The following is a 72089-nucleotide window of genomic DNA, read 5'->3' on the forward strand; positions in this document are numbered from 1 at the left end:
ATTTTAAGATTGACTTGAGGGCCGGTTACCATCATATTAGAATGGCTCATGTAAATATACACAAAATCGCATTCAGAACTCATTCTGGACAGTATGAGTATTTATTGATGCCATTTGGACTAACGAATGCTCCTTCTAACTTCCAAGGGTTTATGAATTCCATTTTTCATGAGTACCTTAGAAAGTTCATTTTAGTCTTCATCGATGATATTTTGATTTATAGAAGAAGTATGGAAGAGCATGTGCAACACCTTAGGATCACATTTAAATTATTGATTCAACATCAGTTATATGCCAAGAAAAGCAAATGTGTTTCTGCTGCTGCTAAGGTGGAGAATCTTGGTCATTATGTATCAGTACAAGGAGTGGCAACTGATCCAAAGAAGGTATAAGCAGTGCAAGAGTGGCCTGTTCCTGTTACCTTAACGCAATTAAGAGGGTTCCTAGGTCTAGTAGGGTATTACAAAAGATTCATCAGGGTATATGGTGTTATTAGCAGACCATTAACTGACTTGTTGGAGAAGGATAGTTTTAAATGGTCAGAAGTAGCTTCCATAACTTTTTACAAATTGAAGACAAACCTTACTACTACCCCTGTGTTAGCACTCCCTGACTTTTTACTACCTTTTTGTGGTTGAAACAAATGCTTGTAATGTAGGCATAGGAGATGTCTTGATGCAACATGGACAACATATACCTGAATAAAGGGTTATCCCTTCAGAACCTAGCTCTTTCAGTATACGACAAAGAATTGTTGGCTTTGGTAGTTGTAATTACCAAGTGGCGGCAGTATCTGCTAGGAAGGCATTTTATAGTAAGGACATATCAAAGGGCTCTTAAATTCCTACTTGAGCAAAAGTTACATACTGGTTCGCAGCTGAAGTGGATAACTAGACTAATGCAATTTGATTTTGAAATCGAGTATAAAAAGGGAAAGGATAATAAGGTTGCAGATGCCTTATCAAGGGTTCCTGCAGCACAGTTGGCTGCCTTAACTCTGTCCATAGTTAAAACTGACTTGTTCCAAATTATTGTAAATAGCTGGGAAGAATGTCGAGAATTATAACAACTGATCCAACAATTACAAACACAGAAGGGAGATATTAAGGGGAATATCTATGTGAATCAGCATCTTAGGAAACATGGTAAATTAGTTATTGGGCCTAATATTAAACTTAGGAAGGAAATGTTGCAACTCTGGCACGAGTCCCTTACAGGTGGACATCCTGGCATTGACAACACCTATAGAAGAATGCCATCTCTATTCTATTATAAGGGACTCAAGGAAGATGTTACAACTCTTATTAAAAGTTGCAACATTTGTCAGAAGAAAAAGTATGATACTTCTGCTTATCCGGGATTGTTGCAGCCTCTAAATATACCTTCCACAGCTTGGAGTCATATTCGCATGTACTTCATTGAAGGCTTGCCTAAATCTTTGGGTAAAACTGTCATTTGGGTGGTAGTAGATAGGCTTAACAAGTATGCCCACTTCATAACATTGTCACATCCATACTCAGCTTTTGATATTGCCAAGTACTTTATGGAAAATATATTCAAACTACATGGGATGCTGGAGGACATAGTCAGTGATAGAGACCCAGTGTTTACTAGTAAGCTTTGGCAGGAGTTATTTTTTATGCATGGTGTGACCTTGAGTACCTCTACTGCTTACCACCCTCAACCGGATGGACAAACAGAGGTGCTTAATAGATGCTTGAAAACCAATTTGAGGTGCTTTTGTTCTGACTCACCAGCATATTGGGCCAACTATTTGGTGTTTGCGGAATGGTGGTATAGTACCACCTTCCATTCTTCTATTAACACTACTCCCTATGAAGCCCTCTATGGACAGCCCCTTCCGCTTCACTTGTGGTATATGGTTGGGGATTATGAGTTTCAAGAAGTGGAAAGAAGCCTAGTTGCTAGGGAGCTCCAATTACAACTCTTAAAGTACCACCTTGGAAGAGCACAACAGAGGATGATCTCGCAAACTAATAAGCATAGAACTGATAGGCAATAACAGGTGAGGGATTGGGTTTATCTTAAAATACAGCCTTACAGACAGCTCACCTTGTCCAATCATCACTTTTACAAGTTGTCCTCCAAATATTATGGCCCTTACGTGATCCTGGAGAGGGTGGGGTCAGTTGCATATAAGTTATCCCTTCCTCCTGAACTTTTATTGCATCCCAAGTTCCATGTCTCTTTGCTTATGCTATGCCACTCTATTCTAAAGAAGATAAGTCACACACATGTTTTGGACATTTCTAATCCTTATTGTCCTACGCCCTTGGAGATATTGCAACACAGAATAGTTCAGAAGGGGAACAGAGTCGTGGTGCAATGGTTAATCAAATGGGATCAGATACCTGTGGAGAATTCCACGTGGGAAGATGCAAATGTTTTGAAGACTCGATTTCCATATTTCAGTTCCTTTCCTTGAGGACAAGGAAAATTATGAGGTGGGAGTACTTTTACAATCAAGCTGAATGAGATAGAAGAATACCCTTATAGTCACCTATAATTCTCTTTTTGTTTTACAGTTTGGTCTATGTTTAGTAAATAAGTTGTATAGTTATAAGTAATCCCTTGAAGTCTAGAGTTTTACACTTGACTCGAGCTATACCTGTTAATCGGGCCGGACTGACCCGTTTACAGCCCGGTTCAGCCCGATTCAGCCTGGTACTGTAGCGTGGGGGGCGGACTGGGATGGGTTTGGCGGGGAACGGGTTTCAAACGAACAGTTTTTTGATACCGGTGCACCGGAACCCGCTAGACCCGTTAACCCGTTAACGGGTTATTAACGGGATACATCCCGGTTCAGCCCGTTAACCCGTTAACGGGTTATTAACGGGCTACAGCCCGGTTCAGCTCGTTTTTTAAATTTGTTTTTTTTTAATTTTTTTTAATGGACCAACTGAAACTCCTGATATTGACACTTGTATTTCTGATCTACACAAACATTTAGAAACATTATATAATTATTATGCTAATATTGTTGATGCTTCTTCTGCTGTAGATGCAAATATTCCTTCAAGTTTAATTTCAACATCTGGGACCAGTGCTTTGGATGATAATGATGGTGTTGAAGATTATTTGATTTGGTTTACACTAGGGGAGCATCAACAAACCAGTAGCAGAAATATTGATGAACTTCAATTCTACTTGCAAAAGTCAGCAGAGCCCCGCACAAAGAAATTTCTACCACTGGGTTGGTAGAGGAGCAACTCAAATAAATTTTCTGTTCTTTCGACCATGGCTTGAGACGTGTTAAATATGCCGATTTCAATAGTCGCATCAGAGAGCGCATTTAGCCAAGCAAGGCACCAACTAGGAGATACCCGTCATTCATTGGGTAGCAAGGCTTTGGAAATTCTAGTGTGCTTCAGAGATTGGATAAGATCATAACGTCGAAATCAAGGGCGTGACGAGGTAGATGAAGCGGAGGACCAAGAAATTCGAGATATAATAGTTTATGTTGCTGATTCAACCAATGCCGGAAACCAAGAATCTCATGTTGACATGAATGAACTTACAAAAATGATGCAAAGCATGTGATGTACTATTTCTTTTCTTTTTTTTGTAATTGTTGTAAACTTTTAATTTGCAAGTTCAAAAATAACAAAATCAAAAAAGAACTTGCAACTTAATTTGAAGTATTATATATTATTCAATAAAAATATCAAATGAAAGTCTTCGGAACTTGATCCTTACATATTGCCTATTGGCCTTATTAAATAATTTTTTGTAGCCACTTACTTTCAAATTTTAATTTTAAAATTATAAAATTCAAATTTCAAATTTAAAACTTTAAACTTCAAAGTTTAATTCTAAGCCTTAAAGCTTTCAAACACTTAAGTATCAATAACATTGAATAAGAAAAATAAAATTTACTTAAAAAAAAAAAAAATTTCCACGGCCCGCTAACAACCCGCTAAGCCCGAACCCGGACGGACAAAAAAAAACCCGAAAAAGTACAGCCCGCAACGTTAAACGGATGGGCTATTTTTTTTATGTCCAGCCCGTCCCAACCCGCCCATTAAACACCCATAACTCCAGCACCTATATAGCCTGTAGAGAGGAGTGAGAATGTTATCCAATACAACAATATCTTATTTTACTTTTTCAATTAGCTTGTTTCTTCTTCGTTTCCTTCTTAGCTAATTCAGTCAATTACAACTCGTATCAGACATTTACCTTTTGTAATTTACGATCACGAGAAGTAAATATTCGTTCAACTGATCGCCACATAAAGCTATTAGACATATTAAAGTTAGATCTTGCAAATTGATAATTTTAGTGTGGTTAATTCATGTGTGGTGATCTGAAGGGTATGTGTCGTATTGGAATGGTGATGTTGTCAATCACATCCGTCACCTCTTAACTAGGACCTGGGTAGTCTTTATCATGGGCGGATCTATGTAGAAGGTTTGGGGTGGTACGCCACCCGGACGCTCGGGTAAAATTTTGAGCGTGTATATATATATATATATTTTGGTATTTTACAAACAGGTCGTTATATATTATATGGATGGCACCCAGACTTGTATGTTGGCTCTAGGTGTTTTCTTTCTTTACTTTCTGCTCCTTTTCTTAGTTTCTTGTATTTTTTCATCTTTTGATTTCCTTTCTTAGTATTACCACTTTGTTATTTATTCAATAATATATTTGCTTCTTTTTCTTTGCATTGATCTTCAATATTTTATTTGAATGTGATTTTAATATTTTCTCTTTTTATTCATATAATTTTATTGTTTCCATGATTTCAAAAATCTTTTATAATGATGGCATCAATAGACATATAAGGAGTGCATTTGATAATTTAAAATTTTATTTGAATTTTGTGCATCTAATCACATCATTCCATAGAGCCAGAGAATTAGATCGAATTGGACAAAAATTATTCAGTTTGATGATCATACATTTATTTATGTACCAAAAATCTTGTAAATCGAACCGAATTAATTCAAAATAGATCGAACCAAACCGAAGTGAACCGAATTAGTTCAAAATGGATCAAACCAACAAAATGTACACCCTAATTCAATCTCTTTCCCTAATGGTAGGTTTGCATTAAAAAGTGACACCCGTAGACGTCAAATTCTGGATCCGCCTCTGATCTTTATTGTGCATATCTATAGAGAGGCTAGTTTCGGTAGCTGCTATTTTAACCAATTTGGCCTTTGGTCAAATTCTAGTATTGAACGGCGTGTGCTTGTGCCTTCTAGCATTTCTTTGTGTATTACGGGAGATGTTGATATTTGATTCCCTTACTTGATTTCTAGCTAGTTTTGTTGCTTTGTTTCTCATTCGAAAGGGGGAAAAAAAAAAAAAAGTTAGACCATAAATGAGCTAGTCAAAAGAGCTGGTATAAGAAATTACACTATTTTTTTCTTTTTTTCTATTTTTGTGATCAAGGATCAAATTTGCCTATGTATTATTCGAAATTGAGTGACTTTGTCAATCGTTAAATTTTTTTGTTAAATATTATCCTTCCGTTAAGAAAAGTGCCATTTTTTCCTTGATATCTTAGAGTGATTCTAAATCATAGTCAATAAAGCCAAAGGGTACATTTGAATATTTTTCCTCCAAGAATTTGAACATAGTTTGTTTTTTTATAGTTTTCTTAAAAAAATTAAAAATATTGTTTGTTAATGGAATTTGATCAGTTTATGAAAAAAAAATTAAGAAAATCTTCAAGTCCAAAAACAGGTTTGGGCTAGTTTTTGGGTGAAAATCTTTGTAGAAATAACACCAGGTACTAATCTTGAAATAGCATCCCTGAGAATAGTTATGTGTGCATTTGTCCCAAGAAAATTTTTTCTTCCACTTACAAAACTTTAACTTTAAAAAAAAATACATGTTCAAACACAACTTTAACTTTCAAATTTTATTTTTCAACACAACTTTTAATTTTTTTTTTAAGTTTCAACCAAATCTATGTCCAATAGCTAGCGAAATCCATCCATTTCATTTTGTAGCTGAATTAATGGCAAGAAAAAAATACAAAGGATTTGCTAAAAGAAAAAATATAAATGGGATGAAAAAGTGTAACAGAGGACAAAAGTGAGTAATTTCGAATAGTACTAGAATAATTTTGGTCCTTTTCTTTTCAATAAACTTCAAGCTTGAGAGGTTTCTTATCCAACAAAGAATAAAAGAGAAAGAGAGAAAAGAAGAAGCCAATCTGCTTTACCAAAATATAACCCTATAATTTGGTGTGTAATTAACTGATCTAATGCGTTAGCAAAGGAGAGAAAGGTGGTCGATAATGGATAACCAGAAAGGGAATATTAGGTGAATTTGATTGGTTGTCGTCTCCGACTCCCTTCAACCAAATGCAATATATTATGGTTATTTGGTTGACCAAATCAACTTAAATTCTCATGCTTTTTAAATATTTTAATTAAAAAAATTCCTAGGTATTATGATACAAAAGATCAAGAAAAAGAAAAAAAAAAAAAGATCAAGACAAGGCCTATTCATGCATATTATTATCTAATCGATCATTTAATCAAGAACTTTGCCATTTGTCTCCCATGAATCATTTGATTAAGAATTAAACCTCATTTCTTTTTATTCTTCTTTTCATATTTTCTGTCTAGAAGTGGACTTAGTAACATTGATCAACTCTCTATAGGCTAAAAAATTGCTAAGTTATCTCATACTAAGATAAGGAGTCATAATATATTAATCATTTGGGATGCATTAAAAAAAGAGTTTAATTATATGTGCTAAGTGTGTAAAAGAAATTTTACATTTCAGATCATCTAAACAATAACTACAAGTAACTCTCCATATTCAGCGTGGAACTAATTATCTAGAAAATAGTAGAGACAACTTGCAATAAGTTAAAATTTTATTAATAGTATAAAAATTAGTTTACGCTATCAGTGTAAATAAGTTATATCTTTTGAAAAATGAGTTAATATTTGACAACTTGCAATAATATAGATTAAATTAAAAATTGATTACGCTATCAGGGTACAAAAATTAAATCCTTTAAAAAATGAGTTAACGTTTGAGAATTAAATAGCTGAATAAAGACCGAATCAAACATCATTACTTGTAAAGCACAAGTTCTACTTCACTAGATCAAAAAAGGTAAAAATATTAATATTTATTATAATCCAAACTAAAAAGCTACCCACTCCATCTAGTTGCATTGAACACTATATATAAAAATGTACACCATCTCAAATATTTCATCAAAACAAAATCGATTCTTCTTACATATATTAAACTTTCTTCTATATAACAAGTCTTTAGAACTTGACTCACTTTACAGAATACTATAGCTAAAATTTTGGCAAGAAATGGCTAAAGCAGTGAGCTTTTTCATGGTCATATCTCTTATTGCTTTTGCACCAATATGTTTCTGTAGCAAGAGCAATTATTATGGTTACTTATATCCACAATTTTACGACTGGTCATGCCCACAAGCTAAAGAAATAGTCAAGTCTGTTGTTGCTAAAGCCGTAGCCAGAGAAGCCCGAATGGCTGCCTCTTTGCTCAGGCTCCATTTCCACGATTGTTTTGTTAAGGTACGTATATTCATATATTCCTGAGACTAAAGATTAATGACTTTTGGTGCTTATTGTAAGCATGTGAATCCATGAAGCTAACATTTGAACCGGATTTAAGCTATGTTGCGCGGACTTTCCAAAATATTGTTAGTATCCATGTCAATCCTCCAAAAATACACTACTTTTGAAGGATCTGACACGCGCCCGATGACATTTTCGGAGAGTCCGAGCAACATAGGATTTAAGTAGAATTGAGTTCATGTAGAATATTATTAAGTAGCAACCACGTAAGAGTTCTTTTTTTAATAACGGTGATATCCATGTCAACTTGCGCGCACCTCGTCTATTCAATTGGTAAACTTGATGAATTCAATATTTAAAGTTCTTAGTATTGAACTTGCTATAGTACTTTTGAAATAATTAGTTCTGAATTTAATATTTGTTGATATTTTAGTGATTGTACACATTTACATCTATGTTCCATGTCCAAAATATTGGACTCGATGGAAGCACATAGTCTTGGTAACTTTACTACTCACCAAGACTTAAACAGACAAAAAAATATCAATTAACTTTTTTAGTCTCTATTGGTTTTTGAATCCTGATTTATGATTGTTTAATTTTCACCTAACTCATTGACCACTAGGCTATAACCTTTGGGCGCGGGAATAGTTAAGACAATAATTTGTGCGTTGGCGCGGTGTATCTAAAATAAAGCTAATTTATTTTGCTATTTCATACTATGATCATGTAGGGGTGTGATGCATCACTATTACTGGACAGCAGTGGAACCCTAGTAAGTGAAAAAATATCAAACACCAACAGGAATTCAGCTCGTGGATTTGAAGTAATTGATGAGATTAAATCTGCACTTGAAAAAGAGTGCCCTCAAACCGTCTCTTGTGCTGATATCTTGGCACTTGCTGCAAGGGATTCTACAGTTTTAGTAAGTACAATACTCCACTATTGTCTAGGGTTTAATTAAATCATATACTAATATTGATATATTGCAAAAATACGTATACTGTCAGTGTAGTTAAACCTTATTTATAGGTCAGCTATCGTTTTTATAAGATTACCATTTAGCAATATTGTCATAGAGATTTATCGATAATTACCTTACAAATTACTTAATGCATAAATATTTTTTATATTATCAATGCATACAACTTAAATTTATTTATTTATTATTTATACAGGTTGGCGGACCAAATTGGGAGGTTCCATTGGGAAGAAGAGACTCAAGAGATGCTAGTTTAAGTGGCTCCAACAATAACATTCCTGCTCCAAACAACACATTTAATACCATTCTTACAAAATTCAAGCTAAAGGGACTTGATCTTGTTGACCTTGTTGCTTTATCCGGTAAAAAGACATTGCTTAACTTTTAACTAGATTATCTATTAACATAGAGGTAGCAAATGGGCAGGTTGGATCAAATTTGGACTAGTCAAAACGGTTCAAATTATTAAAGAGGTCATGACGGATTATAACACAACCTGCCCAACTTTATATTGCTTTTAGGAGGGAAAAAAGTAAAAATTAATGTATTTTTAAATAATTAGCTTAGTTTCTTCCAAATTTACATAATCCTCGATTTTCCAATTCTCATGTTGTATGTTTCATTTCAAATTGCATTTTGAAATGTTTGACCTAATAGTTTGATGAAACATTTAGAGTTCAACATGTCCGATCAACTCAACAAACGAGTCATAACCTAACCAATTTTTAAACTTAAAATCGATTGATTTTGCTACCTCTAAGTATCACATGAAGTTAATACTAGAAGAAATTTTTCTACAGGGAGCCACACAATTGGAAATGCAAGATGTACCAGCTTTAGGCAAAGGCTATACAATCAATCAGGCAACAATTTACCAGACTATACATTGGATCAATCATATGCTGCTCAATTGCGGACTAGGTGCCCAAAATCTGGTGGTGACCAAAACTTATTTGTAATGGACTTTGTCTCCCCTACAAAATTTGATAACAACTATTTCAAGAATTTGTTGGCTTCAAGAGGCTTGTTTAATTCAGATCAAGTTCTTGTGACAAAAAATCAGGCAACATTAGAATTGGTGAAATTATATGCAGAAAACAATGAGATTTTCTTTGAGCAGTTCGCGAAGTCTATAGTTAAGATGGGAAATATCTCACCTTTAACTGGATACAGGGGCGAGATTCGGAAGAATTGCAGGATGATGAACTATTAAATATCACAACATTCAACATCAGACTTGCTGTATTATTATGCTTTTCTTTTAACATTATTTCCAGACGTTCCTTTCTGTTTAACTTGGATTGTCCTTTTCATAGTGTGCTAAATGTTAATGAATGGTTTCATATTTGTTTGAAACACTTACTATCTTTGCAATTAGTGAATAACATCAATTTTATCATTTATCAGCCATCACACTTCATCTTAATTATTGGATAAAAGTGAATCAAGACATGGAAAAGAGACTGCTGAAGATCATATTTAATATAGTTAGATGGACATAATAACTAGATAAGGTCAATAACAAAAAATAAGAAGGGAATAAATGAGGCAAACTTATTCCTCAGTACGTAAGAAAAACAACCAGAAACAATACATTATTCTGAGTGCTAACTTATTGCTGTTACCAGAAGGATTCTTGGTGAGGTATAATTGAGACTGCAGTATATGCAGTATAAGTCAGTTAGGTTCACTTACAACTAATGGACAGGAAAGGCCAATTTTGCACACATGTACATGTGCTGGCATTGATCCTGGATATTCAGAAAATGTTCTTCTATAGCATTTGATATCAAGTATGTAATCGAGTTATAATGTTGCCGTAAGTGTCGAATTACACTTGTTACACCTTATCATCATGGAACCACCACCTGGTTTCCTTTGGTGATCTGCCATTTCTACAGTTCTTTACATACCGATCATTATCGTCAGGGAGTTGCTGCACGAGTAATTGGAATGTTAAACTAGCAAGAGAAGCTCAAAGAAAGAATTCTGCGGATTACACAGTGTTTAAGTCTTTCAGAGAACAAAATATAAACAGGATCTGAATACTTGGTAAGGATAAGAGACCATTAAAAGAAGCTCAATTTGATTTAACAGACGCAACAAAAGGTACCTTCGCAGTTGAACTTGACAGCATGGAGAGAAGGCTAATGCATATAGAACTAACAGTCATGGCAGGCGACCACGAGTCATACAAAATATCTGCAAGATAGAAAGTAGTTATCAACTGCTGCTTTTACAGACACAACTGTAACTTAGTCCCAAACAAGGTGCGGTAGAATCCTCACTTGACCATGATTCTCTATTTAAATTCATCTCAGCCTCTTAGGCCAACATTATGCAGAATAAAAAGTACTAGAAGTTCCTACTACTAGTATAAGAATCTCTGATACGGCTAAAAGACTCCTAGAAAACATAGGACATAAAGTAAACAAACTAACGTGACTAAAATATATTCCCAACTAATTGATATCGCCTATGTAGATCTTTTTCTTTCATTATCCCTATCTTTCTGTAGATGATGCTTTTTGCAAAGGAAACACCTAGTCAACTGACCACGGCCTTTCTACTTTTACTTCCACAAATTAAAGAAAACAAGACTGCTATATAAAGGCATGAAACAAGATAACTCGAAAGATGGCATTCCTCTTCTATGTCTTATGAATCCAGAGGTCATGTATTGATAAAGTAGTCTGCTGACAACACCTGTGATGAGCCCAGTGTATCTCTCGCATCATCCAAAAATGAGGAAGCAAGTAAGAACTGGATCAAACATGACCCAGAAGACAATTAAACGACTCGATAGTACATTTCATTGCACCCCAACACCAACCCTGACTCTATCCCGTCAATGCTCATAAAACCTTCCAGATCTCGAATTCAATTTCTTAAATAATAATTTCATCCGCAGAACACCAGTAATCTTGAACTAATTGATTCATTTCAGTAAGCTCTCATAATAAATTCTGAAACCTAATTTGGTGCCATGTGATAATAAAAAATGCTGGAATTGGCTCACAAACCACTTAAAACAAAGTCCATCTGTAAAAGAAATATTTGGGACTGCGCTGAACCTAAGTTGTAGGATCAATATTAACTCTAATTTGCTACTTAGCATTATTAGAAATGAAAATTAGTAGAATAAGGTCTTTAAGAGATATTGTAGGATCTTAGTTAATAAAATAATATGTTGTAGGGAAGTTATTTGGGAGGCTGCATAATGCTAACATAACGAAATTCAGATATGGGAAGAATGAGTGAAGTAAATTTAGTTGTTTTCATCGGGATTCTGTTCCAGCCAAATGAGAAGTTAAAAGAGGACCAACTTTTGCCAGTCCTAAATGGAATATGTTTGTGACAGTTGGATAGAAAAAATTATCCTGGTCTTTTCTAATTTACAGAAACCGTTTGTCACAAATGACATTAGTCAGCTCCCAAATAGATTAAGAAGGCTATCAGTACTTCGTATGACTCTTCCAAGATACAATGATACAAGAAAGTAAAAGTAGATACATACCCCTACACAGTATCCTTGTATTATAGTCCGAAGGAAACAGTGACAAAATTTAACAACTCATTTCTCTCCATCAATCTGTAAATCTTATGCCATGCTTGATGCCAACAGTTATCTCTAAGTTTCACACACTTATTCAATTAACTTTTAACAATTGAAAGATGTATCTTACGGAAACTTATCATGTTGCTATACAACAACAACAACAACAACAACAACAACATACCCAGTATTAGACCCTCGGCTCAGGAAAGCATAAGTACCACATTAATGAAAATATAGACAAGAAGCGACAGTACCAAAAAGCCATATAAAAGCAGAATAAAAACAACAAGATAGTAAGGTGATCAACAATGAAAGAAAACAACGGTTAGTCATAAAAAACTACTACCAACAGAAAGCGAGACTGCGTGCCAATACTACTGTTGCTATATCACTAAATATCTTATGCCTAACGTTAACTACAATAGCGCCTTCGAAATTTGCACAGGAATGAATAGACTTACAAACCACAGCAAAAATGTTCCTTTCACAGGCCAAACAATAAGCTGGTCACTCATCTTGGAATGCAATTTAACCCAAGAGAAAACAAGGAAGGTGGGGGACAAACTAGCAGTCACATGGTAAATAAGAATTAACTAAAGTATTCTTTTAAACATCATTCCCACCCATTATTTCTGGTCTAATTGGTAGGCGTTTGGTTTTAATCTTAAAGGGTATACATCACAGTGACAACAACTTGAATAGCTGTCTTAGTATGAATATTTTTGTCTTTTTTAAATATACAGTACTAAAACATTATACAAGGATACAGACCTAGCTTTAAATTAATACTTGAATAGCTATCTTAGTATGAATATTGTTGTCTTTTTTAAATATACAGTACTTAAACATCATACAAAGATACAGACCTAGCGTTAAGTTAATACAGACCGCCCCAAGTTTATTGATCAAAGAATAAATTATAGCTGTCTTTCTCTCAACATGGTTATAGGGAAAAAAAGGCTACATGAGATAAAGATCACAGCTAACTTTAGATGCTAATCAGAAGATAAAAAAGAAAGAAGAAAATCAAGCTTATTCATGAACTTATAAGTGAACTTTGTCCTGTTGGTGGAGGCATGACTATAACATTGTTCAAAGGATAAAGCTCCTGGAGAACAACTTCCATGAGACAGGGAGTGATTAAAGGCAAAATCAAAGATTTCAACTAAATTATGCCTCCTAAAAGATAAGCACCAAGTGTATGGTGTAGCAGTTAATGATACTAGGTGATTTCTTCTCATATGTTTAAACCTTGGTGGTAAAGTCACTTGGTACCTATGTTGGTGGAAGACAGCAGGTACCTGATGAAATATTCAAGGCGTACACAAGTTGGGTCCGACACCACCATTATCCCAAAAAAAGGTGGAAAGTGGTAAGGTACATTTATTAAATTAAAGAGAACCTTATTTTGGAATATGAGAGGGATAGCTGCTACTAAGAGTTGGTGTTTTGTATTCGCCTTCTTAAGACAGATAACTCTAGAAAGTTAAAGAGATTAATAAGGCAAAGACGTAGAGCAAAAACCAATATTATGCCTGAAAAGAAACTATAGACTTCTCTGCAATTCTTAGTTGCTTATTCTACTTGGGCTAAGAGTCCTCTCAAAAAGTAAATAGGTCCATGTTTTTATTATCCGTCAAACATCATTAACTATTACTCTATAGCTGGAAATGAATCAACAAATATTACTGGGACATAAATGGGGAAGCGAACTCAATAACAAAAGCACCCAACCTAAGTAAAAACGCTGATTGACATTGCGCAACAATCTACCATTCGTACCAATATCCGCCAAGTTATTTTAGAGCATTGAGAAACCTATAATTCTTGGTGTCTATTCTTTAAGTTTCAACAGTCATATCAAGAATCATTCACTATATGATTGCCAAGGATTTTCATTAGAAGCTTCATCTCATGCATTCCAAATTAAGCCCTTAGGCTCGACCAGTGACCAAATCAATAAATTTCTTGGTGATAAGAAATAGAGGAGACTTGAGCCGAGTGAATAAATACCTAAACAAATGTGCCCGTTGCTATAGATATGAGGGTGCATGGGAGCTGGAGGCACAAATATCACCTGCATCAATGTAGTCGGCCATAATTAGTAGGATAGGAGTTCCAATCAAGCACATTAACAAGAAACAACATCTTTCATCCAATATGAGAATATCACTGAAATGTGTCGACCATTAAATATGCACCTGGGGAGCTTCCATAGGATAATGTTCTGGGAAATCAACTTGAAGCTGATAAATTTCATTAGCATACAGCGTTCCAGGAGCACCATTCACATCGATCACCCACCTTCTCACAAAGAACCGACATCAATCAAAAGTTATTGCAACCAAACGCCCTCATCTTCTAATAATAAAATTAAGAGCGAAACTTGGTATCTTTGGTATGATATAAAATTTTGTCCTTGATGAAATTAATGTTCCATTATTTTGTTAACCTGAATTGCAGAAAATGTTACTGATGAAGGAACTCGTTTTTTTGGTGATTCTCCACCAAAAAGGGAAAATAAATTTCGTCCCTTGTGGGTGAAAGTCATCTACTTTTAACAAATATCTCAACTGTTAATTCGACCAGCACAAATTCTTTGTTATTAATCTTTCATACTCAAAAATATCACCAAAACACTATGGGGTCTTTTTGTCTAGAAACAAGTTATGCAGGAATTATAATACATGGACTAGTAATACAGGAATGGTAATGCAGTATTTATTTTTTATCAGGCATTTGGTTCTTTATACTTAAAAAGGGACATATAGGGTGTTGATAATGGGTTAAAGGAAACGAACTAGGGCAATTTTGTGTTTGAGTTTTTAATCCATGTATTTTTATCTCTTGCTATATTAGGCAGTGGTGGAGCCACCTTAGTCTAAGGGGTGTCAATCGACCCCACTTGCGAGAATTCACTGTGTTTGTTGTTGTTGTATATACTATCAGCGGCGGATGTAGCCTTATGCTACGGGTCCATCTGAACCATATACATACATATATATATATATATATATATATATATATATATATATATATATATATAACAAATTTAGATCTGAACCCATAATTTTAACAGTATAATAGCTTTAATGTTAGAATCTAAAATGTTGAACCCACTAAGTTTAAATTCGGGATCCGCCTTAATACTATATGTTGAATCCCCTTAGCTTCTTCTTTACTTGTTTATATTTTGATACCTATGACGACCTGGCCGGTCGTCTTGAGAGTTATAACCCCGATCCCATATTAACTGTTTTCCCCGTATCCTTTTCTGCTATTGTGACTTGTCGGGAGGTTTCGTTTTGATTTTTGGAGTGTTTTGGGACACTTAGTCCCTAAACGGAAGCTTAAGTCTTAGGATTTGAACCGCAGTCGGAACTGTGAGAAGACGACTCCGGAATGGAGTTTCGTCGGTTCCGTTAGCTCCGTTAGGTGATTTTGGACTTAGGGACGTGTCCGGATTGTGTTTTGGAGGTCTGTAGCTCATTTAGGCTTGAAATGGCAAAAGTCGAAGTTTTGGAGATTTTGACCGATAGTGAAATTTCTTATGTCGGGATCGGATCCCAATTTCGGAAGTTGGGGTATGTCGGTTGGGTTGAATATGACCTGTGTGCAAAATTTGGGGTCAATCGGACGTGGTTTGGTTGGTTTCGGCATCGGTTGTCGAATTTGGAAATTTCAAGCTCTTTAAGTTTGAATCGGAGGATTGATAAGTGATTTTAGCGTTGTTTGATGTGGTTTGAGGGCTCGACTAAGTCCGTATGGTGTTTTATGACTGGTTGGTATGTTTGGTTGAGGTCCCGGGGGCCTCGAGTGTGTTTCGAATGCTTAACGGATTGAGTTTGGGACTTATGCAATTGCTGAAGCTGCTGCACCTGGTGTAATCGCACCTGCGCACTATGGGCTGCAGGTGCGGCGCCGCAGAAGCGACCATGGAGCCGCAGAAGCGGTTTTGGCCCTGTCAAGCTGGGGCCGCAGGTGCGGCGATGGATCCGCAGAAGCGGACACGCAGAAGCGTAAGAGGAGCGCAGGTGCGGCCCTTGTTCGCAGATGCGGACCCAGTTCCCATTAAGTGATTTTCGCACCTGCGATGGTATTTTCGCAGATGCAGTTGAAGGCTCGCAGAAGCGAGATCTCTAGCAGAAAAAGGGCTAAGTGCGAGGGTTTGATTTCATTCTTCATTTTTGGACTTGAGAGCTCGAGATTTGGCGATTTTTCGAGGGATTTTCAGAGGAAGCTTTGGGGTAATGATTCCTAACTCGTTTTTGGTTGTATCCCGTTAATCTATAGTTGTCTTCTCCATTTAATTTTGGATTTGGGGTTGAAAATTTAGGGAGAAGTTGAGAAAAGTTCTTAGGCCGAATTTTGGGATTTTGATCGAGATTTTGGTATCGGATTTGAGTAATTTTGGTATGAGTGAACTCATGAGTGAATTGGTGTTCATATTTTTGTGACTTTTACCCGATTCCAAGACGTGGGCCCGGGGAAACATTTTAGGGCGATTTTCTAATTTCTTGCTTTAGCTTTGATTTCATTAATTAGATTGATTTCTTAAAGTTGTATTTATTGTATGTAATTGATTTTGGCTAGATTTGGGCCATTCGGAGCCGGATATTCGTGGAAAAGGCATTGTTACCTATTGATTGAGCTTGGTTCGAGGTAAGTGGTTTGCCTAACCTTGTGGGGGGGAAATCCCCTTAGGATTTGGTGTTGTTATGATATGTGAGTGTCGTGTACGCGAGGTGACGAGTGCGTACACGGGCTATTTTTGGAAAAAACTGATTTTTACCGAGTAATAGCATGTTTTCATCTTATCTTAGTATACTAGCATGTGTAGTTATCCTGTTTGCCTAGAATAGCATGTCTACGTGTCCTAATTGCCTATTCAAACTCTTTGCAGCATGTTTAGTAAATCCCGCTTCTTTCTTGACTTGTACTTAGTCTAAATTATAGGTTTCTTAGTGTAACTGTTATATTTATTTGTTTGAGCAGCGTATTTACTTTGGGACTACGGGACGGTATCCCGGGAGATCCCCTGCATATTTACTTTTGAGACTACAAGGCAATTCCTCGGGAGTTCTCCCTGCATATTTACTTTTGAGACTACGAGGCGGTACCTCGGGAGATCTCCTTGCACTTTTATTTTGGGACTACGAGACGGTATCTCGGGAGATCCCCTGCTGTTTATCCTTGTGTTCTGCGTTGCTACTTTGCTATGTTCTCCTTGTTTAAATTCCAGTCTTTTATTATATTGTTATACTCTCCTGCTTATTTATTATAATACCAGTAGAGCTTTGACCTGACCTCGTCACTACTCGGCCTAGGTTAGGCTTGGCACTTACTGGGTACCGCTGTGGTGTACATAACGCCCTTTCCTGCACATGTTTTTCGTGTGCAGATCTAGGTTCCTTTTACCAGCCTCGTCCTTAGTTGCAGTCGTTGCTGTTTTCGAAGAATTTTAAGGTACATCTGCCCGCGCCCGCAGATCCTCAGAGTCCCCCTCTATCCCCCCTTTGTTGATTCTTCTCTTATTTCTATAGACACTGATGTATAGAACAGTTAGAACTTCGTAGAAGCTTGTGACTTACGGTGTTCCGGGTCTTGGGAGTGTCATGTATATTTCGAGAGTTGATTATTGTATATGCCGAGCGGCATCTCAATTGCTTATTAAAATATCTATTACTGTTTGTTAATTTTCATGTTTTTCATTTCATTTCCGAAGTATTAGGCTTACCTAGTCGTAGAGACTAGGTACCGTCACGACGATTCATGGAGAATTTGGGTCGTGACAATACCCCTTAGTGAAATTACTCGCTCCGCCACTAATATTAGGTATAAACTAATACATGAAGTGTTGTATTAAATTATAACAGGATTTCAAAAAATACAAGCCAAACACTGGAAAAAGCAATCCCAAATTTTACACCCTATCCTCCACCTTTACAAAATACCATATGTCAGCTAGCTTTATACAGAACTAGACACTGACAAAATCTGTGAATTCCAAAGTAAACCATTTCTCAAAATACTTAAAAAACAATAATGAATTAATTTAATCTTAAGTTCATCCAGTTCCATGGAAAAAAGAAATTTCAGTGACAAAGATTAGAAAATAGTAATAATAAACAGGAAAAAGGAAAGACCTTTGAAGATTATCGGAGGGTTTAAGGTTGAAACCAGCAGGGGGATTAACTTGCCACTCCACTAACTCTTTTTGGAGTCGATTGCATGCTATCTTGCTTAATGGCTGATAATTGAATTAATTAGTATAAATATCAAAATTACATGAAATAGAGAGAAATTATGAAAGAGAAAGAGAAGGAGAAGGAGAAGAACCTTGGGAGAGGAGTGGGAGGCGCTGGTCATGGCTTGCCGCGTTATGTCCATGAAACGAAAGAGAGGAATATGAATAGCTTGATTTTCAAGGTTCAAGAGTTGCTTTTGTAGTGTATTGTGTCTTTCAATTTGAATGTATTTTAAATTTTAAATATATTATAATATTTATTTAGTTATAAAGCATTTGAATTTTATAACCTTTAATATATCATATGTTAACTTTTAGCCCAAACTGTCCCTTATGTTTGGGATTAAGTTTAACTTTATTCTTTATCTATTGCCCTGAGCACTTATTGTCCTTTAAGTTTGCTAAATTTGAGCAGGTTTAGTTCACTTAAGAGTTTTTAGCCAAAATTGTCCCTTATGTTTGGGGGCAAGTCTAACTTTGTCCTTTATCTATTGTCATGAGCACTTATTGTACTTTAAGTTTGCTAAACTTGAGGAGGTTTAATCCACTTAGCAAAAGACTCAAACTGGTGGGTAAAAAAACTTTCAGTACTTAAATTTTGCAGAACCGATGTAGTGAACCTAAATCTGTTTAACGGGTCGGGTTGACCCGGTTTCGGACCGGCCGGTGGAAGGGGGCTGATAATTGAACTTAATATTTTATTCTTTCTTTATACGAAAAAAAAAAAAGCATGTTAGATGGAGTAATTATTATAATTAAATGAATTTACTCCTTTTTATTACAAAATTGGAGGAAAAGAAATCTCTCGTTTGTCACATTTTATGTAAGAGTAAGTTTAAACATGTTTGATTGAGATTGAGTTTAAAGAAAAAACATGTCCCCTTTCTGGTTTTTTCTTTAAAAACAAATTGCTCGTATGTTGTAAAGTGCTTTTCTTTAATGTTTAATTAATTTTTAAATTCTTTAATGTTTAAAATATTCAAAAGCAGTTGTACTAAAGTAAGTTGTGCCGCCACCGCCAGCTCCTTTGACGCAGCAGCAAATGTTTTTTTAATCCAAATGAATACAAACTTAAATAATTCCAATTAGGGGTTTACATATTAAACCGACAAATCGCACAAATCCGATAATTCGAGTCAAACTGAGAAAAAAAACTGATTATGGTTTGATTTGATTTGGTTTGGTATTGGAAAAAAAAACCCGACCATATTTGGTTTGGTTTGGTTTTAACTAAAAAAAATAAACCGAAATCAAACCAACCCGACATGATATGTATAAAAGTTTTAAATATATTTAATACATAAAAATATTTATGGTAGTGTAGTTTATAAACATTTATTAAGTTTTTTCATAATTTTATCTTTTAACGTATTATTTCAAGCTTGGACTTATATTTTTTTGGATGTTCCAATAAGTTTTATAGTCCATAAATGTTAGTAACTCAAATAAATCCGAAACCAAAATCAAATCAATATTAATGCTAATAAAATATACTCAATTCAATTGTACTATGAATGAAAATAGTGTTGGATATCTATTTTTTAGTTTTTCATGATTTAGATAAAATGTATAACTTATTTTTCTTTTAGTGGTTAGTCATGTAAATAATAGTACTTATTAGTCATAATTTTAAATTATGTTTGTTTTCATTATGGCTTATTAATAATATTTATTTTATGCGATTTTATTATCTTTATTGTTGAATATTTTAGTACAATGCCATGACTCATCTCATATTTATGTTATTTTATTGAAAAAATACCTTATATAGTTCTGTCGTACTAGGATTAAAGAAATATTTGGAGAACAAATTTTATGTTTTGTGCTATGAAAATTTTATGGAAAAAAAAACCGAAAAAACTCGAAAATTCGAAAAACTCGAAAAAAAATCGAGATTAAAAAATCCGACTTTTATGTGGCCACACCAACCCTTTCGTTCTTATCGCTCCGGATTCCGATCTATATGACCTCCGGGCGGTACAAAGTAAACCTCTTCCGTAGAAGCGGGTTATTGGTTTGATTTAGTATTTAAATTTAATAACCCGATACAATTAATTTGATTTGGTAATTAAAAAATCCGAACCAATCCGACTCAAGCACACCCCTAATTCCAACTATAACATAGATGTCATAGACACCAAACCTAGCCAATAGGCAATGAATGAAGAAATCCCAACCAAATATTTTTCATTTACACACCCCTCTGCCCAACTTTGTTTTGCTAGTAAATTCGATCTTCTCTAGAAAGATCATCTTGTTGCAAATTCAAGATATTAGTAGTAATTTGTTCATTTACATGCAGTGGCGAATTCATAACATGGAGTCAATGGATTCTGCTCTTTATTTATTATGTCAATTAATTTCATAATCACATATGATATATGTAGTTTAAGACGGTATTTTAAAAGGTGTGGGCGTAAGTCGAAATGTTTTATATATGCCTCAAAGAGGCGTAAACCCCAAGGTACGGGGACAGATATTTAATTTTTAATATTTCATAAAAGAATATAATTACAGTAAATATTCTTAAATAGGTAAAATTGCATAAGAATTGCAGAAAATTATAAATAAGTAAAAATTATATATAGATGTGCTTCATCCCCAAAAAAAATAATAAAAACAATCCATTATACGCTTTTTACAAGTACAAGTAACTTGAGTTGAAAAAAATAAAATTTTCAACATGAAAAAACAAAAAGGATGACTAGCCTTCAATTTGAATTTTGAACTTGCTACTACGGAGGAGAATTGAGTTTTTTTGTATTTGCAAAAGAAAATTGACTTTTTAGGAGATAGTAGCAAACTAGCTGACAAGATAAAAATTTGGGAAAGAAATTTTGAGTAACTAGAAGCTGACTTTTGAGAGTTTGAGTATTATATTAAGGATTTACTCAGCAAATTTTATTTTAATTTGAAAAAGTCCCTTGGGCTTACGCCTCACTAGAAAAAACGTGCCTCAACGTCCGGACGTACGCACCGAATTGTTAGACGTACGCCTCTTGAGACTTTCGCCCCCACCATCGCCTCGGGCCATTTTCGGTACGCTTCGCCCCAGAGCTCGCCCCGAAAACATCTTTTAAAATACTGATTCAAGATAAAAATAGTAACTTTTTGTTGAACTAGCCCGTCTAGTCTAAAACCGTCACTCCTAGATATTCTTTTTATAAAGACCATTAATAGGAAAGGATGGTGTTGTTTGGCTGGGTACGTCATCAAGAGTGCTCAAAATTTAGGGCATCATCTTAATGTTCGGCTTTAGGCCATCAATTTCGTTGAGCCGTTCCTGTCTAGTATCAACTCAATTAAGGCACGAAAAGAACAGAAGTGAATGAAAGTAATGTACTGTTGGCTAGCTCAAATGGAAGGAAAGGAATCTGATTACCTGCAGATACTAAGATAAAAAAATTCAATTTTGAAATGATAGATTCTGCGAGTCTCTGTTCTTTTCTTTTCAGAACTGTGCCTCCCTTAGAAGAAAAAAAAAAGACATGTATCTTGAAACTAATCATTCCCACTGTTTCACTTTGTTTGATACTATTTACTTATTAGAATATTTTAAAAAGAACGACACACTTTCATATCTCCTTAATAAGAAGCTTGCCACACAAACACAATGATATGTTTATGATCACAAATTTCAAAAATTAATAGTCATACAAATGTTATAGCCATAAGTTTCAAAAGTCTTCTTTTATTTATTAAATTCCGTGTCAAATAAATAGAGTGAAAAAGAGAGTATGTAAACAATAAAAAATTGGATACATAATTATGAAGCTTAAAATTGGAAATGCAACAATAGAACACATGAGAAAGCATGAGAATTGCAAGGGACTGAAGGATTCTTCCACGGGAGTACTTATTGTTGCACCAATAAGTACTTTAGAAGATTGTAATAAAAGTATTTACAATATTGAAATTTGGTTGTACAATACAAATAATCAGACAGAAACTTTAGTTGTCTTACTTTCACCATTGATGAATTATGGCAAATGTTTTCCCCCTCGAGATCTTTGTTTGCACAACAATATGTACTCATAGGAATGAGATTTACCTTGCAAAATTAACTGGATAAAACTACAACCTTGACTTATTAAACAAAATCATTCCTTAGCAGCATAACCAATAATCCCTATGTCATTGGCTGATTTATTGGTTAGAAGGGCACAATGAACAGGATGCAAGAAATTGATTTTTGACAAAGAGAAACAAGCCAAATATCATACTTTATAACAAGAACTTGATAAATCCAAAGCCCATTACAACAACATAACCAATATAACCTGACATAGTAGGGTTTGGGGAGGATAGTATGTATGCAAATTTTACCAATTAGATCAGTTCTTGCTGATACACACAGATAAAACTGTCACAAGATATGTATATTAGGATGTACTATGCACGCGTACGTATACGTCTGTGTAGAAATAAAGCATATTAGACTGATGCACTACCAATGTGCTTGGCAATTGCCTGCTGCAGCTCCTCTTTTTTAGCTCCTACAACCTTATCGACGATATCACCCTCCTTGAGGAACATGAAAGTTGGCATTGCCTCCACAGCCCAATCAGTAGCAACCGACTGTAACAAGGAAATAAGACATAAACACAAGTTGTCACTCATCTCAATTGAATATCGTAATTCCTATAGGAATCATTAATAGGTTAAGCAACCCAAGCTTCTAACTATACTGTGACGTTAAATTTACCTTCAATTCATCCACATCCACCTTCAAGAAGGTAACATTGGGTAGTTTGTTGGCCAATTCTGACAAGAATGGGGCAATGAACCGACAGGGACCACACCAAGAAGCAGTGAAGTCCACGACTATCTGCGACAACAGTAATCTGAATAAATGAAGTGAAGAGACAGAAGGAAATAGCTAGAAAAGGACTATACATACTATCAGCTCTTAATTTGCATTCAAAATGGTAAATATCTTTATCACAATATACACGTCTATCTTCCTAATTTAGTAAAACTAATAGTGAAACAAACAAACAACAAACAACGATCTCAAGAATAATTGATGCTTTATGCTCATATCCATTAATTTGCTAGCGTCTATAACCAAGTGAGGGGTAGCCCTGCAGCCTCAAGGCAGCCTTTCCACTGATGTGGTATAGACGCTAGCAGCAATAAATCTGCAATTCATTCACTTGGTCCTCCATACTTTCAGAGTTTTTAAAATATATACATATAGAAACAGACAAATGAGATTCTCACGAACAACATAGTTTTTTTCCCTTTTTAATATCACCATGCCAAGAGGTTATGAGTGGTAAGCACCCTCCACTTCCAACCAAGAGGTTGTAAGTTCGAGTCACCCTAAGAGCAAGGTGGGGAGTTCTTGGAGGGAAAAAGCTGAGGGTCTATCGGAAACAGCCTCTCTACCCCAGGGTAGGGGTAAGATATGCGTACACTACCCTCCTCAAACCCCACTAGTGGGATTATACTGGGTTGTTGTTGTTGTTGTTGTTCTTAATATCACCATGCTTATCGCTTTTTCCTGCAATATCTCCAGGTTTTTGCGGGTAATAACAATCTAGAGGATTTTTAGTCTTAGTCTTACCAGTAGATCTACAACTTGAAGACATTGTTTGTACCCTTCCCCGCTTTTGTGATTTTAATGGAAGCGACAAATCATCGTCACCTTCTTCTATTTCATCATCGTCATCATGCGGCAGAACATTAGGAGCATTTGAGTCTTTAACCTTTTTTTTTTGCAAGTATGCTTTCATTTCTTCCTTCGCATGCGGCGGAACATTAGGATAAGATGCAACGTTTGAGTCACCACCGATGAGATGAAAGTTTTGACGATAAATTCCCCCATTAGAAATCTTGTTACAGAAAAGACATCTAATTGCATGTTTGTTGGTCTCGCTAGCTTTTTTAGAATAAGCCTAAGCAGGATCTTTCTTATCCTTCTTTTTTGGTGCCATTTAAAATCTATTAAGAGCAAATGAACATCCAAAATTAGCTAATTATGAATAAAAAATTTGGCAACATGCAGCATTTCGCTGCAATTTTAAGCACGGAAACGAAAAGAAGAAGGGGAAAGAAGAAATCATACCTGACCCTTTGAACTTGAAGAACCTTGAAGAGTGCTGAAAACCCTAGTCGTTATGTCGCAACTCTGCTGCTCTGCTGATTTTGTGATAAAAGAACAGTTTTTTTTTTCCCTCAAGTTGATTAAACACAAAAGTGAGCGCTTCTGTCGCTTCTCGCTTTTTTGGCAGAAGCGCTCACATCCAACTGCGTAATACGCTTCACATAATTGAAGCGCTACACTTGACGCCTCACTTCGTTTCGCGCTTAAAGCGCTGAAGCGAACGTTTTTCACAACATTGTTTCAAGGTAATTGAATTAAGTGTTTTTTCAAGGCAATTGAATTAATCAATGTCATAATGGTTTCACATCTCTAATACTATCCCATCGTGTCTTATTGTAGCATAAATTTCATTTCATCTCTTATTGTAAATTTATTTTTCGAGACTCTTCTCTCTTCTTTTTCCTAAGACTACACCACCCCCATCAAGAGCCAAGCTTCCCGCGTCCAAACCCCAGTGAAGTTCTCCGGCAACCGAGCCCTCACGCGCCCTCACGCGCGGCCATCTCGCATGCTTTCCGGTGAGATCTCAGCCACGCGCCGGCGCGTGTGGCTTTTTCCGGCGACTTTTCAAACTTTTTTCTTCAGACAACCTCTTCTCGAGGCTTTTTCGAGCCATCCCGTTTCAGTTTCACCAAAATCCGACAACTTTTTCTTTTTTTGGCCATTAAACACCAGATTCCGGCGACTGCTTCCTTTATTTCATCTAATGTGATCTTCTTTAACACATCCGTTATTATGGGGGTAGCGACAGGATTTATTATAATGCAGGTTTTAAATCCTTTGACATCACAAAAAATTGTTCTAGGTCTGAAGTATGGTTCGAACGGGTTGAGGAAACTGATGAGGACAGCAACTGTTAGTCTCAAAGTTATGAAATGGGTGACAGAAGTATTTAATGCGGTGTCAAAGGAACACAACAGGGCAATAAGGAGATGGAATATGAAAGACCACTATGCAGAATTTTATTGCAATCTTAAATACAATGAATATGGTAGGTACATCAGTTTCATTGCCGTACAAGGGGAGAACAAGACTGTCATTATTACACCGGAAATCTCACTAAATGCAGGGTGGGGAGACATAGCTCAAAAAATACAAAGGCTCATAAATGTCCCAGAAAAAGAAAGGAATATTCAGATTGTGAGAAACCCCCAGCTAGAGTCATCCTATACTGAAGCAGTCAGAACTAACAGATAGTCATCAAAAGGAACGAAATCATCCCCAATCAAATTCAACAGGTCCAAAGTTATAATCCCTGGAGGCTCTGAATTATCGGACAAAGATGTGTTGCATAGGTGCATAGTAGAAAAAGTTATGACTTCTATGAAGGAGACTCCAACTCTGAACTATATTATGACTTCTATGAAGGAGACGCCAACTCTGAACGATATCGGGAGATGGGCTTGCAACACATGGAAATCCACCATTAGTGTCAACGTGCATGAGATAAATGATTCTCAATTTTTGTTTGAACTTCCTTCAAGGAAGGATGCAGAACATGTTCTTATGGGAGAATGGCATTGGAAGAAGTCCAAAGTAATCCTTGATTGGTGGAAACCTACTACTAGGTGCTGGTCAGGTGAGATGGAGCGTGATTGGGTTTGGATTAGGCTTTAGGCTTTAGGGACTTCCTGTTAATCTATGGTCTGAGAAAGTGTTCAAAGCAATAGGTAACCAATGTGGGGGATGGATCGAAACGGAGGAGGAGACAACACTCAAAAATCATCTACGATGGGCAAGAATTAAAGTGAAGGGAGATGGAAGCAAGGTACCAAAAGATATACAGGTGGAAAGCGATGGGTTTTTGTACAAAATTCCCATCTAGTGCGAAGTTCCGGCGACGGTGATGGCGGTCTTGCGGGATGACGATGAAGGAAGGCAAGGTCAGATGGCTAATAGGGGAAATCTTCTGGGAGATGGGACTTATTCGGCACAACAGTCCTCTAGTCACGTGGGTACATCGAAGGAAGGGGAGAAGTTTAAAAAATTGGCACGTGTGCCAGAGTCACGTGAGGTCATCACTGTTTCTTTTAATGAAGTTTTGGGCCACAAACAATTAATTAGTTTCGGCCCAAAATTGCCAGATCCCTCAGTTGATATTTGTTGCAAAGGCCCAACTCAAATAGCCCAATCTGAGGACCCTCTTTTAAAAGATCATCTGCTAATTGAGATACAGGCTATTGTAACAGACTCTTCAATGGAAAATCACGTTAATAAACTAACGCTGGCAACAGAGGTCGACCGTCTTGAGGGAACTAACAAGGAGAACCATCTGATCCAAGCTGACAAAGAAAAGGCCATGGTGATAATCACAGAAAAGGAACACCTATCGACAGAGAACCAGGAAATTGACAACATGCAGATCGGGGAGGGGAGTACAATTGGGGATTGGGCCATGGAGAAGCTCTACCTCTAAATTCACTAGCCAATGAAGAATAGAAGGATCCAGATTTTGATACACCAATTTGGGTGCATCAAAATATCATCAGATTAAGCAAAGAGTTTGGGGTGAAATTTCAAGGGTGTGAGAAAGAAGCACTTCAGTTATTTATGAAGATTGATGGTAAGAGGCGAGCTTCAATGGAACCATCAATGACGACAATATAGGCAGTCACCCCAAAAAAAGAAAGAAAGCAAAGAAGTGAGAAACTTAGATATTGAGAGCAAGTTCAAAAGTAATGGTACTAGAAGCAGGGGGAATATCTTGCCATTGATAGTAAATGATGATCAAAATTATATCCTGGAATGTTAGGAGATTAAATAGATTTAGAAAGAGGGAGTTGATTAAAAATATGGTTCATAGTTGGAAGGCAGATGTTTATTGCTTCCATGAGACCAAGATAGAAGGGGAAATCAGGGAATTAGTTAGAGAACTATGGGCATACAGGTGGATGAAATTTGCTCAGTTAGAAGCAAGTGGAACTAGGGGGTATCCTTATCATGTGGGACGGTAGGGTATGGGAAGGGGAGATTAGTAGCTTGGGTATGTATTCCATCACATGTAAGTTCAGTGGCAAATCACAAGAGTTTGATTGGCACTTATCTAGTGTATATGCTTCTAATGACAGAGTTGAAAGAGAAGAAGTATGGTGGGAGTTAGGTGCTGCTAGGGGTTTATTAACTGGGCCTTGGGTAGTGTGTGGGGACTTCAACACTGTTAGGTTTCCATCAGAGAGGAAGAATTGTAATAATTTCACCAGATCAATGGCTGAATTTACAGAATTCATTGAGGATATGGGGTTAGTAGACTTGAAACTGCTAGGAGGGAAGTTTACTTGGAAGAAAAGGGGTAAATCACAATATTGCTGCTAGGTTGGATAGGTTCTTGGTTTCTGAAGAATGGGATGAAGGCTTTAGAAATATTAAGCAGTCAATCATGCACAGAGTCATTTCAGATCACTCACCTCTGATGCTACAATGTGGGAATTGGGAACCAGTGAAATCTTATTTCAAATTCGAGAATTGGTGGCTGCTGACTGAAGGCTTCAAGGACAGAATTAAAAAATGGTGGGATTCTTTCTCTTGTGTTGGTAGATCTGATTATGTTCTTGCTCTCAAACTGAAAGCTTTGAAGGAGAAACTCAAAGAGTGAAGCAAATCAATACAAGGTAACTTGGATATGCAGAAATTGAACATCCTTGGTCAACTTGCTGAACTTTAGGAGATTCAAGAGCTGAGGATCTTGAATGATGAAGAAATACATAAAAAAGCTACCCTACTGTTGGAGTTTGAGGAAACTGCTAGAAAAGAGGAGATAGCATAGAGGCAATGGTCCATAGATATTTGGTTGAAAGAAGGATATGGAAATACTAAGTTTTTCCATAGAACTGCTAATGCTCATAAAAGGTACAATAACATTGATAAGTTACTAGTTAATGGGAAAACTGTGGAGAATCCTGAAGACATCAAGAAGGAGATAGTCACTTTTTACCAAAACTTATACACAGAGGCTGAGGAGTGGAGACCACAATGTAATCTAAGGGAATGCCCAGCCATTAGTCTAGAGGATAACCAGATGTTACTAAGCAGCTCTGAACCATAGGAAATCTGGGAGAGTGTTAAAGCATGTGCAGAGGACAAGGCTCCTAGCCCCGATGGTTATACTATGGCTTTCTACATGCAATGCTGGGAAGTGATTAGTCCGTATGTGGTTGCTGCTGTCCAGAATTTTCAAGAAAATGGAGTTTTCGAAAAAAGTTTCAATGCCACCTTCGTGGCTTTGATTCCTAAGAAAGTGCGAGCTAAGGAATTGAAAGACTTTAGACCTATCGGTCTGATAGGTAGTATCTATAAAATAATTTCAAAGATTTTGACAAAGAGACTCAAAAAAGTGATGTGCAAACTGGCGGACACTCAGCAGATGGCTTTTATCAAAGCCAGGCAAATTATGAATGCTATTCTCATTGCTAATGAGTGTGTAGATGCTAGAATGAAAAGCAAAAATCGTGGCATTTTGTGTAAGTTGGACATAGAAAAGGCATATGATCATCAGAATTGGGAGTTCTTGTTGGGAATTTTATTGAAGATGGGTTTTGCTGAAAGGTGGATCAGGTGGATCAAATTCTACATTAGCACTGTAAAATTCTCCATTTTGATTAATGGTTCACCTGTTGGGTTCTTCTCATCTCAAAGAGGATTGAGACAAGGGGACCCTATTTCACCTTTCTTATTTATTCTTACAATGAAAGGCTTAAACAATTTGTTTAGAACTGCTAAGGCTAATAACAGGATCAGGGGTTTCATGGTGAATTTTAGGGAATCAGATCACCTGAAAATCACACATTTGCAATATGCAGATGATACATTGGTATTTTGTGATGCTGGTAGAGATCAACTACTATTATTGAGATTGGTCTTCATTCTTTTTTAAGCTATATCTGGATTACACATTAACTGGAATAAAAGTTTCATTTATCCAGTTAGTGAAGTAATGAAGATACATAGCTTGGTAAGAATCTTTGGAGGTAGAATATGAGTCTTGCCAATAGTTTATCTGGGAATGCCACTTGGGACAAAAAGTAAATCAAAGGGGATTTGGAATGGAGTAGTAGAGAAATGTGAAAAGAAGTTAGTTAGCTGGAAGAGTCAATATTTATCCTTGGGAGGAAGACTAATTCTTATTAACAGTGTTCTTGATGCCATGCCTACTTACATGATGTCCTTATTTCTAATACATGCAAGTGTAGTGAAAAGACTTGATGTTCTGAGAAAAAACTTTATGTGGCAAGGCAACAGTGAAAAGAACAAAATCCATCTGGTCAGGTGGGATATCCTTACAACCAGCAAAAAGGAAGGGGGAATGGGGATCAGGAATTTGAAAATTCAGAACCAAGGCTTGATGATGAAGTGGTTATGGAGGTTTGCTACAACAGAGCAATCTTTGTGGAAGAATGTAGTCAAGGCAAGGTATGGGATGGGAGGAAGTTGGACAACTAACTCTATAAATAGTCCTTATGGGGTAAGTTTGTGGAGGTCTATCAGAAAGCTATGGCCAAAGTTCAGTAACAAATCTAATCTCAAAGTTGGAAATTGAATGAAAACATCTTTTTGGGAAGATAAATGGCTTGGGCAAAGTACACTGAAGCAACTTTTTTCGGACATTTACAATCTGAACCAACAACAAGGATCATCTGTTGGAGAGGTGTGGATAGGCCTAGGGTGGAACCTCACTTATAGAAGACCACTAAACGATTGGGAAATTCAGAGGTTGACAGCTTTCTATAACACTCTTGAACAATTCACAGGGACATCAAAAACTGAGGATTGTGTGATCTGGCAAGGGGGTAGAGAAGGCAAGTTCTATGTTAGATCGGCTTACAAGGAGTACAATCACTCTAACAACTAGATTGGTTGTTGGCCTTGAAAGCTGATATGGAAAGTCAAAATCTCATACAAAGTTGCATGTTTTACTTGGCTTTTAGCAAGAGGCAATTTTGACACAAGATAATCTCATCAAGAGATGATATCAGTTGGGCTCCAGATGTTATCTATGTGAAGATCATGCGGAGACAGTCAACCATCATTTTTTGCACTGCAGAGTTACTGACCAATTATGGAAGATATTCATCAATCTGAGGGGGATTCGATGGGTCATGCATGGGAGAATTCGGGAAGTTCTAGCAAGCTGGAAAAGAGACGGTGAACAATCCAGTCAGAAAGAGAGATGGAAGACTATCCTTGCTTGTATATGGTGGACAATTTGGAAAGAAAGGAATCAAAGGTGTTTTGAAGACAACCATAGTCCTATACAAAAGTTGAAGATGAGATGTCTAGTGCTCTATTATTTTTGGTGTAAACATGAGTATTTAGAAGAATGTGAATGTATTTTTGATGTTTTAGATTATTTATGAGATTTTACAGAGAACTAGAATCTCTTCCGGTACTCCCTCTTGTAATTATGGATGGTTACACTGGTTTGGTGTAGTCCACCTTCTAATTAATTCAAATATATTACCTTTTCAAAAAAAAAAATTAAAATATGAGATGAAATAAAATTTATGCTATAATAGGAGATGTTGTGACATAATAGGAAGAGTATTAAAGATGTGAAAACACTAATATTGTCCCTTCAGGGACATCCGATAAAGAAAAACCATTAACATTGATAAATTCAATTGCCTTGAAAAAAGACCTCTTTGATCACTTAATTTAATTGTGTTGAAAAGACACTAAATTTCTTAGACATAGGTAATTTGGGAAAAAATAAATAATTTCTTGGCTTTTTTGTAAATCACTTATTTTGGACCAAATATAAAAAGCTAAAAAATCATTTTAAATGGACCAGAGGGAGTATATACATTGAAAAGTCTAATTCAATTTTTAATAGTTGAGTAATTGGAAAGATTAAAAAAATGAGAGAAAAGATAAATGTAAGAAGAAACAGGGAGGGCAATTAATAAAATTAATGAAGTAGCTTTTAAATTTTCTTAGTAGAGCACTAAATAGTAGGGAAGTTGATAAAAAGGTAAACAAAAACTAGCAAAAAGATAAATAGCAAACCTAGCGAATGAGATGTGCCACCTCATCTCCTCTTAGACCAACTTTTTATAATATATAGATAGATTCTTTCATGCAAACATGTAATAGCCAACAAATGCTAACAGTTAAACTCAAAGAGTTAAACTCAAAGAGGGTACACTCTGAAGCTTTCCTTGCGCAAAATCCACATTAGAATGGAAAAGAAAAATTAGGAACCTTATAAGGTTGAGTCCATGATTCAACTATCGATGTGCCTTTTGGATTAAAACCTAAGGGGACAAAACTGTGAGACTCCAAAAGTTGAGCCAGAGCGGACAATACCTAGGCAATTGAGCTTGGGTCGTTACAAATGATACCAAAGCTAGTACCTCTCCTACTACAGTGGTAGAGCAAATCTCAGGAGGACGCTAAGTCCCTAAAAAGGGGTTATTGTAAAAGCCCATGGACCACGATAAGTTAAACTCGAAAGGGAGTTCTCTATGAAGCTTGCACTTCGGCAAATCCAATATCAGAATGAGATGGGAAATCAGTTTAATTAGTGATTCAACTATCGAGGAACATTTTACGTTAAAGTCCAAGGGGACAAAATTATGAAGCTCCAAAGGTTGGGATAAAGCGTACAATACTTGCCAGTTGAAACCAGTTGTTACACCACCCAAACCTCCTTAGAGAAGGGCAGGAGTGGTCATTTTCACACTTTGCACCCCCGTGACTAAAACTACCAACCTCATTGTGGAAAGGCATATATATTTTGTATGGCTATAAATCATTGCATAAAGGTAAATTATTTCCAAATATGAAAAGTGATCATTCTTTTTGGCACGGATTAAAAAGAAAATAGATTCACATAAGGGATTAATAGTTAAATTAAAGTGCTTATGCATGCATCCCCAAAAAGTGTAGTTAAAAAAAATCCAACAGCGATACAATTTAGTAAAGTCTAATATCTTGAAGCACAGGGGTTGCTACGCCTTCACTTCCACTTCCAACAATTAACTGAGATAAACCCATGTCAGATCCAATCTGTAGCATATGAAATGCACGATAATAGAAAACTAAAGGAACCATTAATTAGCAAAAAGTAAAACAAAACAATAATAAAGAAAAAAGACTCCTAAACATCGGGATTGAATAAGCAAATTACAATTATAAAAGATATAAGGAAAACGGAAAAACATACCAATTTTTTGGTTTCAATTCCTTTCTGAAGCTGCTCGTTCCAAGCATCAACGGTGTGACAACCGATCACTTGTCCCTCTTCTGCCATTTTTTTTTCTCTCTTTTTCCCCCAATGTTTTTATGATTTTTATTTTCTCCTAAATTCGTTGAAAACTGAAAGCTTATGCTCCTACGCCTGTTCTTGTTTTGCGGAGCGATTCTGCCTTTTATATATATATATATATATATATATATATATATATATATATATATATATATATATACGGAAAAGGATCAAAACTGTCGTGAAGTATTGTAATTGGTACAAAATTATCTTCCGTCCACCTATTTGAATAAAAATGTCCTCCGTAACTTGCCCAGATATTGACCCGTCCCAATTTTAAAACATAACTGTCTCTCTTCGCTATTTCATATTAGTGAGCATTTACTTACGAGTGTATGTCTACTATTATTAATGAGGTATACTCAAAATTGAGTTCTCTATTAGAATTATTTTTATAAAAGATGGAAGAAATTGTCATATTCTTCTTAATGCAAAAAGTTTAGATTCTTTTTGTTTATGCAATGGGTATTCTTTTGTTATATAATTTTATTTATTTAAAATTTGTGCGAGGGTTTCTTCACTATTTTTTTGTCATTCCTCCGTGAAAATTTGAGAATTTGTTTATCAATTTTTTTTTATTATTTATGTGATGTGTATTTTTATTTTTTATTTATTTCACTATTTATTCAATTAATATGTAAGTTTTTCTACTCAATATAACGTGTATTGTGCAATTGTCACATTTCATACACATTGGGTTCATATGATGTACTAATAATAATTAATAATTTTTTTAGATAATTTCTTCAGTATTTATTTTCTTATTTTGATTGTTATCATGGATTCAATTTTCTCGATTAGATTATTGTGTTAAGTCTAGTAAAAAGGAATTTTGTACTCATAATTTGCAAATGAGATAGGCTACTGTGTACGTTGCTATTTCCGGCGGATCCGCCAGTGAATTCCGTCCAAGTAGTAACAAGGCGGAGAAAGAGAGAGAGAGAGAGAGAGAGAGAGAGAGAGAGAATTGGATTTTAAAATCGGAGCGGGTCAATATTTGAACGGGTTAAGGGTGGTTTAGTTATATTTTAGTTGAAGTTTAAGTTAGGCCAATGGAACGGTGACACGTGGATATTAATTAAATATTTTTTTCTTCCCATAATTTTCTGTTAGTAATAAGGGCAATGTTGAGCCAAAAAAATAACTGTATAGGCATTTTTATTCAAATAGATGGACAGATGGCATTTTTGTACCAATTTCGATATTTTATGTACAGTTTTGGCCCTTTTTCGTTTTTTATATAGGAGTAGATCGTGAAGTTTTTATTAAATTCAATTTCTATCATTTGACCATCATTTTGAAGGTTTCACGTGACCATTATTTGTTAAACTTTTACATTAACAATTATTTATTAATGCTTTAACATTTAGGAAAAGCTGTCTATCTATATCTATGTTTATCTATCAATCTAGACTATATTAAAAACACAACGATCATTAGTGAAATATTGTTTGCCTTTTTTGCTTTAGAATTATGGTTTCACACTAGACAATATAGTCATTTACTTATTTTTCCTAATTTTTAAGACTCGGCAATCAAATAAAATTTGTCTTATTAAATCATTCATGATTTGAGTTTGATTCATCCACTACTATTGCACATAGGATATTCAATTTATTATAGTAATTATTTTCCTTATCAAATTTTACTTCGCCAAGAACTTGGTCCTACTCATTATGAGGTAAACTAGGTTTATATTGGAACAATATTTGAAATTAGGGGCACATCTATATAGTAGATTTGGGGTGTCACGCCACCCGGTCGCTCGGATCTATATGAAGATTGAAGGGGTGTACTTGCTAATTTAAAATTTTATTTTTATTTTATGTTTTTAATCTTATTTTTAATGAAATTTGAATAGAGAGAATTAGATCGAATTAGACTAAACTTATTTAATTTGGTGATCATATATATTTTTTATGCACCAAAAATCTTGCCCTAATCCAATCTCCTTCACTAATGATCGAAACAACCGAACCAAACCGAATCAATTCAAAACGGATCAAACCTACTAAATGCTTACCCTAATCCAATCTCCTTTACTAATGATAGACAATGGCACTCGTAGTCATCAAATCCTACATTCGCCTCTGTTGAAAACAAATTCTTAAAACTTCTTTGCATATCTAAAAAACCATATAATAATTTTGCAACATAAAAATGTTAGTCTTAAGATACAAAGGCTAAATTGTAACGACCCGATCGGTCGTTTTGAGCTCTAACGCATCGTTTGTGGTTTGAGGCATTGGGTAGCTTCACTTTAAGTATTATGACTTATACATGTGGTCGGAATTGAATTTCGGAAAGTTCGGAGTTGATTCGGATGAAAAATTTAAATTTCGGAAGCTTTAAGTTGGAAGAGTTGACTATGGTTTGACTTTTGAGTAAACGACCTCGGAATTGGGATTTGAAGGTTCCAATAGGTTTGTATGATAATTTCGGACTTCGGCGTATATTTGGGTTGAGTATTGGGTCGCCCGGGAGTATTTCGACGCTTATTATGGAAAGTTGGCATTTTGAAAGTTTTAGAATTTCCTAAATTTGGTTTGAGATAGACTTTGGTGTTATCGATGCATGTTTGGGGTTCCGAGTCTTGGAATAGGTTCGTATCGTGATTTATGACTTGTGCGTAAAGTTTGGCATTATTCCGGAATGTTTAAGTATGAATCAGACGTGTTCATTGAAGTTTGAAAGTTTGAAAGTTTAAAGAAAGATTTTGATCGTCGATTCGTAGTTTTGATGATGTTTAGTGTGATTTGAGGCCTCGATCACATTTGTGTCATGTATTGGAACTTGTTGGTGTGATTGGACGGGGTCCCGGGGGCCTCAGGTGTGTTTCGGAGGGTCTACGTGTCACTTTGCCATGTTGAGATGCTGTTTTCTGAGGTCTGGTGCGCCCTTCTTCGCGTTCGCCAGGAAAGGGTCACGTTCACAGAGGAAAATGGGAGAATGGAGTCTGTGAATCACGTTCGCGGAGGCAGATTCGCGTTTGCGTACATAAGGCTGACTTTGGAACCTTATATCTTGCCATCTATAGGGAATTTGGAGATGATCCAAAAATAAAAGTTATAGCCTTTAGTGTCTAGTTTTCAGAGAGTTAAACCATTTGTCATTTGGAGTTTTGTACAAAAAGTTATGACTATTATACTATAGGTTATCTGGAGGAGTTGGGCAGCTTGCTCTTAACGATCACGATTGGTTTTCCGTGATCACGAAAGGGAATTTTAAGCTGAGAAAAGTTGTGTTTCGCGATCACAAAGTATTTTCTGCAATTGCGAAGGGTTAATACCTGGGCAGAAGCTATATTTCGGGACTTTGGCTCATTTTCACCTCATTCCTTCCATGGGAGCCGACTTTAGGGCGATTTTGGAGTGCCATTTTCATCATCAAACTTTAGGTAAGTGATTTTTACACCATGTGAGTTACATACATGGTTTATATGTGGATTAAAACATGAATAATTTATGGGAATTGTGGGATTTTAAGAGAAAAACCTATAATTTGATATTTTGAATTTTTACCACGAAATTGGACATGGAATTGGGAATAAATCATATATTTGAGTTCGTAGTGTTATGGGTAAAGTTTATCTTCGAAAATTTTCGGAATCCGGGCACATGGTTCAGAGGGTTGACTTTATTGACTTTTCGAGCAAAGTTGAGAATTGTTATGAATTGATTTATTATGAGTATTAGAGTATATTTGTATTGGTTTGCATATTGTTTGACTAGTTTTGGAGCAACATGCATTAGTTTGAGGTGTTAGAGTGGGGTTAGAGTCGGTTATTGAACTTTGGAGTGAGGTAAGTCTTTTTTCTAACTCTGTGAGGGGAAACTACCCCTAGGTGATGTATTTGATGTGCTACTTGTTGCGAGGGTTACGTATGCACGAGGTGACGAGAGTCCGTCTGTATCTAGATTTAGTTATATCCGGGTAGACTTAGGTTCCCCCATGTTATAACTGTACTATTTGAGCTGTCATTTGCCTATTAAATTCCTTTAGTTTACGTTACAACTTGAGACTAGACTTGCGTAGAGTGATAGACTTGCTATTGTAGAGATTTAACGGGCCTCATGATTAGCCGCAGAATAATTACACTCCTCTTACGAATTTCTCATGTGTTATGCGTTTTCCTCGAAATGTTTTCCTTAAAATCTATAACTCACGCGTTTATTCGTGAGTGGGTTAAGGACCCATTAAATCTTCTTATTCTAATGGGATCAGGTCATTCGCCTCGGCAACATAATAGATACATCTATGATTTGTATCGTTCGACCCTCGGCAGTGCGCACATTATGATGGGATTGGGTCATTCGCCTCGACATGATTATGTATCACACTCTCATGGGAGCGGTTCATTCGCCTCGGCAATATAATAGATGTATTTATGATTCGTGTCATTCGACCCTCAGCAGTGCACATGTTATGATGGGATCGGGACGTACGCATCGGCATTTCTTTAAAATACTCTTATGGAATCGTGCGTAATATTTGACAAAAAGCCATTGTATCTTTGAGTTTTTCCTTATTTGAACTGTGACGACATATCTGGTGAGGCCCATTATATATATATATATATATATATATATATATATATATATATATATATATATACTCTAGTTGTTGAGATAAATTCTAATTGAGAGCTCGAGTTTATTGTTGAGAGGAGGATTGTACCACGTATTATACTTGTTATTCAATGTATTTAATCTGCCTCATATCTATTTACTTCTACTATATCTGTCTTATTGGGCTACTAGTAAGTGTCGATGTCGACCCCTCGTCACCACTTCTGTGAGGTTAGGCTAGATACTTACTGGGGTACTCGTTGATTTACGTACTCATGCTACACTTGTTGCACTTATTGTGCAGGTATATATATGTTTTTGATGGTCCTCTGGGCGCATAGGCGCGACATTTGCGAGGACTTTACGGTGAGCCGTATTCCATGTTACGATCCGCAACATACAGAGTTTCCATCAGAGTTATTTATATTCTCTTGTCTAACTTGTATTCCAGACAGATGTTGTATTTTATTATATTTCCTAGTTAATGCTCATGCACTTGTGACATCGGGTTTTGGGGGTTCCTACGGGTTGTTCATTATTGTAGTTCATATAAATATTATCATTTACCCTGTAAATTATATTTTATATTATTTAATAAATGGAAATTATGATTTCAAAGTAATAAAATAAGTAAACAAGTCGAGCAATCACTATTGGTTAGCCTGACGACGGTGTTAGGCGCTATCACGACCTATAATGGATTTTGGATCGTGACAACTTGGTATCAAAGCGTTAGGTTCACTTGGGTCTCACGAGTCATGGACAAGTCTAGCAGAGTCTTGCGGATCGGTACGAAGACGTCTGTACTTATCTTCGAGAGGCTACGAGGTTGTTAGGAGCATTTCCCTTCTTGATTCATCAACGTGCGATTTGATTCCTTTGAGGCTTATGCTTTTATTTCCCTCATACTCAATCTCGTGCGACATGAAGCACTTGTTATCAATGGGTCATCGAAGAGTTTTAGTGGTACTACAAAAGTGGTGCATGGTGTTTTTTTACCTTTGTATTCGTGCATGCTATCATTGTCGCCTTGTGGAAGGATGTTTTGTCATTCGGCTCAGTATCTGTATTTTCTGTGGTTTTGAGGCTATGCACAGATTGCTATGATGTTCATGTGTTGTTATCGCATAGTGTTGGTGTTATGGTAGAGTGGTTGTTTATGTGTCGAGGCAGTGAATGACTTGAAATTAGGATTTCTCATTGCATGATTTAGAGGTTCGGCATTTAATTCCACCTCCGCAATTGGACTATAGATGTTCAAGCTTTGGTTGATGGAGTAACGGGACTTGATATTTTCGAGCGCGGTGGAATTCTCATTCATGATGTGGTGTCATTGTCCTTGTTGAACTCGCCGGTGTTATGATCTTCTTGATTTGCCTTGGGGGCAGGGTATTGTGAAATGGTGCCTGAGAAGCGGTTGTCAAATATGGCGGCGTGTAGCGGTTTCAGAATCGAATAAGTGTTTCTAATGATGATGGCTCGAGAAAGATGATCTGTGACGAGGCTTAGAGTTGGTAGCAATTTATTAGTCAAGGTACTACAAAGATGGATTTCGATTTGAGGCGGTATTGGGGTAGTGAAGGATAAGGAAGGACATGGTGGGAGGTGTCTCGCGGTGATTGAATTGCTAGCAGGTCAAGTACGCACATCAGAGGTCGAGAATTTGCTTAAGGAGATGGGTTAATGAAGTGGGAGTGGCAGAGTAGCGTATGGATTATGTGGTAGGATAGCCACGTGCCTTGAGAAAGTTTAGGGCGATTTGGGAAATCGTGATAGGAGGTGATTTGATCTACGTATTTTATTTAGGATGGTGGCTACTGTACCGAGGGAGATGGAATATGTCGAAGAGGAGTTTGCTTGAAATGAAGAGGGGTGTGAAGACTTGATTATCGTTTTTGGATGAAACGTGACTCCGGGTTTGGAATGTATTGTCAAATTTTTAGTTGATGTCGATGGGGAGTGAACAGACTTCTACAGCTGGTGGATGAGCATAGGCTCGGTAGGGTTTATTGAATTCGTGGTAGTTGTACCCAATGCAACGCCGTTAGAAGTTGTCGGTATGGAATTTCCACATATGGGTTTTCTCCTGTGAACAGGTTGGCGGTTGCGTGATGTTGATGAACTTTCTACAAGATAATTGGGAATGTTCATGAAAAGTTTAATAAGAAACTGCAAGAAATTTGGCGGGTTGACGGTGCCAGATCGTGGTAATTGAGAAGGAGAAATCCTTGCGGGTTCTAGGTTTATATAATTATAGCTTAAAGCTAAGTGGGGGAGCCCCACCGTCTACGATTGGATTACGTGGTTGTCTGCTTGTGCTATTTTCTGGTTATCGGTGTATTGGTAGGTTATTATGACTAAGGAAAGAAAATATCAGGGGTAATTCGAGCAAAGAAATTGATAAATATGCACTATATTCCGCCTTATCGATTCATGTGCAAGTTTTGGAAAGATTCAGAGTTTATGCTTCTTGTAGATGTGATGTACAAGGGAAAGAGTTCAGCCGATTGCTTTTTTGAGAGGGTGTTCATGTTCTAGTAGAGCGTTGAAGTTTGGTTATACTGTCAAACCTCTCTATAACAACCTCGTTTGTTCTGGATATTTTTTGATGTTATAGCGAATTGTTGTTATAGAAAATATTTTATAATAGAACATGAAGTTTGGTTTCGGAATAGCTTAGCTTTTTATAGTAAAGTGTTGTTATGTAAGGATGTTGTTACAGAGAGGCCTGGCTATATTCGGGATCAGGTCAGAGTGGGTGACTCTCAACAACGGTCCTAGCGGGTCCGTTGTGTGGTTAAGGATCGAGTTTTCACAGTGGATTACGAACAAGACTTGGAATTTTCTATGTTATCACTGGGTATGCAGTGCAGTATTTGAGGAAAGGAAGAAATAGCTTCGGATTCGTGGAAGGTCTTGCAGATTAGGTGTACTAGTTGAAGATGTTATTATGCGCATAAGGAGAGTATGAGATGGTTCATGGGTATTGAGACGATATGGTCTCGTGATGCGGGTCACTCGAGATGAGTGCATATTTGGTCATTACGTTTTTTAATGGAGCTATTATTATTTCTAAGGCAAGTTGAGAGTAAATTGGAAGAAGTTGGGTCGGTTAGTAATGGTTGAATCGGCATGATTGTGGTAAAGATCAATTCCTTCAGCGTGTGAAGTTATACATGTGGTTTATGGTTGTACGCATGGGCTTGACATCCACCACAACTTGATTGATTTAGGTGATATTTTATTCAAATGGCCTTGTGGTGTAAATGGATTCCAGAAGAGTCATGGCGGTTTAGATCACGACTTGAGATTTGTATTTTCTGTGGTTTGGGAATTCAGTTGCGTGTTGCATTGGCTCTTCTGAAATGATCCAAGTGAAAGTTTCTAGCCAATGAAGTGTTTATTGTACTGGTAGTTCATGGTTTATGATGAATTCGTGTATTCTCGCATAGCGACATGATGACTTTTATTCTCGCGTAACTCAGAATCTTTGGTTCAAGGTTCAGAATTCGAGCTTAGATGACTTTTATACTTGGTTTTTGTTTATTATCTGATTTTTTTTTACGTGTTTGAGCCTAATGTGCTAATTGTTGCTCTTTACCGCTTTGATATTGCTGTGAATTGTATATAAAATGTTACGAAAACCCTTATTCTCTCCGAGTTTTCTAAATCTTCTTGGAAGCGTGCGCTTCGCGTGGCTTCTTTTCTGTTAGAGTCATACCTTAATTTTAAAACGAGGATCGGACAAGTTGCAAAGCCGGTGAAGCTTCTGTATTCCCGGTATGCTGCCCCACTTCGGCTCGAGTTGTCTGCTCGGGTAATCCAGGTCTAGAACAATACACCCAGGATTTAAACTTAGAATGACATAACCTCATGCCGGATCCCTAGTAGGTACGTTTGTTTGCATCACGTGCATTTGACTTTGGGGACTCAACACACGGGTTGTGTCCGTCTAGGATAGGTGTAACCAATATAAAAGACCATCCTGATGCATTTTTACGTGCTACTTGTGCATATGTTTGTTTCGGCTTGCATGTTGACCGGTTTCTAGAATAGGAAAAGAAAATTAAAAAAAAAACAAAAAATCAAAAAAAAAAAAAACAAGAGTGAAAGGTAGGTATTTGAAAAATTCCGAAACTCTAACGATTTTTTTTTTTCAAAAAAAGAAAGAAAATAAGCCAATGTTTGCAAAAGTCATATTTTCTTGTTGTGTCAAAATTGACCGAACTACGCAGGTCTGATTCTCAGCGGACGTGAAATACGTAGGCAAACCTCATCGGTTCCGGCCCCAATTTTCAAAAGTTCAAAAATATTTTCCTTTGATTCCTTCTTTATAAGTTTTTCTTTGACACATAAAATCCAAAACTTTTCCTTCTTTTGTAGAAGTTTTTCTTTTGGAAATTTTAAGAAAAGAGTCAAAATCCAAAAATATTTTTCTTTAATTCATTCTTTAGAAGTTTTTCCTTAGAAAATCCCAAATAAAAAAAATTTAAAACCAAAAAAATATATATATTTCTTTATAGAAGTCTTTCATTTGAAAAAAAAAAAATCAATTCAAAATCCAAAAATATTTTCTACCTTTTCTTTTTAGAAGTCTTTCTCCCAAAATATTAAAAACAAAATCCAAAATAATATTTTCTTTCTTTTCAAAAATTCTCAAAAAAAACAAACAAAGAAATCGAAATCAAAAAAAAAATCTTTCTTCTTTATAAGTCTTTCAAAAATTAAAAAAAAATCAAAATCGAGAAAAAAAAAGAGTTAGTTTATTTACTTTATTCCTAATCTTTCTGAACTACGCAAGATCTGATTCATGCGGCGTCATGTTACATAGGCAATCCCCATCGGATTCGATCATTGACATCAAATAAGCTGAGTGAAAAAGAAAAAAAGAAAAAGAAAGAAAAGAGTGACAAAAATAACCACAAAAAAAAAAGCGAAAAAAAGAACAAAAAAAAAAAAGAAAGAAAAAAAGCAAGAGTAAAAAATCCAAAAAGAGAACTTTGTGTCCAGATTGACAAAGAAAATCGCGAAATATTTTTATGAATATGCTGTCATATGGCGCGAGCAAGCCGCCAAGGGAAAGCCGCCAATGGACGAAACATAAATGGTTACGGTCTTCCTACAGGCCCCAGAGGCGAACTACTTCCAGAACATGATGTCTGCAATGGGTAATCCGTTCGTCGAGGCTATCAAAATTGGGGAGATGGTCGAAAATGGTTTAAAAACGGGCCAAATCTTGAGTCATGCTACCTTTAAGGCCACATCACATGCCGTTCAGAGTGGTTCGGAGGGTTTGATGAAGAGAAATTGGAGAGATGAGGAATTTGATACGGCACTGAAGGCCCTTACAGCCCTTGCCGAGACAGAGGAAAAGCCAAAAACGGTCGCCAAGCCTGAAAGTTCCCTATCAGACGGGAGTCTCAGTAGCCAGTCTTGCTTTCCTTTCTGCGTCCGGATTATCTCAGGGTGTGATCCGGATGTTTTACTTTATTGTCTTACTTTCCGGTGTAAACCCATCTATATTAAAATTCAAAAACAAAATCAATCGAAATCAAAAAAAAAAAATAGAATCAAATGAAATTAATATTTCATTGTCCAGGAATGTCACTTTTGTCACTTCTCTTATTCTTTTTTCAGTTCTGTTAAATGCAGATTTCAATAACCTGGCATGCTTGCGGACTTCATGCCCCGATCCTAAAATGCTGTCAGACTTCGAAATAATGAATCAAGAATCAGAATGCAATGAAGATAGGTTTAAGGAAATAAAATAAAGAATCGGAACAGCTAAAGAAAAATTGGCTTCAGGTTGGAAAGGTCCATACATTGCACAAGAGTATTGCCAAAAGAGAGCGGTGTACTTGGGACACATCGAAGAAAATATCCTTGAAATAACTGTCAATGCAGGTGCAGTCAAAAGGTACTATGTTGGGTCCTTTATATAGCATCAATGTTCTCCGATTGGGATGGAGAAGGCTTTCTTTCTCACTATCCAAACATTTAACCCTTTGCAAACCCTTTTGAACCGGCTCCCATTCTTTGATTACCCTCATTGGAAGCCGGAAGTCATTATTGAAAAATAAAATGAATGAAAAACAAAATGAAAAGAGAAGAAAAAGAAATATACAAAAAAAGGAAGAAAAGAAAAAGAAAAAGAAATGAAAAATGAAAAAGAAAAGAGAAAAAAGGAAAGGAAAAAGAAAGAGAAGAAACTAAAACAGAAAAGAAAACCAAAACAAAATAGAATCAAAAACAAAGTTCTCGTCCTTGAACTACGTTTGACTTGATTCCGAAAGGATACGTAGGCAGCCTCTCTCTGGGGTTCAGTCACACCAAAACAAAAACCTAAATTCCCTCAAAAGTGAAACTGGGGCAGATGTTATAATAGTTTGGCGATGGTTTTGTCTGAAAGGTTCCAAAGTTGTAATTCAATCCAAATCCTTTTTACCCAAATCCTTTTTAAGTCCTTCCGATCAATCGACAAAGAGATTCAAAATGGGAGGATACATTTACTCGGATTTGATACAACAAAATGAGAGAAATAAAACGAGAGAGTCTTATTGGTGAAAACCTCACGAGCACCATAAGGCGATGTAAGCAGAGAAATTCGAAAATAAGAGAGTCTTGTTAGTGAAAACTCACAAAGAGCACTATAAGGCGATGGTGAGAAGAGAAATGAGAGGGGCCAGCTGGTGAAAACCCGCAAAGGGCGCCACTGATCGAAAAGAGGATCCTCATAGTCAATGGCATCGATACAGTCCTGGGCAAAGTTTCTTAGTCTCAAAGCAAGAGTTGTGATGAATTTCTGAGAGTTGGACGGTTTACACAGATCAGGCATCTAGTCCAAGAGGCACGTCATGTTCATTGAAGTCTGTATACACTCTAGATAAGTCCTTCTTTATTTTCCCTGAAAAGGATACCTCTTGTCTAAATTCATTTGTCCATTTCATTGTTTGCTTTTCTTTGAATCCTTTTCGGTTTAACTCTGTTCTGAAACTAAGACAAAGAAGGGAAGGCAGGACTGATTTACAAGGTTCTCACTTGATACAAGCCAATATGCAAAAGAAAATGCACCCAATCTCGGCAAGGGCATTAAGTTAACTCCAACTGGCCATGTTAGCCAATGTTTCAAAATCAAAAACTGTTGAAAGAGGAAATTCAAAGTCAAATGCCCACAAAGGCAAAATAAAAGTTGAAAAGGTTAAGTCCCACGTGACTAACCATCATGGCAAAGTCCGAAAAATCCAGAGGTTCTCCGAGGTTAGAAATGCAATTGATATTCAGGATACAACCAGTTGCAACTGAAAGGACCGAGACCAAGTGACTGAAACAATCAAGGCCACAAAACCAACCACCGTTTCAAACTAACAAATTGTTCTTTGTTTGAAAAAAAAAAGGTAAACAAGTGCAATCCAAAAGCAACCTTGCAAGAATCAGGTGCAACCAAAACGAAATTACGCAAAGGCTAGAAACAGTTTTGCAGCAACTACTGCAAAAGGGAAGTCTTCTCCAAACTCTTTCCTGCATTTTATTCATTATCTTAAAATATATATGAAATTAAAAAGAAAGAAAAAAAATCATGGTAGTATAGGGCTTCCACTCCCTAGTCTGCTTTTGCAAAATAGGGTCTCCACTCCCTAGTTGATGATTATTTTAGACATAGGGTCTCCACTCCCTAGTCTCTTTTCCAACATAGGGTCTCCACTCCCTAGTTGATTTTATTTTTAGACATAGGGTCTCCACTCCCTAGTTGATTTTATTTTTAGACATAGGGTCTCCACTCCCTAGTCGCCTTTTCCAACATAGGGTCTCCACTCCCTAGTTGATTTTATTTTAGACATAGGGTCTCCACTCCCTAGTCGCTTTTCCAACATAGGGTATCCACTCCCTAGTTGATTGATATTTTAGACATAGGGTCTCCACTCCCTAGTCTCTTTTCCAACATAGGGTCTCCACTCCCTAGTCTGCTTTTCCAACATAGGGTCTCCACTCCCTAGTCTCTTTTCCAACATAGGGTCTCCACTCCCTAATTGATATTTTTAGACATAGGGTCTCTATTCCCTAGTATGCTTTTCCAACATAGGGTCTCCACTCCCTAGTTGATGTTTTTAGACATAGGGTATCCACTCCCTAGTCTACTTTTCCAACATAGGGTCTCCACTCCCTAGTTGATATTTTTAGACATAGAGTCTTCACTCCCTAGTCGCTTTTCCAACATAGGGTCTCCACTCCCTAGTTAAAGTTATTTTGGACATAGGGTCTCCACTCCCTAGTCGCTTTTCCAATATAGGGTCCCCACTCCCTAGTTGATTTTATTTTTAGATATAGGGTCTCCACTCCCTAGTCACCTTTTATAACATAGGGTCTCCACTCCCTAGTTGATTTTATTTTAGACATAGGGTCTCCACTCTCTAGTCGCTTTTCCAACATAGGGTATCCACTCCCTAGTTGATTGATATTTTAGACATAGGGTCTCCACTCCCTAGTCTCTTTTCCAACATAGAGTCTCCACTCCCTAGTTGATACTTTTCCAACATAGGGTCTCCACTCCCTAGTTGATGTTTTTCCAACATAGGGTCTCCACTCCCTAGTTGATGATTTTTAGACATAGGGTCTCCACTCCCTAGTTGATTTTATTTTTAGACATAGGGTCTCCACTCCCTAGTCGCCTTTTCCAACATAGGGTCTTCACTCCCTAGTTGATTTTATTTTAGACATAGGGTCTCCACTCCCTAGTCGCTTTTCCAACATAGAGTATCCATTCCCTAGTTGATTGATATTTTAGACATAGGGTCTCCACTCCCCAGTTGATGATTTTCCAACATAGGGTCCCCACTCCCTACTTGATATTTTTTAGACATAGGGTCTCCACTCCCTAGTTTCTTTTCCAACATAGGGTCTCCTCTCCCTAGTTGATATTTTTAGACATAGGATCTCCACTCCCTAGTCGCTTTTGAAACATAGGGTCTTCACTCCCTAGTTGATGTTATTGTAGACATAGGGTCTCCACTCCCTAGTCATCTTTTCCAACATAGGGTCTCCACTCCCTAGTTGATTTTATTTTCGACATAGGGTCTCCACTACCTAGTCGCTTTTTCCAACATAGGGTCTCCACTCTCTAGTTGATTTGATCTTAAATGGAGGGTACACCATTCCCCGGTATCTTTGCCAATATAGGGTATCCCATTCCCTGGCCACATTTTCCCAACATAAGGTACACTAATTCTTAGTTGAGACATCCTTTTGACAATAAAAAAACAAAATTCAAAAAAAAAAGACATTTTAAGGGTACACCACTCCCGACCTTTTATTGCTTTCAATAAAGAAGTAGTTTAGAATTTTGTTACAATAACTCATGAAAATTTTCTAGTATAAACTAGGGCAGAAAAATTTTGTTCGATTGTTTGTTTTGGTGTCTGAGTAGGTTTTACTTCGACGCACAGGGTTCGAGATGACGAAAAGTAGAAGTCTCAATTCAGAATTAAAAAAATAAAAATAAGTGAATCCAAAATACGAAGGCAGTTGAAAATATGTGGAATGCTAAGACATGATTGAAGCCACGAGCATTGGAGTCCCGTTTTGATTAGAAGAAGCTATAGAACAATGAACTAGAACCTACAGCTAGCGAGCATCAAGGTTTAGATCAGAGTCTGCATGAAGAACTAGTCAAGACTCAAGATCAAGTTTCTGAAGACTCATAGATAGGAATCTTGTAACTCATAATTGATAGGCTTGTTTAGTTTCTTTTTTATTTTGAAATAATAGCAGGACCGCGGACCAGAGCCTCGATGGAACCTCACTCGACTCCTCAACTCATTCTCCTTGAACTACACGCGACCTGATTCACCTATAACCTGGGATATGTAGGCTGTCCAAAATCAGGACTCGGTTGCACCCTATCTTTTATTTCTTTTCCTTTTGAATAATGGTTTGGTCAAATATTAGTCACGTGGCTTACCTAGTCTTTGCCTGAAAATTCTTCATGTTTCCAAGCAAAGACGGGCAGCTGTGAGCACCTAATTTTTGACTATATTTGAATTTTTATCACCTTCTACTATGTAAATATTTTCAGAATTTAATATATATTTTTTAGCTTTGTTACACTTATATATATATATATATATATATATATATATATTAATAATTTAAAAGGTCAATTATTACTATTAGTATTATTTTTATCTTTATTTTTAAATAAAATGAATTAAAAATAGAAAATAAATAAAAATTAATTATTTTTTTAAAAAAAAAAATTTCGGATGGGAATTAAAAAATAGGAAAAGTAGAAATATAAAATTAAAAAGTAAAAGTAAAAGTAGGTAGAAATTGTTTAATAAAAAAAAGTAAAAGAAAGTGGAAAATTAAAAAAATAAAAGTAAAAGAATGTGAAAATTTAAAAAAATAAAAAGTAAATAAAGTTGGAATTAAAAAATAAAAGTAAGGGTATCTGATTTTTTTTTTAAAAAAAGTAAAAGTAAGTGGGAAATAAAAAAAAAAGTAAAATAAGTGCGAAATAAAAAAAGAAAAGTAAGTAAGTAAGTGGGATTTTAAATATATTAAAAGTAAAAAAGGTGAGAAAATAAAAAATAAAAGTAAATGAAAGTGAGTAATTATTTTTTTAAAAAAATAAGAAAAATGGGAAGTGGAAATTCTTTTTAATTAAAAATAAAAAATAAAATAAAATAAAATTTTGAAAATTCCGAATTTTTTTTCTCTAAATAGAAGAGAAATATGATGAAAAAAAGGGGGAGAGGAGAAAAAAAAAAGGGAGGAGGGAATTGAAAGAAATTTATTTTCTTCTTCTAGGATAAGGGAATTTCTACTTGTGTCATTCTTTCTTCGTCTTTCTTTCGAAAATCCAGCCTAAAATTCCAGCAAAAAACCAACACCTAACACCTCATCTTCCTCCATGAACCACCAGCTGAAACTTACCCAAACACTAAAACAAAAGAGTTTCAGTCGAGGTTAGAAGCTCTGTCGAGGTTCTCAATACCGTTTTCGGTTGTGGTTAGTTCGTACAAAAGTCCATCAGAGCTTTGTTCATGTTATACCAAAGAATATTTAGCTATTGAAAGGTCCATTTCTTATTCTCCAGTTTTCGGATTCCAATTCATATTATGTTTGCTATAAGTTTGAATGTTTTTTTTCTTTCTGTTTTGCTTAAAGATTGATTCGCGATTGGTTTACTGTTTCACTTGTTATTTTTTAAGGATATTTTAGTCTAATTGCTTACTGTTTTTAGTTTTAGTTAATTAGCATACTTTGAAGTCCTTGGTAAATTCTTTTGGTGTTAAGACGTGATTTTTGCTTCACTGGTGTCGTTATTTTGGAATGATTGTTAATGCTAAGAATATGGGCTTAAAGCTTAATTGGTAAATGAATTATTTCCTAATTAGGCCATACACTAATATCTTGAAAGATGAGTTGGACATTCACATGAAATGATTGGGCTTTAGGAATTACTTTTTAATGATAAGAATGATTGGATTAATTAATATATTACTATTACTTGGGGCATATTCTATAGATTATAAGATGAATTGAAAGAGCCTTTTGATCATCAAGTACTAAATGATCCATTAGCAATTAAGATATGTCATCCACAAATAAATTTCATAATAGCCTTCACAATAATCTCAAATTAGTTTAGGAAGATAGACTCATAAACATTCGTAACTTGCTTTAGGCGCGATTAATAAATCATCGTGACTATGGGTACGGTTCCCGTGGCATAGTCACGATATGTAAACCCCAACTCAAGTGCGCGTTTCACGCGACTTGACTTCAACTTCGAATAATAATAAAAATAAGCGTGTTGTAAATCGCGAGTGCGTTTCACGTGACACAATATGTACAAAAACAAATAAGTGTGCGACATCGCGACTTGTTCAAATAAGTTCTATAAATAATTAAAAGCGGTTAAAAGTTAAAAATGCACAATAGGTTATAAGAATGTATTAAATCAGATAATTAGGCCAATCATTAATAGTTGAGCGACCGTGCTAAAACCACAGAACTCGGGAGTGCCTCACACCTTCTCCTGAGTTAACAGAATTCCTTACCCGGTCTTCTGTGTTCGCAGACCATAAAAATAGAGTCAAATTTCTTCGATTTGGGATTTAAAATAAACCGGTGACTTGGGACACCATAAATTATTCCAAGTGGCGACTCTGACTGAAACAAATAATCCCATTTTGAATAATGTCACTTTAATTGAAAAAACTCCCTATCCCTACCCCTCGAGAAAAAGGAGGTGTGACACACGGAAAACAAAAATAATCAATCAAATAAATGGATAGAATTTCTGTAGGCGATATAGAGAATATGAATTGAATTAAGTCGATCAAAGATTCCGAATTAAAATTAGTTCCAATATTCCAGATACACTACTATCTATATTTGCAGTGTAAATAAAAAAATCATAAATTATAAAATACCACAACAAATAAAGTTTTAACCTTGGACCTCAAACTGAAATTGGACCCTGAGTGGGTAGTGGGCTTCTTTCTCCGTTGGTATCAGCATATTGGGCTTGGGCTGCATTATCAACTCTAACACCGCCAGCCACAACCACAATAAAGGGTTGGCAATTAGGCGGGTGCGGGACGGGTTGAGCCTAAACCCGCAAAATTTTCAATTCGTGTCTCGCATAACTTTTTGGAATTTTTACCTCATATATCAAACCTTTACACCTTATTTATTATAAATAAATATCCTTTTAAAATATTATTTTCTATAACTACCTTTTAGATTTTATAGCAAAATATATATTTATGGTCACTTCTTACTGTTTAGCCATTAAATACGCTGGGTAATATTTTTCTGACTCTTACTTTCTGTATACAACTTAATCACGATCTCTCTCCACCCTCTCTTTCTCTCTTTACGCCAGTCTCTTCTCCATGAATACAACCACGATTCTCCACTGATTCATCTCCATTATCTCGCGAAATTTTCAATTTTTTGGCTCCAAAAAGCTGTGGTAAGTGTTAAAATTGATAGATTTTTGCTGGTATCGGAATTGAATGGAAAAGACAAGACAAAACGAAACAGCAAAAGATAAAGGAGAAACGAAGATCTGGAGAAATACAAGTGCATATCTCAAAATTTTTAAAGCAGTAATGAAATATTCACTACTTGGACGACCCGAAGGGCGCCGGTACCGGCGGCGACGCCTCACATGGCGGCGGCCTGGATATCGGTGGATTGTGGACGAAGTTTGGGGCTGAGAAACTTGAAGAGTCAGTTACCTTTATTTTCATTGTATTCAATGTCTCTCGCTGTATTTCATGTATTTCATTGTATTCACGAATTTAGTTTTTTCTACTTTTTAAATATATTCACTGTATTTAACTGTATTCAAGTTAATTATATAATTTCAAAGTTTCACTTTGTTTCACTGTTTTGTCTAGCAGTATATATTCAGCAATATGTATTCAATGTATTGTAGAATGTATTAATATATTTTTTAATTAATATATATGTATTCGGATATATATATATATATATATATATATATATATATATATATATATATATATATATATTCAAATATATCTGTAGTATGTATTCATATATTTTTGCACTATAGATGACCTGCTATACTTTATGTATTCAATCTATTGTATGTATTTAACTGTATTTAATATAGTTATATAATTTCAATATATAAATCTATTTGTAAAAGATACCACTAAAAAAAGAAAGGATGGATTGAATCTCTGAAAATTGCTATGTTTTTGGGGTGTTTTTCGGCTGAGAATCTTTTCTATAACTGAAAATATAAATTTTGCGTGTTATAATTGAGTTTGTTGAGTTATATTCGGAGTCTATCGCGTTAATTGATTCACTTACCATTTTTAAACAGCTGAAGACCTTTTTTTCCGCAGATTTTCATTACTGTATTCACGAATACAGTTCGCGAATACATATGAATATAGTCTATGTTTAGCTGGACTTCCTTGTTTTCCGCTGAATTTTACTAAATTCATGAATACAGTAACTTGAATACATCGAATATACTCTATAATAAGTGAAAACATAGCTATAAAAAATAATTAAGTAAATAGTAGCTTAGCAAATTAATAGCCATTCAATAATAGTCGTTTCTGAAAATTTCTCTAATATATTTATGTTTTTAACGTGCCTCGCAAATTATTTTTGTTTTTTTCCTCTGTAAGGCTGCCGCCGCACTTTATAGTTAAAGATTATGAAACTGTGACTATATCTTTTCAGTTAAAGATAAAAATGATAATAGTTTGAAAGGAAAAGAAAAATATCACTATTCTATGATTTTTCAATAGAACTTCGCCTTCCAATACTGTCGAGTTAAGACAATTTAATGACATTGTCTAGAAATGCTAGTACTATATATTTAATTAATAGAAATACTGTGCTTGAAATAAAAATCGTTAAAGGCATTCAAAATGCGTCCACCTATATATAGTAGATAGGATATTGTGGATAGAATTCAATTATCCATCTAGATGATCTGATATATTTTTAAATAATATAATTCTAAACTAGTGAATTGATTAATAAATTTGAAAACACCTTCAGGTGTAAATAAACGTATAATGTCATTTCTTTTCTGGGTTAAGAAACACATAATACTTAAAGTAGAAATGGAAGCACATAGTACATATAGAAGATACAGGCATTTGAAGGATATTGAGGGAAAGAGATTAAGATAAATGATACTACTACAACAACAATCCAGTATAATCTATTAGTGGGATCTGGAGAGGGTAGTGTGTATGCAGATCTTACCCCTACCATGAGGTAGAGAGACTGTTTCTAATAGACCATCGGCATCTTTCCCTCCAAGAACTCCTCACCTTGCTTTTGGGGTGACTCGAACTCACAACCTCTTAATTGAAAGTGCATGTTGTTTACGAGCAACCCCACTTGTCAAGATAAATGATAATTGATCGAAAAAAGAAAGCTGTCTGACCTCTATATATTATTTAACCTCTACATATTATTTGACCTCTTTATATAATATATAAGGTTAAATTTTGGGATAATATATAATTACCCATTAGAGTAGCAAATTGTGAGATGCACCTTTTAACTTTGCATGATCCTATGACCGCTTGTGTTTGTTAAAAGTGTAATAAATAACACATTTATGCACAATCTCAGCTAAAATAGTGTATGACACGCACTAACTATATTTTGACACGTGTTTTTTTAAAAAAACTAAATAATTTTCTTTCTATTGTTATTTATTTTATTTATCTTTTGTTTTTCTTTTTTCATTTTATTCTTTTCCCCATCTCTCCTTCTCTGGTTAATCCCTTTCCCGGTTTCCCCAGCTGATTCTTTCTGCATCTTCTTATTTTCACTTCCATTTCTTTCTTTCTTCTTCATTTCTTCTTTTTAATTTCCACTTTCAGTTTTCTCTCGTTTGTTTCTTCATCTTCTTTTTTGTTCTATTCCTCCATTACTTTTGAAGAATCGCCGACGGCGAAGAAAGAATGATGGACAAAAAGTTCTCTGTCATCAAAAAATTTATGGGATAAAAGCTATGGGAGAAAGATGTAGGAGAAAGAAAGAAAATTAAAGAATATGTGGAGGAGATGGTGAGAAGAGTCACCGGAGCAAGATTTTTCCATCCAAAGTTTTGGTAATTTCAATTGAAAGTGCAAAAAGAATATTGCATGGGTTATGATTTGAAATGAATTAAAAAGAAAGCTAAAAGTGGTAATCTTCAAATTCAAAGCTTGCGGCAATGGAGGATTTCGATCCAAGTTGCAAAGAGATATGAAGATGATGAAATGGGTACAGAGTTATAGAGAAAAAGAAATCAAGAAAGAGAAAAAAAAAAAAAAGGAAAAAAGCTATTTTGGAGCTCTTCATAATCTTAAAAGCTATTTTGGAGCTATTTTGCCACGTAAACTTAAAAGCTACGGCCTCTTTTCCAATTTATGTTAATCTATTTTTTTTGGATCAATTTAAAAAAGAATTATTTCTTTCTAAATTTGAAAATAATTTAGCATAAACTCCTCATTCTATCCTTGATGGAAAACTTTTATAACCACACAAATACTCTGGACCCATTTTTGACTTGTTCAAAATCACAAATTCAAAAAGTCTTTCATTTTTTCTTAAACTCCGTACCCAGTCAAACAAGCTCACATAAATTGAAACAGATGCAGTATTATTTATTATACTTTTAACAAATATAAGGACGTCATAGGAGGATCCCGCAAAATTAAAGGGTTCATCTGGCAATTTGCTACAACCCTAACGGGGTAATTATGTACTATCTCTTCAATTTTTGTTAAACCCTTTTATTCCCTTTTCCTCTTCTTGGATCATGGCCCTTACGTAAATTTAAAAAGGACGGGTAAGAATGAACAATTAACTTACGAACTCTTTTTGGCCAAACTTCTAAAATTAACTTATTTTTATTTTTCTCAAAAATACTTTAAAAAGGTATTTTAATTGTATTTTTCTCAAAAATATTTATTAAAAAAGTATTTTTGGAGAGAAATAATATTTTTTATTTTTTCTATTTCTACTCAAAAGCACTTTTTTCTTCTAAAAGTTTGACCAAACACCCTAATTTTTAAAAAAAAGCCATTTTGGCAAAAAATAAAACATTTTTAACCCAAATATGAGTTTGGCCTAACAGGCTAAAATTATTTACTCGCTCAGTGATATTTATACCAAATATGATTATTCACGCCAGGCCGAAACCATGGGCGGAGTACAACATGCCCCAAAAGTAAGGCATCTCTCTTTCATATGTCTACTTAAAACACCCCCACACTCGGCCACCAAAAGTAAATGAAAGCAAATTAAAACCAAAAGAAGTACAATTATGTGCAATAATTGTCAATTAAAGATGCACTAAAGTCAGTGATAATGTAAATACGTTTAGGTATGTAGCATGTGAATGAAGAAACCCTACAATTAAAGTTAGGTGCTAATACATAGGGTCATGTGCTGAACTGTAGACTACAGGATTAAATTGCTCTTTTATCACCTTATAATCCAGTTTACAGAAATAGACTACTCCCTTGGTATAATTTTATGTTATCCAGTTTAATTGGACACGAAATTTAATAAATAATTTTAAAGATTTTATGTTCAAATGCATAGTAAAAATTTAAAAGTTTATTATATTTTTTTTTTTTGGATAGACTAAAAAGAAATTTATAATACTAAATTGGGATAGAAGGGGTAATAATTTTCATGTATTTTGTAGCCATTAGTCCAGAATGGTCTTTCTGACACCGTCGTTTGGAACTTTCTTTATTTTTAGGCATCAACCTTTACTTCCTAGAATCACCACCTACAGAATTAAACTCCATGATAGAATGCAGCCTAAGAAAAATAATAACTCCCAAAATAACTGTAGAATTTTTGTGTTATATATGAATCTTCTTTTTTCATTGTTGAAGATAGGTAAGTGGTATACACTTTTATGCATAGACACTCTTTAGTAAAAGGTGTTATTCAATGTAGCTTCTAAAATACTTTTCATGTATATGAGTTAGAACTTAGAAATAATGTTTTTTCAAAAAAAAAAAAAAAAGGTACTCCAGATTAAACCGACATGCTTAATAATAGTAATATTAAATAAATATCAATTTGATGCAAGAACTAAATTTTAAACTCACAATAAAGTCTTAGGCCCAAATTTGCTTATCAATTGAGACTACAGAACGACACCACTTAGAGCAAAATTCTGCCTATATATGCTACTGGAGTACTGGTTGTAGTTGAATTAAACTTAGGGGTGGAGCCGCGTTATAGTTATGTGTAGGGGTGTACATGGACCGGGTTAAAACCGAACCAAATCAACTATGTCGGTTTGGATTGGTTTGGTTTTGTTGGATTTTTCGGGTTTTTTCGATTTTTTTGTTACATGAATAATATGTCAATCTTACTTTGTTAAATTTTTGATAAGTAAATATATATTTAATAAAAATTTAAAAAACTGACAATATACGATCTATTAAAATATTCTTATGGGATAATTTTCTTAGTAGCACATAACATTTATTTTTTTAGTTGTCTGACAATAACTTTTCACTGATGTACACTTTCAAGGTTAACCGAATTTAATAATTAAATATAAAAATCAATATGATACCTAAATAATGATATATACTATTTAATTTTCAATTATCGAAATACCACTCCAAATTCGAAAAAACTATAAGAATTTATTAGATTTTGATATATGAATATGAAAGAATAAAGAGATTGACGCATTTTAATAACATTCGATAAGAAAGTGATCATACAATACATTATTTAAAGTTAATAAAAATGGAGTACTTCATTTTCTATTAAATATTACATCCCATAAGAGAATCTCAAATATTTCTAGACATTCTTTTTAAAGAAAATTCTATATAAAGTCTTAAAAAGTATATATAAAAATTATATATTTATATGTCGGTTTGGTTCGATTTTTTTTATTCAATACCAAACCAAATCAAACCGAATCTCATCGAATTTTTTTATCGATTTGGTTTGACTTTTCGATTTGGTGCGAATTTTCGGTTCAGTTTGTACGCCCCTAGTTATGAGTACAATAAAATCCAGTCGCTTTGGCTCAAATTATATGGGCCGTTGACAGCAATGACCCCGCAATTGTTGGGTCTTAGACGAATGTTCCCAAAATTGGTGATATTTGAAAAATAGTTCCGGATCCGCATACAACTCTTCATGGATTTTTCTACCTGATTAAATTGTTCATCCCGATTGTCATACTTTTCTCTTCAAGACTTTTTTACCAGATTGGTTGAGTTGATGCTATTATTACTCTACCTACCTATTAAGTTATTCATCAAAGTCTACCCAATTGCCATGATTTTGCTCTTTAGGGATTTCTCTTTCGGATTGGTAGAGTTGATACAATATTTTCTCTACATATCTTTTAAGTTGTTTATCAAAATCTACCCGATTGATATATCTTTTCTGGGTTATTTTAACAAAGTGTTCTTCGAATTTGCAACTTTAATTTCGATCAAACCATCCCAAATTTGCTCTAAAGGACATCAAATTTGAAACATAGCTTCTAAACACCAATACAAATAATTTTCAATTTAGTCATATAATAAATACCAAATAAAAAAGATCCATTTTGTCTTCAACCCTTTCTATGGTCCAACAATGAAGTTTTGAGATTTTTACGGTGAATTACCAAAATAGTATTTGAACTAAAAATTTAAACTCAAATTATCGACATTCAAATGATTTTAAGAATAATCGATCGTTAACTTCTATTTTCCACCGTCAAACAAGATTTTCAAGCTTTAAAAATTGAAGAACTATGGTGTTCAAATAAAAAAAGGGACATTTCTTTAAGATCGTAAAAAACGGAGACATTCCGCCAAGATCAGTCCCTTTAGGGGACACGCTGTGCAGATTTTTGAAATTATAAATTTGTGTTTAGAATATATTTAATATTTGTAATTAATTTTCTAAAACCCATAAAGTAAAAATCATCAATCCACCTTTTGATCAAACCCACGGTTCGTTCTTGCACTCAAGTGTTGAGACACTTTTAAGTTGACCGAGTGAAGCTGCGGGACCATTCCATCAGCTTTCTTTGGGTTGCAGTCGCAGACGATTCCTATTTATTTTTGCTTTATTTAAGCTTTACAACTGAGCACTACAAACCCTAATATCCCCTCGTATTCCTATTCCTATTTTGTTACCTTTCCTTAGTTTCTTTTTCTTCCACATCCTTTCCTTAGCTCAATGTAAAAATGGTTGGCATTAGGGATTTATGACGCCGAGCCATCTCTATCGTCTAAAACTGAGAATTCCATATATCAGAATTTATAAAAATTCATTAAGTTAAAAATAATTATTCTCTCCGTTTCGGTCTCTATATATGACTGACACTGTTTTTCTTATTAGTTTGTTAAAACTAATAATAATGGGAGAAGCTACAAATTGATGCTTCTTTCAAAAAGCAGAACCAGAAAATTTATTCTTTTTAGACAAAGATATCCCAACTAAAATTTTTATTTGTATGTCTACAAAAACTTCTTTAAAGCATAAATAGAAAGTGTAGAATTTAACTTGAAGATTTAACCTAAATAGCAGCCTACTCAATTAATTAAACTAAAAATAACTCATTTTCGGAGCATCTTGAAACCCAATACCAGGAGACAATTGGTTCCAAATGTTTAAGCACTTAATTAACCAAATAACTAATGACATCTTTTGTTTGTATGAAGTAAGCAATGGTTCATGATGTCTCTTCACCGGCATAAATGCGAGCACTTCCATCTTTCCATCTATATATATATATATTTAATTTGAGATGAAGTTTAAGATATTTTTTTTGTTTAAAACAAAAATTGTGATTTTAAACATGTCAGAATAATTATGTGGCTAGAATAGTCTAAGTTAAATTGGATCTTTACACAAATAGCCGGCATGTTTCACTGTTTACTTTTCATAGCCGTTATACATAGATTATATAATGATTATATATGCTTATACACATACTATACATAGATTATATATATTCACCGTCTATTTTTAGTTTAAGTAATTGAGTAGACTGCTATTTAGGTTAAATCTTCTTTTACTAAAACCAACCTTGTTCAGTATAGAAGACTAACGAATGCTTTTGGTTATTAATTAATTCCCAAAAATAGAAATTTACTCGAACTTATTTACTAATTTGGTTAATTTAGGCAAATACAATCTAATCCAACTATTGGTACCAGGAGCGGATTTAGGTGGCGGAAGGGGTTCACTCGAACCTCTTCGTCGAAAAATTATAATGTATATATATATATATACGACAAAATCTATTTTTTACTTCTTTATATTATGTTTTGAATCCCCTTGACTTAGCCCCGAAGCATAACTTAGTGGTCATGATGGTTCAAAACCTTTGTGAGGTCATTGGTTCAATTTCCCTTAGCTACAACCTTTTTTAATTTTTTAATTTTTTCCTTTTTTGAACTCATTTAGCGAAAATTCTGCCTCCGCCACTGATTGATACGTAAAACAATGTAATCGTAAAATACAATTCAAGAAAAGTACTAACGAAACATTCCAAAGCCAATTATTGACTAAGGTCATGTTTTGCACATATTTCCTTTTTGTTTTAAAAAAATTAATTTGGTATTCAGGTCAGCTACATCTGTATATCGATTATCTGCTACTTTCTACTTATCAAGCTTAAACAAAATTAAATGTGAAGAAATCATCAAATATTTTTGTCTTTACTGAAATTTGAATCTTGATTTCCCATTGTATTTATTTATTTTATTGACAACTAGACCATAACATAGTGCACGTGTTCTTATGCTGTTCTTCCTCGTAAATACTTAAGGAAATTATAATTTACTTTGTTAGGCCTTTAGAATTTAGCATTTGTCGTTGTTCGTGTATCTTAACCATGTGGAAGCAACACATTAAGGAGTCGTTAGGTACATGAGATAAGAATAATAACTACGAAATAAAGTTTGTGATTAACTTTATCTCATATTTGGTTTGAGGTTTTAGCTAATTCAGGGATAACACTAAAATGATGGTATTAGCTATCACATATAGAAAGTGGAATAACTAATCTAATGAAATATCACGTCATTGTCAGTATCGAAGCCACATGATCATAAGGGTGATCATTGTACTTTTTTAAATTTAAATACTTTTGGAGAAATTTCTAATTTCGGCCGTGGTCATTGTACCAAACGACCCTTAATAATTCTATTGTCCGGGAAGCTAACGACAAAGGACGGGTAACATAATTCATACATTATTGTCCACAATAACTGAAAGTAGGAGTATAAGCTAATAAAAGAGACTCATTATATCAAACATCTGTAGAAAATTCAAACAAGGAAATAACTGGACAATAGGGGAAATCTGCTTTTTGGTTGCTCGAGGATTTCTTGAATCTGAAAAAAGTGGTGATTTGTTTTAAATTTATTTTCTTTTCCCCCGAAAAAAAAGAAGATGAGATTCTCATCATTCATAGTTTTCTGGGAAAGTAAAACTTGAAATAGTAATTGACAGCATTGGGAATAGGAAAATATTGTAAGCTTATATATGATCGTCTTCTTTCGGCTGGTGTGTTTGCCAAAATTGCAAATCTGACATTTTGGACGATTACATGTTCCCTATGTATTATGTTTCATTATTGGTAATGGAATAAAAACTTTCTGAAATTCTTCCTCATACAAGTTTATTCCCTGCATATGAAAAAATAGATATGGAAATTTAGGGTAGTAATATAAAGACTAGCTAGTACACTCAACGGCCAACAAATTAAAATTTAAATGTATCATTATAAGGGTTTGTTGTATCAAAAAAATAAATAAAGTGCAAGCATGTTTAATTTTTGTATACTAGTAATGTAATAAAATTTTATAAGGATTACTATAATACATCCATACAGGTGGTTTAAAAACCAGTAAAAGGAAGAAACTTAATTATTATAACCGACTAAAATACATTAATAGTGTAAAAAAAAAGGATTTATATTATCAGAACAAAAAAAGCACAACATAGCGATAATGTTCTGGTAGTAATTTAAGTTAATTACATGCATGTAAACCTGGTAGTAAGAATTAATTAATTGGAAACTTGCTAGTAAAAATGGTACTAATTAATAACCTGTTTTCAAACTGATCTAACAGGCAGTATAAAATTCTTTTACACTAGGTTCCATTTAAATATAACTTAAATGGAGTATATAACTCCATACTGGTATTAAATTCAGAAGGTTTGTTTTGCCTGTAAGATAGCTGGCCATACAAATACTTATCAGGGAAGGAAACAAACTATTTGCAAGTAATAATTTCACATCCACCAAAGTATTTAAGGCCTCCCCTTCACAAAATGTTATACAATATGAAGTTGATTACTTCCTCCGGTCTACAATAAGTGATTTTTGATCTTTTTTTGTGGTCTAAAATATTTGATTTTTCTAGATTTCAAGAATGAATTAATTATCTTTTTCTTACATTGCCCTTGGAGTAAATAGTGTTGGAGTATGTGTTAGGAGTGTTTATGTGAAGAGATAGTAAAAGTTAATATGGTTAATTTTATTGCTAATTAATGTTAAAAGGTGAATTTCTTAATCTGTGTGAAAACAATAAAAAAATCACTTATTAGGAACCAAATAGAGTAATTTATGTATTATTACTTGTCTAACATGCTTCACCACTTCCTAGCTAGTTTCCAAAAACTCTCCTCAATTATATATATATATATATATATATATATATATATATATATGCAGACTTTTCCTATGCATGTAAACATCAACCAGTTAATTACCAATTCTTTCCAATGTGTTCTCTGAGATTTTTCTTCATTAGCAGAATTGCCTAATTGGTCGAGGGAATAAATTGTTGTCTGCTTATATACTAATTTGTGGAACTGAGTTAGACCCAATGTGCACTAATAGAAGAAGAGAGCATGAAATAGAAGAAAAAACTATAAGTATCTCGACATCTATTCACAGTCCGGCAGAGGCGGATTACGGTATTGAGTTCATCTAAACTCAGTACTTTCGATCATGAGATATTAATTTATGTGTTAAAATTCAATAAAATTGCAACAAATAATAGATATGAAAATTCAATACTAAAAACCTTATAGGTTGTTGAACTCATAGATTTTGAATCCTACATCCACCTCTACGGTCCAGCTAGAAGACATTATTTTTCACTTATCATCAACTACACTTATAATCAACATTTCCATCATTCGAGTCTTTTATTTCTCTACACATAGAGCTCAAAATCTAAACTTTCCTAGTTAGTTTAAAGATTACTTACACAATTTGCTAGTCCTACCAAAAAAATGAATAAAAATGTGTCAAATAAGATAGTAGTAACTATTAATTAGCCCACAATTAATCAGCACATTATAAGGACTTGGAGAATAATACTCAATATCTTAAACTTATGGACTATATATATGTTCAACCAAATCTAAATTACCTTCATGCACATTAAAAAAGTGAAAAATGGCATATCAAAAGTTGAAGCAATAACTACGGAGGTACTGATGGAAAATATCGTACAACAAATCTGGAAAGATGATATTTTCAGAACAAAAGAGCCCTTAATTCGTACGAGAGAGTAACATGTATTAGGTCAGAAAATTTGCAAGTAAAGGAAAAACTGAACTCAAAGTTTCAGTTTCCTACAGTTACTAACACTGTAACACAAGTAGACAGGTAAACAAAAAACGGAAAACACCTTGATGAATCTACTTTATACGCTCTTAAATGTTACTTATAGGTATATTATTGGCACATTAAGTAACCAAAGCATTTAATTATCAAACCTAACTAATCAATATCATCTTTTACTTGCAGGCCATATCTCTATAGGCTGATCCCGTGCGATATATATATATATATATATATATATATATATATATATATCACGAGTTCGAGCCGTGGAAGCAACTACTAATACTTGCATTAGGATAGACTGTGTACGTCACACTCCTAGGGGTGCGACCATTCTCTAAACCCTGCATGACTGCGAGATGCTTTCTGCATCATACTGCCCTTTTTTGTAACTTCTATAGGCTGATGAGTATAAATTCTTTTTAAAGATAATTATGTTAATTATCGATAATAAATGAAAATAGTTACTTGAAAAATAAAATAATTACCTCCTATAACATTATTAAATAACACTGGTAATGTAAAAATTTCTTATACTGAGCTCATCCAAGAAAAAATGGACATAACTTTTGAGGAAAATTGCTATCCAAAATTTCAAACGTGAATATTCATGCATTTGAGACCGACATATTGAAAATAAGGAGGAAAAAGATGTTTGTCATTGTAGATTGTCCTAAGAAAGAAGCAATCAAGCAACATATATATTAGGTATAGTCAACCCATGATTTCAACCTTGTGGGGGTGGGAGGGTGGGGGGCTGTTGTAGTAACTAAGAAGTTGTTTGGCATTTGATTGCTACTTTTCTTTCCATCATAAATCTATCTAGCTATTTATGTAGAACAAGAATACAGGTATTAGTAATATACAGTAAGATGATAAAAGTAACTCTCATAACAGTAAACACACTCTTAGTCTGTTTAAATTTAGTAAGTACTCCTGCATATTCTAAATTATACATTACATACTACTATAATAATTACGTCTTAATGTCAACAGGTTGAATAAACAATAGTATTAGATTATGCAATACATATAATAACAACAACATATCTAATATAATTTCACAAGTGAGATTTTGGGATCAGAGTAGTGTATACCCTGAACTTATCTTTATCTTGTGAAAATAGAGAGACTATTTCCGATAGACTTTCGACTCAAGAAAAATATGATTATGCAATGCATACTAACTTAAAATAATATATCAAATTAAATATCTAACAAAAAATAATGATCTCTACATTAAAAAATGTATCGCAACTAATCTCAGCATAACTTGTGACTCAACCAAACAACTTATAAGTAAATTTAATAAACAAGCTCCAACATTTCAGCCAAAAAGTCGACTTTTTATGGTATTATTTCAAAGAGAATTGAAGAAATTAACTCAACTTCGTAGAGAAATTAGAACAAAAAACGAGGCCTCTTATCCTCATTTTTCTCCTCCTTTTTTCTATCTTGGTTCTAAACAAGTAGTACTACTAATACTAATTAACTTCACTGGATTGCATTACAGGAAAAAAAAAAAGTCAAATGTCAATTTCGTAATTTGTCGAAGAATCTCAAGATCTCGCAGGAGGTGGAAAGAAATGCGTACCAGCTGCCATGAAAGTGTTAATTAGAGGAGCAGAGTATATAGAATGTTCTAGAAAATGTGACCCTTCCCCGGCCGCCACCGCAGCACCACCACCCGCGGCCGCGTTGGACGTGGCCGCTGACGTGACGGTGCCGATAAGTTTATGCTGATGTGGCACTACTGGTTCACCACCAGATGAGCTGTCACCAGTAGTAGCATTCATATTATACTGACTCTCAAGGCCTTGATCATATAAAATTCCCTTGAAAATATGCCCACCAATATTAACTGCTGTCTGATATGCTATTTGATCTTCATTTTCTTCAATCGAGCTCATTCGAACACGGTGAAACACAGCCGTTGAATTTACTTTTGATGGAAAATTTCCCACTTCTAACCCTAAAAACATCAAAATACTAACATCAGATAAGCAAACAAGATTCAACAAGTAAGCATTAAAATATTATAACATTTAAATTTATGAGCTAAATATACAATTATCCTAGGTTTAGGGACGTGTATGAGTTCTAAATTTTAGAATTCCGACATCAGGTTTAGTATATATAGTTAATTTCTTAATAAAATTACAAGATTTGCATTGAAGCTACTGGATCCAGCTGAACCCTAAGTCGACTTCCAACTCAAGGCCATGTTGGTATGAAACAGTTAAAGCTAAGCTTCTCTAACTTTAACAGAGGTTTGGGATTCGAGCCATGGAAGTAAGGAGGCTAAAACCCTATATTAATGGACTTGAATCCGAATTAATCAGAGTTTTTTGGATTTTGAACAAAAAGAAAAGAAGAGAGAACGCGCATAGAGAGAGAGAGAGAGAATAGGGCCTTCTTTGACAATCTTTTGTCAGGAATACCAAGAAACAGTGATGAGAAAGAGAAAGACAATGAAAAAGGAAAAGCTGATGGATTTTACTGTTACTACAAAGGGGAGGTTCATTTCTTTCAGTTTTCGTCATAGGCAATGGTTACGGATCTTCTGTTTCTTCAGAATCTCGAGAATGTATGTTTATCTGTGTATGTAGTGAGGCAGTTGTAGAATCACAAGCATGGGAGGGGATTCAATCTACTTCATCGAAAAGTTATACTGCAGAAATATAATAAAAATAACTTCTTATATAGTATATATTTTGAATCCCCTCAACCGATGCGAGTGATAATTGGAAAAAAGAAATTTGGAATTGAGAGAGAGAAAAACTTTACCAGTAGTATTTGAAGGTAAACCAGTGCAAACAAGAGAAGAACCACTTGGATCATCTTTTAGCCTTTTGGGGCTATTATTATCTCTGTGTTGTTGCTGTTGCAAAGAAGCAATTTGTTGTTGCTTTTCTCTTCTTTTAGCTGCTGGAACCCAAGTACTTCTCACATGTGTTTGACACTGTAAACCTCTGCTCTTACAACAAGTCCTACATCTCATATGTTGACAATCTTTCTTAGCTTGGTTCCCACAATCTTGACAACTAATTCCAGCTCCACTACTTCTCATCATTATAAAAGCAGCAGATCTTGACGCCCCATGATCTGTTGCTGTAGGACCAACACCTAATCCAATAGCTGAAGTGGGATAAAGATCTTGTAATGGATTAATGATTGGGTTTCGGATTTGGTAATTTTGCTGCTCGTCTTGTTGTTGTTGTTGTTGCCATAGTTCGAAGCCTTTGTATGCGGGTAATTCTTGATCATGATTTCTGTACAAGAACCAATTGCTCTCTGGGTTGTGATGATTAGTGGTTTCTTGATGATGTTGCTCTTGACTTGTTTCTCTTCCTCCTCCTAGTGAAAAGAACCCAGCCATTTTTTTTGGTGGAAATAAAAATTTATTATTCAATCATTTATACAATTCAGCTTATCACCATATCCTTCCCTTCCCAGCAATTTTTCTACCTTTATGCTTTTTTCTATATTCAATTGTGAGTACTCACAATCCATAGCATGACCCAAGAATGATATGCTCACTTGTACTATCAACAAACAGCTCCTTACTATGTTTAGATCTCTTAAATTCCATGTTGAGTCGAATTAAGCCGCAAGCTACACTTCACCCTTCCGTCAATTCCCTTAAGTTTCGTAACGATACTCACTCAGATCCTAAAAACTTTGATTTCTGCCTTAACTTTTTTGGTGTCTTGATTTGTGTGTTTAAGGAAAAAAATTAAAAAAGAGTGGTGGTTTTTTTCCCCGCTCTCCCTTAATTTTCCTTTCTTAAAAGAGAGGAGGAAGTAGGAAGATAAATTAGTAACTAGAAATTGTGGAAGACAAATTGCACTTTTTTATATTTTTAGAGATGAGACAATTGTAAAAAAGACTTTTGGTGATAGAGATTAATCAAAGGGGAAGCTAAATAAGACAAGCTTTTGTTTTGCTTCTATGTGATAGGAGCATTAAAGAGGTAGAATTACTGTACTGCAACAACGCCGCCATGGCCTAATTAAAAACAGCAGACTCTCTCTCTCTCTCTCTCTTTCTGCACTTTTCTGTTGTTAACTTTCCGTTTGCTGCAACTACACCAATTTAAGTCTCTTGTTGCTTGTTCTGTGTGTCTAAATTCTAACCGGAAGTGCTTTTACGCGCATTCAATATTTATATTTAATTAATATAGTTTAATACTTTATTCATTTCATTTTATGTATCGTGTCAAAATGGATAAAAAAAACAGTTATCCATCTATATAATTCATTAAAATATGAGTTGTATAATAAACTTTTTAAAAATAGGTTATGGATAAGAACCATATCATCCACTTACAAAAATGGATAATCAATGGATAACTAATGAGTTTAATATATTTATAAAGATTCAAATTGGAGTTCCTCAAGTTTGGAAGACAAGAAATTCTCTAAAAAATATCATATTCAAGAAGCCATGGATAATATGGATATCCATATTATTCGCTAGTTAATCTATTTTCTATCCGTATTAAATATGGGTCGGGTTGAATAATTTATCCATTTTTACATTCCCCGTTTCTGGCACGCTCATATCCGACCTACACCACCCTTTTACCACCCCTAATCATAGACTTAGACACTGAATTTTACATACATGAAAAAGATCTTAAGTTGTGTATGACATACTAAAACTGAATATCATTTAGGATAAACGGAATATCATTTAGGATAAAATGAGAATACAAAGAATTAAAAAGGTGATATTCTGTTTAAATTAGATAAAAATAATATAAGACACATGAGATGAAATATATGAAGTATTAATTAACTATAGTATGATAGTTTATTAAAATGTTTATTTTTTCCTTCGTCTAATTTTATGTAAAGACACTTAACTAAGCATATAATTTAAGAAATTAAATACGTAAATCTTTTGACATATAAGCCAAATATATACAAAGTATCAAAATTATCTTTTTAAAATGATGCGAGTTCCACACATGCCCTTTTATTTTTTTATCTCATTAAAGAAGAATAAACTAAGTGGATTCGAACAAATCATATTAATTTATTATGATTAAATGATTTAATATGATATATATATTAGTTAATTATGATTAAGTAGTTGTATATGCAAACACATATATCCCATCTACTCATTCGCTCCTCATCACACATATTCAATTTATATTAATTACGATGAATCAATTTATATTAATTACGATGAATTAACATATTCTTATATTTAATTATGATACTTTAACACGATTTTGTAGAATGCTTTCACCGGTATTCAGAATCAAAAGGTTCCAGACGATTGCATGCCATCAACGGATTAGTCTTTGCCACGTGTCAAGAACTCGGCTTTTGCTTCTTTCTCCTTTCTACTTTATGTCTCCTTCCATTTAATTGCGTAATGAATCGAATTCATTTGTTTAGTTTGCTCTCTAATTTTATTTCACTTAAAATTTTAATTTTAATATAGCATAATTGATTATAATACTCAATATATTCTATTTTATGTTACAAGTTATAACCTCCCTTCTTAATAATATTTTTATATTAAACCTATCGCCTTACCGTAAGTCCTTGATGGTAAACTTTTACCTCACCAACTTTACACCATATATAAGTTCAAATTTTTTTAAACATTTTCGTTTCTTTACTAATTTAGTACTCTTATGTGCCTAGTCAAATACCCCATATACAGTAAAAGAAGTAATATATACTTTTATTTAATAAAAAAAGGTCCAAATTTACCCATATTGTTTGTCTTAATGAATACCTTCAGTTAACCTATTAGATCATAAAATCTCTCACTATTATTTTTCGTCTTAAATTTGTCCATGCCTCAAACGGTCTTGCAAGGTGATTTGAGGAGTCTTTTACTTTAAAGGAAAAGGTCCAAAGTTTTCATCGGATTATGCAAAATGATCTACCTTTGCCATCCATTAATTGTTGGGCCAGATGATCAATAAAGCCGCGAAGGATTTTCAAAAAGTCAACAAAAAGTTAATCCAGGTCCCGTGTACCCGAAATTAATATCAAAATTCGATGACCCATAATTTATCGAGTCCAAATATATAATTAGATTCTAAAACTGAGTCCAAATCGATACTAAAATCCTCAAAATACACTTTCTTAAAATGTAGCCAAAACCTCAAAATTTTATCTCAAAATTTTATGTTTTTGGCGTTAATAATTTACCTAGATTCTTTAGATTATACCAAAAATTAGTCGAAATCATTTACCCCAAAGTCTTGTGTGAAAATATTCATGAAAAATCGCTCATCTCCAACTGCAGATGTCGCATTTTCGACCAGAGACACGCAAATGCGCCCTTGCAAAAGCGACCTCAGGCTCGCAAATGCGAACCCCGTCTGACCCAGCCAATGTCACAAATGTGACCAAAAACTTTGCAAATGCGAAGCCCCCCAAGATGTCAATCGCAAAAGCGAACAAAAATCCTCGAAGCCCACAGTCGCAATGCAACTCTCATCCTCAAAAATGCGAACAAATTCCTCAGAAGTCTCAGTCGTAGAAGCGACTCACATCCTCGAAGGACCTGGTCCTTCCAGTTAGACCAGGTCGCAAAAGTGACAATAACCTCGCGAATGCGATGGTTGCATTTGCGACCCACTCGCAATAACCTCCAAAGACTTGAAATACTATAAATAATATCAAAACCAAGAGTCGAAAACCAAATCATTTTTTTAAACCTTCAAACCATCAAAAATATGTTGAACGCGTCCGAATCACATTTAAACAATCTAGATCACAACCAAATTTTACACACAAGTTCCAATCAACAAAAATGAACCTATACAAGGTCTTAAAATTACAATAGGAGCCCGATAATATCGACTCAACTCCCCGTCAAATCTATGAACTCTCCAATTCTTCAAATTGCCAACTTTCTTCAAACATAGCCAAAACCTTCTAGGAACATCCAAATTCAAATTCGAACATACGCGCAGGTCCAAAATCATCAATCGAACTTATAAAAACCATCAAATCCCGATACCTAAGTCGTTTACTCAAAAGTTAAATCTTGATAAATTCTTCCAACTTAAGGCTTCCAAATTGAAAATCACTCTACCAAATCAATCCTGAATTTTTCAAAAATCAAAACCAACCATACAAACAAGTCACACGCATCATGTGAAACTACTCAAAGTCTCAACCGAATGAAATACTCATGCTCAAAATGGCTGGTCGGGTCGTTACACAAAAATAAGAATGCTTACCATTTCACAATTTTCATTCAAATATGCCATGTAAAAAAAGAATAAAACAATATTAAACTAAACTAAAAAAATAAAAACTTGAGTAGATAAAAAGTAAAAGTCTACTCTTAATAAATAGATAATTCTAAGTTCCCGACAACGGTGTCAAAAACTTATTGCAGTCAAACGCACACACAAGTATATGTGATCGTTGAGTAATAAAGTGATAAGTAGAGTATCATTCTTACGAGGACTTGTTATCAATTATTAACTAAATTAGACTATCCTAATTATCTACAAGAATTAAACCTAAAAGTGTATGATTCTAAATTAACTAAAATATAAAAAGATAACTAATAAACTCTAAACAAAAGAAGAGCAGATTTTTATGTTATCAATCTGATGAAAATAATCAAGGGTTATGGGATATCCAACAATCCTATTATATTCTTTATTTAAATTGACATATTAATTTAAGTGATTTATTGATTGACATAGTTAATATTGCTCATAAAAATTTATCGAGTTCTTACTCGTCTATTCAAGCTAACCCAACGCCAATATATCTATGGAGTTAGAATCAATAAGAATGCATCATAATTCCTGTATAATATCTAAGCAAGACGATTATGTATGTCTATGCTGACCGTGAATCCGTTTCTCGAAGCCTAGGTTTAAGAACTTTCTCCACTCAAGTTTATGTGCAATCTAAAAATTTTAGTTACCGGTTCAATAACTAAATTTGTAGATAGTATCAGTTGGAGACCAAGAAATCAAATAATTAACGGCATGATTAAATAAATAAACTAAGAAGATAAATCAAGAAATCAAAATTAATATCCAATTAACAATAGTCATAAAAGAACCATGATCCTAGAACATGAAGTTTAGCTCCACATAGACATGATAGCCAAATGACAAATTATCCAAAGAAATATAAAAATTACTAAGTTTGATGGGAAAAAGATGAAATTCGGCCTCCACGGCGGCTCCTTGCTCTCCAAAGTTGAAAACCCCCTTCAAAAACATGTTTAAGAACTATTTATAGGTGTAGCAAAAGTTTTGAATAAAATTAATCAAGTCCAAAATCGAAAAGGAGATGAAACTGCATCGGACATGCCCAACGCCGCCTCACGGCGCATAAGGTGCCAAATATGGGCTGCCTGACGAGCTCGAAACACATACTTAAATTATGCTTGCTAGTCAAAGATAGTATAGTATAATATCGCATCCACATGGATTGGAGTTAAACAATATTTTCTTATTTTCTAGTTTGATTGCTATCGAGGAGAATCAACAATTGAGTTTTATATGATTTCTAACTAAATTTAACTAAGAATCTAAAGCTATTGACTAACGACTGTCGCAACAAAAGTAAGCAAGGAAGTTATCAGTGGGAGAAAATGGGGATTGATAGGATATGTGCAAGATAATTATTTGGGATCTAACTCTAGGTAATTCACTTCTAATGTTAAGTGAGTCTCTCGAATTCACTCAATTATTAGTTCAAACGTTCAGCAAAAACTCCTCTCTCGATTAAGTGTTAACCTCATAAGATGAACCAATTTAAGCACGTGAAGATATGCAAGAATGCGCAGTGGATTGGTCTTTAGGAGAACCTCTCTCGATTATTATCCTAACTAGGTTTAATCAATGATTCAACTAGCCTCTTCTAATTACTAAGAAGAATTAATGAACTCAACCAACAATATAATGCAAAGATATCACAAGTTATGACTCTCTCGATTACATGAACAAGTGAATAGATGCAATGATTAAATCATCCAAAAATGATTCAATACATAAAACTAGAGTTATAATTCACAAACAATCATCAATACACCAAATCCATCAAACCCTAAAGAGAACTACTCCATATATATGGAGCAATTCATCACAAATATAATTAAAGTATAGAAAAATATAAATTCAATCCAGACTCGGGTCTTGAGTGAGGAAGGAATGATAAAATCCTTGTGCTTTTGATCCTCCAACTCCTCCTTGGCCTCCTTAGGTCTAAAGTATGTCGAAAGTCTATAAAATTACGTTTTTACATGTATTTATACCAAGTAGGGTCGGACCCAGACGAAATCACCTTCTCCTATCCGAAATAGGATTGCCACTTCGTAAATATTGCACAGGCGCGCCGCATGGGGTGACACGCCATGTGGGGAATTAGTGGGAAAATCTAGAGAGCTAGTTCTGACAGGCAGCAAGAAATTTGCACAGCCGCGGCACGCCACGCGCCGCACTAGTGCACCTTTCTCAGAAACGACTTAAATCTCAATTTTTGACGTCCAGACTTGGTCCTCGACTCCCAAACACGATCTCGCTTAATCCCTTGGGATTTTACTCAGACTTCAAAGCTCCAAATGACTCGAATTCATTCCATAACATCTACAGAGCTCGAAATCACTCCTACAAGGCATACAACACACAATTAGTGCAAAACACTATCCATTAAAGCTCCAAACGAATAAAGTGCAGTAAATTGGAGTGCAATAAGCGACTAAAATACGAGATTATAGCCTACCATCAACACCTCACACTTAAACAATTGCTCGTCCTCGAGCAATCAAACTACACTTCATATAGACACGACCTTTGTCAACAACTCTCATAACTCATCACACCAAGAATATTTAAAACAGATTAAGCACAATACCGTAACATCCCTACCTCAAGATTTGACTCAAAAGCACCACACATTATTTATACCTCGTTCACTTACTCTAACACATAGGTCAACAATATTACCTTTCCTTCATGAATCAAGTGCCCTCAAACAATAATAGAGAGTAGTTCCGTACACAATCAAATTTAAGAACAATTAGGAACTCAAGATAGAAAAAATTTACTCACTCTCAGAAACAACATTCATATGCCACAAAAGACGTACCATAGGCTTGACCGTAGTGTACTACTCTACTAATTGAGCTCATTCAGTCAAGGATCAAGTAGGACTTTATTTGGTTGTAATGCAGGCTGCGGGATGGGTATGATACATTTAGATATATGGGTGACTACATCTCCCTAAGCACTTTAATACATACAATTAACCATTCAAAATCCCACACTTATGTCAAACCATAACTCCACCCTTAAATCAACATATATCAACTCCCAACTTCTTTAAGCACAATTACATCAAGAGTCACCACTATCAAAGAATATTTTGCACAACAATACATCGATTTTTTTTCTTTTTCTTTTTCAATTCAAGTGGCTCTTACTTTTTTAAAATAGTGCACCTTTCTCCTTATTTCATTAATTCCACCCAAACGCCAAACCAACCACCCCACACTTCAACTTTTACAAAGTTCATGACAAATTCAAGTACTCACGAGAGGTACAAGGTTCAAATAGATGGTCAATTTAAACAAATGGGTAGGGCTTGTAATGTGGTTGCCAATGAAAGAAGATTACATGATCAACGGGAAAAACTAAGATACATAACAATTAAGTGGGTAAAAGCATATA

The 72089-nt window shown here is 34.7% G+C and overlaps 4 protein-coding genes across 5 annotated transcripts; 1 reads left to right on the forward strand and 3 right to left on the reverse strand.

Moving 5' to 3' along the window:
- Positions 1–7227: 7227 nt before the first annotated feature.
- On the forward strand, positions 7228–9899 carry LOC104095520 (peroxidase 72-like). The gene is made up of 4 exons (XM_009601661.2): positions 7228–7547; positions 8284–8475; positions 8729–8894; positions 9333–9899. Exons 1-4 carry the CDS (start codon positions 7320–7322, stop codon positions 9743–9745), a joined length of 999 nt encoding a protein of 332 aa, XP_009599956.1. The 5' UTR covers positions 7228–7319; the 3' UTR covers positions 9746–9899.
- A 177-nt stretch (positions 9900–10076) lies between these two features.
- Positions 10077–18549, reverse strand: LOC104095521 (probable ubiquitin-conjugating enzyme E2 18). The gene is made up of 6 exons (XM_009601663.4): positions 18431–18549; positions 18238–18341; positions 14293–14395; positions 14105–14168; positions 10646–10734; positions 10077–10468 (listed from the first exon to the last, which is right to left on the reverse strand). Exons 1-6 carry the CDS (start codon positions 18479–18481, stop codon positions 10373–10375), a joined length of 507 nt encoding a protein of 168 aa, XP_009599958.1. The 5' UTR covers positions 18482–18549; the 3' UTR covers positions 10077–10372.
- A 3995-nt stretch (positions 18550–22544) lies between these two features.
- LOC104095522 (thioredoxin H-type 2-like) lies at positions 22545–32822 on the reverse strand. The gene is made up of 3 exons (XM_009601664.4): positions 32606–32822; positions 23044–23166; positions 22545–22916 (listed from the first exon to the last, which is right to left on the reverse strand). The coding sequence occupies exons 1-3, from the start codon at positions 32690–32692 to the stop codon at positions 22773–22775; spliced, it is 354 nt and encodes a 117-aa protein (XP_009599959.1). The 5' UTR covers positions 32693–32822; the 3' UTR covers positions 22545–22772.
- Positions 32823–59041: 26219 nt separating this feature from the next.
- Positions 59042–65506, reverse strand: LOC104114011 (protein EXPRESSION OF TERPENOIDS 1-like). 2 transcript variants are annotated; one of them, XM_033660752.2, is made up of 3 exons: positions 64199–65506; positions 63006–63383; positions 59042–59456 (listed from the first exon to the last, which is right to left on the reverse strand). In XM_033660752.2, the coding sequence occupies exons 1-3, from the start codon at positions 64788–64790 to the stop codon at positions 59440–59442; spliced, it is 987 nt and encodes a 328-aa protein (XP_033516643.1). In that variant the 5' UTR covers positions 64791–65506; the 3' UTR covers positions 59042–59439. The 2 variants fall into 2 exon arrangements, with proteins under 2 accessions (XP_033516643.1, XP_070041843.1); XM_070185742.1 differs by lacking the exon at positions 59042–59456 and having other exon boundaries at positions 62737–63383; positions 64199–65504.
- Between the last annotated feature and the right edge of the window lie 6583 nt (positions 65507–72089).

The sequence above is a fragment of the Nicotiana tomentosiformis genome, chromosome 9 (assembly GCF_000390325.3).
Source record: "Nicotiana tomentosiformis chromosome 9, ASM39032v3, whole genome shotgun sequence".
NCBI classification, from domain to species: Eukaryota; Viridiplantae; Streptophyta; class Magnoliopsida; order Solanales; family Solanaceae; genus Nicotiana; species Nicotiana tomentosiformis.

What these genes read in the sequence shown, in the direction of transcription:
- LOC104095520 (XM_009601661.2), top strand. Translation starts at nt 7,320, where the DNA reads ATGGCTAAAGCAGTGAGCTTTTTCATGGTCATATCTCTTATTGCTTTT. An exon ending in TCCACGATTGTTTTGTTAAG is followed by an intron (nt 7,548 to 8,283) that starts GTACGTATATTC and finishes ATGATCATGTAG; the next exon opens with GGGTGTGATGCATCACTATT. An exon ending in CAAGGGATTCTACAGTTTTA is followed by an intron (nt 8,476 to 8,728) that starts GTAAGTACAATA and finishes TTATTTATACAG; the next exon opens with GTTGGCGGACCAAATTGGGA.
- LOC104095521 (XM_009601663.4), bottom strand. Translation starts at nt 18,481, where the DNA reads ATGGACATAACGCGGCAAGCCATGACCAGCGCCTCCCACTCCTCTCCC. An exon ending in CCTCCCACTCCTCTCCCAAG is followed by an intron (nt 18,342 to 18,430) that starts GTTCTTCTCCTT and finishes TTCAATTATCAG; the next exon opens with CCATTAAGCAAGATAGCATG. An exon ending in TGTCAAGTTCAACTGCGAAG is followed by an intron (nt 10,469 to 10,645) that starts GTACCTTTTGTT and finishes TTACTCGTGCAG; the next exon opens with CAACTCCCTGACGATAATGA.
- LOC104095522 (XM_009601664.4), bottom strand. Translation starts at nt 32,692, where the DNA reads ATGGCAGAAGAGGGACAAGTGATCGGTTGTCACACCGTTGATGCTTGG. An exon ending in GAATTGAAACCAAAAAATTG is followed by an intron (nt 23,167 to 32,605) that starts GTATGTTTTTCC and finishes CTGTTGTCGCAG; the next exon opens with ATAGTCGTGGACTTCACTGC. An exon ending in TGGATGTGGATGAATTGAAG is followed by an intron (nt 22,917 to 23,043) that starts GTAAATTTAACG and finishes TCCTTGTTACAG; the next exon opens with TCGGTTGCTACTGATTGGGC.
- LOC104114011 (XM_070185742.1), bottom strand. Translation starts at nt 64,790, where the DNA reads ATGGCTGGGTTCTTTTCACTAGGAGGAGGAAGAGAAACAAGTCAAGAG. An exon ending in TTTACCTTCAAATACTACTG is followed by an intron (nt 63,384 to 64,198) that starts GTAAAGTTTTTC and finishes TGATGTTTTTAG; the next exon opens with GGTTAGAAGTGGGAAATTTT.